This window comes from Protobothrops mucrosquamatus, unplaced genomic scaffold (assembly GCF_001527695.2).
Source record: "Protobothrops mucrosquamatus isolate PMUCROS unplaced genomic scaffold, P.Mucros_1.0 scaffold1846, whole genome shotgun sequence".
In the NCBI taxonomy this organism is placed as follows: domain Eukaryota; kingdom Metazoa; phylum Chordata; class Lepidosauria; order Squamata; family Viperidae; genus Protobothrops; species Protobothrops mucrosquamatus.
Window position 1 is genome coordinate 81,414 of NW_015387976.1, and position 53,216 is coordinate 134,629.

The 53,216-nt window shown below is 37.1% G+C and overlaps 2 protein-coding genes across 4 annotated transcripts in view; one reads left to right on the forward strand and one right to left on the reverse strand.

Moving 5' to 3' along the window:
* Positions 1-8,751, forward strand: part of LOC107294148 (solute carrier family 46 member 3-like) — a 10,440-nt gene extending 1,689 nt beyond the window's left edge. Inside the window, exons 2-5 of the mRNA XM_015823354.1 lie at positions 1,912-2,776; positions 4,748-4,831; positions 6,465-6,621; positions 8,565-8,751. Coding sequence (XP_015678840.1) covers positions 1,912-2,776; positions 4,748-4,831; positions 6,465-6,621; positions 8,565-8,652 — 1,194 coding nt within the window. The 3' untranslated portion in view covers positions 8,653-8,751. The remainder of the gene's footprint in view (positions 1-1,911; positions 2,777-4,747; positions 4,832-6,464; positions 6,622-8,564) is intronic.
* A 5,106-nt stretch (positions 8,752-13,857) lies between these two features.
* On the reverse strand, positions 13,858-29,940 carry POMP (proteasome maturation protein). 3 transcript variants are annotated; one of them, XM_015823356.2, is made up of 6 exons: positions 29,351-29,477; positions 26,379-26,476; positions 24,832-24,892; positions 23,063-23,164; positions 14,938-15,031; positions 13,858-13,996 (listed from the first exon to the last, which is right to left on the reverse strand). In XM_015823356.2, the coding sequence occupies exons 1-6, from the start codon at positions 29,351-29,353 to the stop codon at positions 13,929-13,931; spliced, it is 426 nt and encodes a 141-aa protein (XP_015678842.1). In that variant the 5' UTR covers positions 29,354-29,477; the 3' UTR covers positions 13,858-13,928. The 3 variants fall into 3 exon arrangements, with proteins under 3 accessions (XP_015678842.1, XP_015678844.1, XP_015678841.1); XM_015823358.2 differs by lacking the exons at positions 13,858-13,996; positions 14,938-15,031; positions 29,351-29,477 and adding exons at positions 19,952-20,436; positions 21,377-21,470; positions 29,884-29,940; XM_015823355.2 differs by lacking the exons at positions 13,858-13,996; positions 14,938-15,031 and adding exons at positions 19,952-20,436; positions 21,377-21,470.
* Between the last annotated feature and the right edge of the window lie 23,276 nt (positions 29,941-53,216).

Here is a 53,216-nt window from a genome sequence, read left to right on the forward strand (position 1 = left end):
CTGATCCCAATACTATTTTATCCAATTCTATCGGTTCTAATTTAATGCCTAACTCTTTTTTATCTTTCCAATATCTCGCCTGTAGCTGCAGGTACGCCCACCATTCTAGATCTATCCCTTCATCCTGGAGGGTTTTCCTGGATTTCAATTCCCCTCTTTCATCTAAAATATTTTTATATGTTATGATCCTATCTAATTGAATAAATTTCGGATGCACATGCATTTCTAACGATGAGATCCAACTCAGTACCTGAGTGTAATTTGGTTGCCAAATTTTTGCCCACCTCCATTCAGAATTCTCAAGAACATTTCAGGGTTTTACATAAATTGGGGGTAAATACTTTTGCACCTTTTTTCATTACTTCAGAAGCCTACTGCCATACTGCTGCCAAATAAACTATAGAAATATGTCCCGGGAGGCCCCTGAAGTCAAACTGGCTCAAAGAATCTTTACAACATGGCTTCCAAACTCAGTACAGTATTGCCTGATGTGTCCACGTTTCAGCTATTAGGATTTCTAACCATCCTGCCAGGAAACAGTTGCTACATCAGTCTATTAAAGGATACCAGATTGGTGAAGGTTGATATGCAGATATAAAGTTACTAGTGCATAATTTCCGTAACTATGTTTCAAGCCACATTGATTTTCCTTAAATGGCATGCTAAATTAAGCTAGCTCAATTTTATATTAGCTGAGTTTCTGGAGTTTGTTTGTCTAATGCACACACAATCAGTGATGATCATATCCAAAGAAAAGATGGAGGCCATACTGAAGTGATTAAATGTATGAATCAAAAATAATATAAAAATAACAGTGATAGATAACCTTAAATCTTTGTTCTTGCTATTACATTTTCATCCTCCTCCAAGTTCTCAGATCATCATTTTTGTGGCCTTGTTATTTTTTTTCTTATTTCGCTTATGCTTTTTAGCTGTAGTTTGCATTGCGGGCACAACTATAGCTCCAGGGCTGGATTTTGCATCCAGAAGGTCCAAACTACAGTCCCTGATATCTCTAGATCAGGGATGTCAAACTCGCAATGTCACATGACATGTTGCAACATATCGCAACTTTTTCCCCATTACCGGAGCTGGGGTGGGCACAGTTTCAGAATGATGCATCTGGCCCACGGGCTGGCAGTTTGACACCCCTGTTCTAGATAAAGATGGGGAAAGACCAGATTTTAAACTCTGGGAAATCTCTTATACTCAGTTCAGGCTGTTTTGGTCTATAGCAATCCTTTGGTATAAGAATTTTTTTTGTATTTAATTTGAATTTAGAACAATGTGCTGGCATTAAAGAAACATATATTCCAATTACTTTGGCTGTTTTGTTCAAATTGCTTGAGGCATAGTGAACACTAAAAACCCTCACATCATCTTAAAAGAAATGGAATATTTCAGGGATTTCACAGTATTTCAGCTGGATAAAGTTGATAAAAAATAGAACATACTTGATTCAAACCTATTCACCTGCTAAGAAAATTGAACACTAATCACTTGGACACTTTGGATAATGTCACAAATAGTTTCTGTTGCATTTCAAAGTGTGCTGATTCCATAGTTTGTTTTACACTACATACAAACTACTTACATATCCAGGATAGATATATTAGATAGTAATTTACTGTCAGCTAATATTTCATACACTGGATAATAAGATGGAGCCTAGCACATAACAAGATTAGTCTAATAAATCTATTATACCATTACAAGACTCTTTTTAATGTGTTGGCTATTTAACTATCACAGCAATGGCTTTAGAATATGTCATAGTATCTTTGATTGCTGGTTTCTGTACACAAAGCTTTAGTAGTAAACCAGAATTACTATTTATAGATGAGACCAGATGTTGAATTATAATGCATGCATTGACTGATTTCTCTCTCTTCTTATATTATTTTCTTTCAGGAAGTCCAAGAAAAAACCTCCCTCTTTGCTATGAAAACAGACTTATGTGGGGCAGTTTTCAGCGTTTTGGTGGCCTTTGTCCTAGTAGCGAATGGAGATCGATATGGACGCAAAATATCATTGGTTCTTCCCCTGGTGGGGAGTCTTACCAGCAGCATCTTCCTCTTTGTTATGTCAGACTTGTCTTTGCCCCTGTACCTTTTCTTTGTTTTCTCCTTGGTTGGTGGACTGTTTGGAGACTTGGCTACTTTTCTTGGAGGAGCCTTTTCCTTTGTAGTTGATTGCTGTGAGACTCAGAGACAAAAGACCATCCGAATAGCCGTGGTTGACTTAATCTTTGGATTCACATCTGGATTGGGAGGATTGATCTCGGGGTACATTCTAAAAGAAATAGACTTTATGTGGACATTTGCCATGATTTCTCTATTTCACGTGGTCAACATTTTTTATGTCATATTTTGCTTGGATGAAACCGTGAAAGTCTCTGCATTCCAGACACAGTCTTGGCGGGAAGGTCTTAAAGACACTCTTTCTGGAGTATATATGCTCTTTAAATCCTCATCCTGTAAGAAGCGAATTTTAATGATCTTGCTGCTTTGTACATTCATGACTTACCTTTTCACAATGTTTGGAGGGATTAGTCTCTATGTGTTATATGAGCTGAACGCCCCCCTCTGTTGGAATGCCATTTATATAGGATACGGCTCAGCTGTGTCCACCTCAGTCTCTGTGACTGGATTCCTAGGGATTGTTCTTCTTTCTCAGTATCTGAGAGATAGCTACCTTGTTTTTATTGGAATCTTCTCTTATATGGGAGGAAGTATCATGGCCGCCTTTGCCAACACTACGTTGTTGATGATGTTGGGTAAGTTTCACTTGGTTAAATTCAAAGGTGATGGTAAAAATTTTTGATAATGTAGATCAGTGTTTTTCAGTCTTGGCAATTTTAAGATATGTGGATCTCAACTCCTAGATTTCTCCAAGTTGGGGAATTCTGTGAGCTGATATCAACATATTTCAGAGGTGCCCAGATTGAGAAATATTGATGTAGGTGATTAGAACATTGGTGGTGCTTGTTATTTTCTACATTATTCATGGCACTGGTCCAAGACTCAGGTCTTTCTTGTGGTCAACTGCCCAGACTTTTAATTGGAAATGCCAGGGCATTTAACCAGGACATTCTCTACGCAAGGTTCAAACTCTACACTCCAAGTCTGTAGTATGCAAGTGAATGAAGATTGTAATATTTTAAAAATGTGCTTCAAATTCCAATTTCCATCCTGTTAGGATAGTGGTTCCCATCCTTTCTGGCTTGGTGGACTAGCAGGGGGGGAGGGGATGGTTCTTTGTGAGTGGCAGGCACGTGTGAATGCCTGCGCTTGCTGCCTATGCAAGTGGAGCTGTGCGCACACTTGCCTGCCACATGCGTGGCCCATTTCCGAATGGGCCAGGGGCCAGTAATGGGTAGCAACTCAAGGGTTGGGGATCCCTGTTTTAGGATCTGTAAGGCAACATAATAGCATCATAAAATATAAGCTACAATAAAACAACAGCAAACAGCAAAACTACTAGAGGCAACAATTAATATAAATTATACCAAAAGACCTTCTTGAAATAGTAGTACTATAACTCACTCCCTGAAAGCTAGCACTAAAAATAAAATGTAGCTAATTGCCACATTTTCAGTGGAAAATAGAGCTGAATCTTCCACTTCCTGTCCCCAATCTAATTTGCATAACCAGAAGGCGCCCACAGCAGATACTTGGCTATGTTACATCTATTATTTTCTTGTCTTTCAGTCATTTTCTATAACTAGATAGATTTCATTCTGTTAGTTTGTCAGCTCAGAGAATGTGATAACTTTCCATTTCCTTTGACTACTGTCCCCACAATGCTTTTGAGTAAGATAACATAATTAATTTAATAATATATTTTATAACTTTTGTCCATTTTCTACCATGCTCTACTCCACCTACACCATGACTGGTGTTATATGCCTCTGGGGAAACAACACCTACCAGATTTCTATTGCATTTAAAATCTGAATGTTCCTTCCTTTATATTGCTGTCATGAATAGTACCTTGCAACTTTAGGTTCAACCACATACCACAGTTGAAAATGTGCACACAAAGTAATATCTAATATCTTCTGAAAGAGATATACATTAAATTATTTTGGCGAGTACTTTGATTACTCATACAAAATTCCTAAGTGAACAAACATATTGCTTATGATACAGGTATTCCTCAATTTACAGCCATTCAGTTAGTGACTGTTCAAAGTTAGATTGGCACTGAAAAGAATGGCTTATGACAGGTTTTCACACTTATGACTGTTGCAGCATCCCCATGATCACATGATCAGAATTCGGGCACTTGGCAACTGGCATGTGTTTATGACAGTTGCAGGGTCCTGGGGTCATGTGATCACCATTTGTGACCTTCCCAACTGGCTTCTGACAAGCAAAGTCAATGGGGGAAGCCCAATTCGCTTAACAACTTAATGAATCACATAACTACAGCGATTCTCTTAACAATTGTGGCAAAAAGGTCCAAAACGGGGCAAAACTTATTTAATAACTGTCTTGCTTAGCAACAGAAATTTGGGGGTTAATTGTGATCATAAGTTGAGGAATAGCTGTAGTGAAAATGAACTTGGTAGAGGGCACCTTTTCCCTGCTTTAAATCCATGAGGATTTCTGAAAGATGGCACCATGCTTGTTACCCAGATAATTATTGGCTGTTATTTGCCCACAGTTAAAGCCTGTATAAATTGATTAGCTATTTGGGGTAATTACGTTAAAGACTGTTGACTTTTGTGACTCCTATTTTGCAGCGAGAGTACCATCGATGCTCCTTTTTATACCCATTCCACTTATTCGATCCATGTTGTCGAAAATAGTTCTTCCTAATGAACAAGGTGAGTTGGTGCTGCTAAAGAATTGTAGATGTCAAAAGAATCCAAAGAAGTTCCTTGGATCTGTCAGCTTGTATTTTCTCCCTGAAGCAACAGCTCTGTATTGTATTGTTATCTTAATTAATTCCAGCATCAACAACCCCATTTCCATTTGGTGAACGTAAGTCCCATTCGGCCACTGGATACTCAGATTCATGGCATTGAGTATCCTCATCAGCTTAATTTGGTGGCCATCTTTGAAATGTTGTGGTGATTCTTAGGAAAATGAAGTATCCTGCATACTAGACTTTCATCAACCAATCAATCAGTCAATCTTTATTCAATCATAGACCAGCAATTTTTTTTACTAAACTTGTGAGTGTAATGTAGAAAGTAGGAAAAGTTTCTGCTAGCCTAATAGCAGAGATCAATCTTGGAATGCATACTTAAGCACATTTTGTATCTAAACACAATTCACAATGTTTTTTATTGTGCTTAACTTTATGGTATCCATCTGCCAAGGTGTAACAGTTGACCTGGGAGGGTAATAATTGTCTGGGAGGGTAAAATCAGTTTCCAGCTTATAAATAATAAGTCGCCCAGCATACGTTGCAACTCTAATTTGCTCAAAAACTAATTGGTTTATTGGTTGGATTTCTATTCTGTTTTTTTCAAGATGTACATTGTATATCCCCTTTCCATTTTACTTTTACTGCCATCTTATGAGATAAACCAATCTGAGATACAGAGTCCGGGCCAATAAAAATCCTGACTAGGGATTTGAACCTAGTCTGACACTCTAATTACTACAGCAGTAGGATAAGGAAGCGTAATGCACGCTGCCCCAGAATTTGTGTGAACAGAATTAAATATGGGATTGAGAAGGGAAGGTTTATAGGACAAAATGGGCATCTTCCAAAAACTTAAACCGTATCGCCCCTTTAAAAATCTGGATTTCCAATCCAAAATCAGAATGACTTATTTTTCCTGTAGGTGAGGATTAAGGGACAAAAATGGAGTCCTTAACTCTTTCAAAGGCACTGATTTCTTTCCTTGACTGCCCCCTCCAACTATTTTTAATGTCCCCAAAATTCTACCCTTGCTCCAGTGGATGTTATGGTGACAGCCATATTTCTTTCAGACCCCAGCCAGGCAAATCTCCAGCTGAAGGGGTTTGCCCACCCTTGCACTGATAGCTCCAGATTTAATACTGTTAAAATGCATATGAGAACCAGCCTTGCTAATTCCATTCTGCAACTAAGCACATTACAGAAATCATAGAAAACAATTCCAGTCAGTGTGGCCCATGATTGTAGGGATAGTAGTATCGTCCTATTTGGAAAGTGTTGGCTGGGGGAAAGTTACACTAGCATATTTTACAGAACCTGTGTTATAAGGAAGGAGAGCCAGATAGACCAGCTTATTTGGTCTGACTCTTGTGGTCTAATTTGTGTGGTTCAGACATTTGCCTGACTGTCAGAGAAATGCCTTGGATGGTATGTGCAGACAGCTAAATCAATCAGTCCTGCCATTCTGTTGTCATCTTTCTGGTAGTGTAGTGTAGTTACACACACGCGCGCATACACACACCGCACATGCAAACAAACGTCTGGAGCTCTGTAATCTGTTTTTTCTTTTTTCTTTTTCTTTTTGACAGGAGCTTTATTTGCTTGCATTGCCTGCTTAGAGGTTGTGACTGGGACCATTTCAATTGCCGTTTTTAATACCATCTATTCAATGACTGTAGCATGGTTTCCTGGCTTCAGTTTTCTCTTATCAGCTGGCTTCTGCATAATTCCATTGAGTTTAATGAGGTAAGCAGGGATCATGCATTTTGTAGTGTTGGAATCTGTTTTGCAATTTCCCAGAAATGTTATCTCCATACAAAAGGGACTTTAGTTTTTGTATCCAATTCTCATTATTCGTATAGAGTCATGTTTTTCAGTTTATTATAGAAAATGTATTGTCATTTTATTTTGATTTGATGTTGTTTGTATTGTCATTTTATCCTTGATTATTTTAATGTTTTTATGCCACCCAGAGTCACTTTGAAAGGAGATGAGCTGCAAATAAATTGCCTTCCTCCTCATGCATGAAAAGCTGGCGAAGGAGGAAGCAAGCCGCAGCCTGCTACAAGCTCACCCATTAGCCATGCTCTTCACGCCACGGATCAGCTGTAGTGCGCCGTGGAGAGCAGGGCTGACTCGGGCAAGGCAGGCGCACACACAGACTCTGCTCTTTTCGGCGGCCCTTCTTGCCACTGGGGTTGCCGCTTGCTTCCTTCTCCAACTTCGCCAAGCCCTCTGGGTTAAGAAATGTGCGGGCAAGCTGCTGCCGGGCTCCTCCTGGGTTTCCATAGATCTCAGATTTGGCTGCCACAGGGCTATGGCGTGGGTGGAGCCACCTCCTGTTGGGCACTGATTGCTCCAGTGCTGCCGTTTGCTGCAGGACGCCTCGAGGCTCATAGCGCCGGTGTGGCCGCTTGCTGCAGGAGGCCGTGAGGCTCGGCGTGCAATCGGCGCAATTAGCCTTGCGGCCTCCTGCTGCAAGGGGTGGAACTGGCACAATCGATGTGACAATCCTCACAGTGCGACAGGTGAGCATGTAGTAGGCATGGACACAGACTCCGCTCTTTTCGGTGGTCCTTGCTGCTGGGGCTGCCACTTGCCTTCCTCCTTCGCCAACTTCTCATGTACAGGGAATCTGCAGCACCCACCTCCCCCCCCGTGCCTTCACTAAATCGATCACCCGACTAGAATTGAGGGGTAGCAGGCTGAGCATGCAGGGAGAGGCATGGAGGGAAGTGGGCAGTGCAGATTTTTGCTAGGCACCAGGCCGGCTTCTTGGTAGGCTGCTGCTGCTGCGGCGCTTGCGGCTCGGCTTCTTGCTGACTGGCAGAAGTACCCCGGCTTCAAGCCCTCTGCGTCAAGGAATGTGCAGGCAAGCTGCTGCCAGGCTCCTCCTGGGTTTCCATAGGTCCTAGATTCAGGTTGCTGCAGGGCTGTGGCATGGGTGGAGGCACCTCCTGCTGGGTGCCGATTGCACCAGTGCCATCGCTTGCTGCAGGACGCCTTGAGGCTTATCGTGCCGGTGGCACCGCTTGCTGCAGGAGGTCACGTGACTCAGTGCGTGATTGGCACAATGAGCCTCGCAGCCTCCTCCTGCGAGTGGTGGAACCGGCACGATTAATGCGATGATACTCACAGCGTAAGGGGTGAGCGTGTAGCAGGTGCGCACAGACTCTGCTGTTTTCGGCGGTGCTTCTGTGCCTGACCAGCCGCCTCAGATCAGCTGCAGTATACCGTGGAGAGCATGGCGGACGCGGGGCAAGCGCAAGGCAGATGCGCACACGGACTCAGCTTTTTTCAAGTGCCATTTTAACAACCGGTTCACCGAACTGAAGATACATTAAGTATCGGTTCTGCCGAACCGGTGCAAACCGGCTGAATCCCACCACTAAGTTATAATATTCTAAATAGCCACTGAAATTTGCTGTTGTCTATTTGGTCGTCCCCCTCCGCAAATATTCTAATGTGTCTGCTGTCCTGGTGCATGCATATTAAAGTGTCTAAAATGCTCTTAAGAGATTAGAACCACCTTTTGTCTTAATCTAAAAATGGTACAGTTTACTTCAAAGACAAGAAAGATTGTGTCTCTTTCATGCTGAAATCTAGGCTTTTTGCATTGCAATTTATGGCAATTTTATGGCATGTTTCTTTTCAATTAACTTAGTATGTCTTATCTCCTTTTTCCCCAGTTGGTTTATGTATGTTACTCGGCACGAAGAGAACTATATGCTACTCATAAATGAAGAGGAATGTCCTGGCCAGAATGACCACAGCTGAATAGAGAATACACCTAGCAGTTAACTGCTCTCAAGTTCTATAATGACCGGACCTGTGGATGGAGTTGCCAGAGTTTCAGTACTTCCATTTTGAGAGTTCCACAATAATTGATTGGGTCAAGTTTGCTTTTATCTTGGATTGCTCTAGGGCAGTGGTGGCGAATCTATTGGGCATGTGCGCCATCGCCCCAGTCCTAGGCCTTCAGCTGGGTTTTATAAAACCTTTTCACTTTAGGCCTCCGCCGCCATGGAGAAAAAAAAAGGTTCAATCAGTCAATTTCAACTTCTCACGGGGAAAAAAAAATCTTGCAAAGTTGGAATTGATTGAACTTTTTAGTCCCACCCAGTCTGCTGTTACTACTGCAGCCACGCCCACCCAATGGGCCACACCCACCAGCACCTGATGATGCATAAGTGGATTTTGGGTTGCAGTTTGGGCACTCGGTCTCTAAAAGGTTCGCCATCACTGCTCTAGGGTACCGGGCAAGGGATGCAAAGTAAATTTAAATGTGCTCTATATCCCCCGAATATTGACTGTGAGACTGACTTTCCTGTCTTAGATTTTTTCCTACTGCTACCCTCTCTCAAATTGCCCTTTGATCCAAACTAGGTCAAGACACAGGTCAACTAAAAAAACTTTCTATTTGCTTTATCAGATCACAGATGATAAAATTATTAAGATGAATAAGCAAGCTTATGCTTAAAATATTGATTGGTTTATGTGTTTTTTCTAATCCCTCCACTAATCTGTGTCCTGAATTCAAAATTCTCAATATTTATTTATTTAGGTCGGTAGGTTAATCCTTCACCATCATCCTATCAAGTAAGTATCTCTTCTTCTGTTTCTCTGTCAGAATTCTCTAACCCTTATATTCATTAGTTCCCCTTTTAACAAATGCATAGCTTAGACAGCAAGCATGATATAGTTAGTAAAGAGATTGAGCTGGAACTGAGGAGAACTAGATAAAGTCTGCTCTCAGCCATAGAGCAGCCGGATTTAGGACAAAAATCAGCCAAACTAATCTCACTGGTTGTTGTGGGGAAAACAAGGCTACAAATGGAATTTAATAAGGGTAAAGTTCAATGATGCATAGAAATTGAAAAGCACAGAGAAGGAGTGGTGAGCCACCCTGAAAATCATAACCATTCTCCTAACATATTTAGTTTTGTAAAGAGGGTATTATGTAGAAGATACAGGAAAAATCATAAATTTGCACTGTAGGTTGAAAAAAAAGGTCAGCCAATAGGCGAATATAGCTTTCCGGTAGGATCCAAGAACCTGTAAACTAGAAATTTCCTTCAGAAAATAGAAAGTATATCTTAATGAGAAAAAGCAGTTACAAGTTCTAGCAGAAAAAAGTGTAAGGATTTTAAGGAAGGAAGGAAGGAAGGAAGGAAGGAAGGAAGGAAGGAAGGAAGGAAGGAAGGAAGGAAGGAAGGAAGGAACGACAGGCATGCCCTGATCCACCAGCCTGTTTAATGAATTTCTCCCATGCAGTTGAGAAGCCCTTGCTTGGATACTTGCCTCTACCTCAAATTTTTCTTAGCAATCATAATGAGCAGAAAATTGTAGCAATATTGTAATACAAAAAAACCCCACCCCACTTTGCACTGAAATCAAGTAAAAACTTGGAATTCAAAGGGTCACATTAGTAGTTTGTATCCTCTCTGCAGAGGGATATGGGAATGAGGGGATTTTTCTAGGCGTGTGGAACAATCAACAAATTTATGTATTGTGATTCAATAAAGTGGCATCATTCCCTTTAATCTATGGAAGAGTAAACCCACCGAAAACCTCTCTTCTTATTCTATACTGGTTTTGAAAGTCTCTGCCTCTTAATTTTATGAATCAAAATAGATTCTTCTCAATAGAGCCAGTTTGGTCTCATGCCTAAGGCACCAAGCTAGAAACCAGGAAGATTATGAGTTCTAGTTCCACGTTAGGCATGAAAGCCAACTGGGTGACTGGGTCAGTCACTCTCTTTCAGCCCAGCCCACCTCACAAGGTTGTTGCTGTGGGGAAAATAAAGGAGGAATGTTAGGTTTGTTCACCTTGTGCTATTTATAAAAATAATTTAAAAGGCATATAAATAATATTAGAATATTAACAGAAAAATATGTTGCAACTATCTGATGTTTGCCACCTTCTATTAAATCCTTTAATTTAATGCACCCACTGCACTTCTGCCCGAATGTATTAAAATGTACATTTTAGACATGCGAGTCACATGACCTACCAAATCACATGTGTCAAAAAGGCAACTAATCTGCAATATTTATGTGTTGTTTCTTTTGGAGTGCACTATATATTGACATAAGAATAAGGGGTTTTAAATGGTATTCTTACTTTGCTTGGGAACTGGCAAGTAGCAGGGCCATGCATCAGTGATCATTTTAGGAAAATTTTACTATAAATAATGAAAATGACATATACAGGGCTGCAGTGCTTGTACTGCAATACGTAACTGCCTGCAGAGCAGGTATTTATTATGTCTTCAGTTGCCGTTGAAGACTATGCTTAAACCGAGGTGAAATGAGCCAGAAGGGGTAGTAGCCTAAATGCATTAGTAGCAGAGCGCACTTGGTAATGTATTGGCTCGATTGAACACTGTGTGGTTTCTGGGTAATTCCATATAGGATTGTACTTTACAACCTTTAGTAGTTGTGGCTTTTGTATTTTTGTAAATACACACCATTTTATTGTTGCTAATAAAGACTAAAAACTATGGAGAAGCAGTCTTGTGTTCTATTGCGTACTATTGCAGTTATGCATATTTTGTAATCTTTCACATGTTTGAATGTAATTCTTATATACATTTTCCATCTGGTTCAGAAACCTTTTGCATTTTTATGCTTCTGTGATTAAACCAAAGATGTGTATCTAATTTGATCTACAGTTACTGTTTTAAATTGCCATATAACTATAAAATTATGCTTCTCTTCCAAGATGTTGCAAGCGCAAAAGTCGCACTTGCTCGGTGCTACTGTGAGACATGATCCTATTTCTATACTTATGCGTGAGTAATCTAATCTAAAAGGGCTAACTCATCCAGATGTCATATTCAAAGCAATGAGATAAAAGAAATTTCTAGCGCTTTGGTCTGCAGTTCAAGAAATCCCATTCAGTGCCTATATGAAAAATATTGCTGATGGCTTAGTGAATTTCTTGTTACTTCTTGTGTATTATTTTGTTGTCTCACATTATTTTGCAGTGTTCTGCTGCCGCATCTTGGAATAGTTTGTCACATGATTAGCACCAAGATTTAAACTGCAGATGCCAGATACATGATCCATCTACAGATGGATTTTATGCATGGAACCAAAAGTGAGGATAACCTTTTCGCTTCCTGCCATTTGCTCAGAACGTGGAGGCTCTCTTATTCCAAACATAGAACTAGATGCTGGGGGAGCAATCCAGCCTGGCAAATTAAATTCAGCTTTTTGGTTTCCAGTAGATTCCTGAAGCTACCACTGAATTTCCAATGTATTCCTGCTTGTGATTGACTGCACTTCATGTAGCTGTTGGTGGCTTTAATGGGCAGCAAGTTCTGCACATCTCCCCATCATTTAAAATGATCTCACTATCCTTCCTTCCTAAGTAGCCCCAAAATGCTTGTTAACCTGTTGAGAATCAGTGTGCTCCATGCCAGGAATGGAGACACTCAAGCTGAAATCCAGCCTTAGTTATGGCAACTCACTGAATGATTTTAGACCAGTCTCTCTAACGTACAACTTAAAAGTATCCAATACAAGAAAAATCAAAAAGGGATTATAGGTTATAAGTAGATAGTGGAAAACAAGTTACAGATAATTATTCAAAGAAGCTAAAACTACACAGGGAGGTAGTTTTGAAATTCTGGCTTACTAACTAGCTCTTAATCTACTCCATTATCAGGTCATGTATGTATGCATATATGTATAATTGGAATATATGCAGGAATAAGTGGGGGAAGTGGCAGTCTCACATTGCACTGAACTTGGGAAAAGCTGTTGCTCCAAAATCTGGAATGGGACTAAGGCAGGTTTGATAAGTGGCGTGTTCCACCTACATTCTTGCAATCTCAAAGCTCTCCAAGATTATGCCAGTAAACTTTAGTGACACTGTGGTAATTTTTAATATGCAATTATCCCTATTGAAGCTAAAAGTTTAAATGTTTAAGAATCAACATGAAGGTAAGTGTAATGCTAATTTGGGAACAACAGGAAAAAAAATGCCAACAGATATTTTCCCTGGTGTCATAACCATGAAGTTAAACAAGGAGAAAGATGTAGTTGTTGAAAATCATGATGCTGAAGAGGCCATGAAGACTCAAAAATCATATTTAGGTTTTATCTATCCTGCCCCCCCCCCCCCCCCCCCAATATAGCAACTGCTGAGAAGTCTTGTCAGTAGCTCATTTTACTGCCTAGCTAATTCAGTTATCAGATGGGAACCTGTATTCCCCATACCAAGGTGGGGAAGGAGGGACATACGTCTAGCCTTTGAAGTGGGTGAAGGCTGCCAAATAATTGAAGATTAATAACTGGCTAACAGTCATTATTGGTACCAAATATCACAAGTGTCCTGACAACGAACCAACCTTTACTCCAACTTATGAAAAAGATTATTCTGAAAGCAAGAGTGCCTGCCAAGAGAATGAGGGTCAATAGAGGTATTATTTCAGGCAGAAAAAAGAATGTATTAGAGGCTAGAACCTGTTCTTATGATTGCTATTACCAGACTCAGCTTGTCATAAAACAGCATTAGTGACAAACAGGCTACCATTACATGTAACTCAACTGCCTCCTAGCAAAAACAAGTCCTGTTCGGGGTGAACAATTTTGAAGATGCTATTAAACACTCAGAAAAAGTCTCAATGCTTATTGAAAATGTTATTTATTGTTTAAAAGACATCAACCATCAGGAGCAAAGAAAAATTAACCGCAAATCTCTTGCTTTAAAATTGCAAAAAGTTCTTCTGCAAAGCTTTTCCAATCCTAACAATTTCATTTTCCTATACCTGAATATATTTTGATGTGTGGCCTTTTCTAACTATAAATATGAGCTGCTATAATGTTGGATATAGTCATATATCCTTTTTTTAAAAACCAACTCATAAGACATTTGGCAGTAAACACAGAACAAGATGCTTATAACATTGTGCTTTTTTCACTGAGTTGGCGAGAAACTGGGTATCAAAACAAGCATTGTTTCATTTTCATTTAATATAGTTTATTTCAACCCTCACGGACACAAGTAAGAATCTTATAATGAACAAAAAAAGCTATGTGTAAGTATTATAATAAACCAAGTTTATGTTCAACCATCAAATGAGGCTCTGCCATTAGTTCATTTTGTGCAGGATCTGGAAAAGAGATTTAGTAAAATGTTAATTTAAGACAATTGAAGGCAAGTTTGGCAGAAAACATGTCACTTATGCAATACACTTTGTGTCTTAATCTATATTGAGCAAATTTAATTTATTCAGGCTAAGAGTGGCCTGAACAAACTCTAGTATTTGTTTCTTATATAAGAGGTAATTTCTTACAATGTTTACTCAGTTCTGGACATCCCACACATAAATATGTCCTCTCTTCCCTGCAGTCTCTACAAAATATCTAAATGGACTGTTTCATATATGAAAAGTAATTCCACTGGATTGGACTGAAGACCTATTCTAATCCAGCATTTCCTCATAGTAAACAACTACAGGTAGTTCTCAACTTACAACAGTTCATTTAGTGACCATTCAAAGTTACAACAGCACTGAAAAAAGTGACTTATGATTGTCCTTCAGAGTTACAACCATTGCAGCATCCCCATGATCATGTGATCAAAATTCAGATGCTTGGCAATTGGTTCGTATTTACGATTGTTCATATAAATATGGTTCATATTTATGTGACCCTGGGTCATGTGATCACCTTTTGCAACCTTCTGATAAGTAAAATCAAAGGGGAAGCCAAATTTACTTAACAACCAGGTTACTAACTTATCAACTGCAGTGATTCACTTAACAACCGTGGCAAGAAAGGTCATAAAACGTAGCAAAACTGATATAACAAATGTCTCACTTAACAGAAATTTTTGGGTCAATTGTGGTTGTAAGTCAAGGACTATCTGTAGAGACTTATTAAAATTTTTAAGAAACACAAGGGCAGGGAATAATAAATATGTCTATAGGTTGCTTCTATTACTAGCCCTCAGCAATGTATGGGCCATGCATATAACTGTGCCAACATGGGAATATGACCAAGTTCAGTCTTCTCTCCCTGTAACTTGTTCAAACTTCAGAAAGATCCTTACCGCCAAGAATATCTTCAAATCCAATGCAGTCGTCGTTGCCTTTTAAGATATCCAGTGCCAGATTAGAGCTTTGAAGAAAAGGCAGGCTCTGGATCTACAAAAGATTTTACAAGTTAGCCATCCATATTTATTAATATTGATATATATCAAAGGAACAAGCAAAACAATATCAAGTTGCTCCCTCAGGCTGCACTTTTTATATTCCACCCATTTAATGTTTGAAGGATGTAAATGTAGCATGCAATGTATTGAAAATATACTTTTTAAAAATATGAACTTTAGCATTACTTTTGCCACCATATAGAAACACTCAGTTAAACAATATCTCACCTCTTCTTCTGAGATGTCAGCAAGAAGAAATAATTGTTCTTCAAAATAATATTATAGTCTCAGTTTCATTTTTGTCTACATATTAAATGTGACCTTTCCATTTGAAAAATAAGTTATGGGGGGGGCAACTCTTCAGACAATAGATATATCAGTGTTAATTACATTATACTTAATAGCATAAAAATTCAAATGGCAAGTTCTGTGAAGGGATAGTTCCCCAACACATAATGCCTAGTAGGGCTCTCTAAAGAATTTGAAATAATGGCTTTGCAAAGGGTAAGTGAAGCTCACACAATTCTATGTGTAATTTATCGAAAAGTAAGTCTCAGTGCAGATAGTGAGATTTATTCCAAATAAATCCAGAGCAATAATTTATATTCGATTAATAATCCTGACAAAACACATAAATGGCTACCCATTCCCTTTTGGATAAAGCAGTTAGGCAAAACTCAGAGAAGAACTAAGAAATAATAAATTAAAATAATGTAGGCATGAGAAATGAAGTCCAACTAAATCTAATTTATACTATGGGCGCTCAAGTATACAGTCCTACAATTATAAATCATCATCTTGGGCTATGCCAAACTTATAGGTCCTTGATGTACATAACAGAGCCAGAATTTCCATAGTAAATCATGATAGCCATGATGGAACCCACATTACTGGGCCAGATTTGATTTCTTCTGTAGTGGTCGTTAAGTGAACAAAACAATCGTTAAGCTAATCTATGTATTCCAATGGGTGTTTTTTGCTAGAAACTGGCCGAAGAGGCACAAAAATAGCAAAAAACATTGTCAATTGCAGTCATGTAACTGTGGAACACTGCAATCAGCCACAAAATGAGCTGGTTGCCAAGCACCCTAACTGGGGTCATATGGCTGTGGGGAAGGGTGTGTAGCTACCAGAACTCAGGTCATTAGTAATTTCGGGGGGGGGGGGGGGGGGGGGTNAGTTCAATGATGCATAGAAATTGAAAAGCACAGAGAAGGAGTGGTGAGCCACCCTGAAAATCATAACCATTCTCCTAACATATTTAGTTTTGTAAAGAGGGTATTATGTAGAAGATACAGGAAAAATCATAAATTTGCACTGTAGGTTGAAAAAAAAGGTCAGCCAATAGGCGAATATAGCTTTCCGGTAGGATCCAAGCACCTGTAAACTAGAAATTTCCTTCAGAAAATAGAAAGTATATCTTAATGAGAAAAAGCAGTTACAAGTTCTAGCAGAAAAAAGTGTAAGGATTTTAAGGAAGGAAGGAAGGAAGGAACGACAGGCATGCCCTGATCCACCAGCCTGTTTAATGAATTTCTCCCATGCAGTTGAGAAGCCCTTGCTTGGATACTTGCCTCTACCTCAAATTTTTCTTAGCAATCATAATGAGCAGAAAATTGTAGCAATATTGTAATACAAAAAACCCCCACCCCACTTTGCACTGAAATCAAGTAAAAACTTGGAATTCAAAGGGTCACATTAGTAGTTTGTATCCTCTCTGCAGAGGGATATGGGAATGAGGGGATTTTTCTAGGTGTGTGGAACAATCAACAAATTTATGTATTGTGATTCAATAAAGTGGCATCATTCCCTTTAATCTATGGAAGAGTAAACCCACCGAAAACCTCTCTTCTTATTCTATACTGGTTTTGAAAGTCTCTGCCTCTTAATTTTATGAATCAAAATAGATTCTTCTCAATAGAGCCAGTTTGGTCTCATGCCTAAGGCACCAAGCTAGAAACCAGGAAGATTATGAGTTCTAGTTCCACGTTAGGCATGAAAGCCAACTGGGTGACTGGGTCAGTCACTCTCTTTCAGCCCAGCCCACCTCACAAGGTGGTTGTTGTGGGGAAAATAAAGGAGGAATGTTAGGTATGTTCACCTTGTGCTATTTATAAAAATAATTTAAAAGGTATATAAATAATATTAGAATATTAACAGAAAAATATGTTGCAACTATCTGATGTTTGCCACCTTCTATTAAATCCTTTAATTTAATGCACCCACTGCACTTCTGCCCGAATGTATTAAAATGTACATTTTAGACATGCGAGTCACATGACCTACCAAATCACATGTGTCAAAAAGGCAACTAATCTGCAATATTTATGTGTTGTTTCTTTTGGAGTGCACTATATATTGACATAAGAATAAGGGGTTTTAAATGGTATTCTTACTTTGCTTGGGAACTGGCAAGTAGCAGGGCCATGCATCAGTGATAATTTTAGGAAAATTTTACTATAAATAATGAAAATGACATATACAGGGCTGCAGTGCTTGTACTGCAATACGTAATTGCCTGCAGAGCAGGTATTTATTATGTTTTCAGTTGCCGTTGAAGACTATGCTTAAACCGAGGTGAAATGAGCCAGAAGGGGTAGTAGCCTAAATGCATTAGTAGCAGAGCGCACTTGGTAATGTATTGGCTCGATTGAACACTGTGTGGTTTCTGGGTAATTCCATATAGGATTGTACTTTACAACCTTTAGTAGTTGTGGCTTTTGTATTTTTGTAAATACACACCATTTTATTGTTGCTAATAAAGACTAAAAACTATGATTGGAGAAGCAGTCTTGTGCTCTATTGCGTACCATTGCAGTTATGCATATTTTGTAATCTTTCACACGTTTGAATATAATTCTTATATACATTTTCCATCTGGTTCAGAAACCTTTTGCATTTTTATGCTTCTGTGATTAAACCAAAGATGTGTATCTAATTTGGTCTACAGTTACTGTTTTAAATTGCCATATAACTATAAAATTATGCTTCTCTTCCAAGATGTTGCAAGCGCAAAAGTCGCACTTGCTCGGTGCTACTGTGAGACATGATCCTATTTCTATACTTATGCGTGAGTAATCTAATCTAAAAGGGCTAACTCATCCAGATGCCATAGAGCATTCAAAGCAATGAGATAAAAGAAATTTCTAGCGCTTTGATCTGCAGTTCAAGGAATCCCATTCAGTGCCTATATGAAAAATGTTGCTGATGGCTTAGTGAATTTCTTGTAACTTCTTGTGTATTTTGTTGTCTCACATTATTTTGCAGTGTTCTGCTGCCGCATCTTGGAATAGTTTGTCACATGATTAGCACCAAGATTTAAACTGCAGATGCCAGATACATGATCCATCTACAGATGGATTTTATGCATGGAACCAAAAGTGAGGATAACCTTTTCGCTTCCTGCCATTTGCTCAGAACGTGAAGGCTCTCTTATTCCAAACACAGAACTAGATGCTGGGGGAGCAATCCAGCCTGGCAAATTAAATTCAGCTTTTTGGTTTCCAGTAGATTCCTGAAGCTACCACTGAATTTCCAATGTGTTCCTGCTTGTGATTGACTGCACTTCATGTAGCTGTTGGTGGCTTTAATGGGCAGCAAGTTCTGCACATCTCCCCATCATTTAAAATGATCTCACTATCCTTCCTTCCTAAGTAGCCCCAAAATGCTTGTTAACCTGTTGAGAATCAGTGTGCTCCATGCCAGGAATGGAGACACTCAAGCTGAAATCCAGCCTTAGTTATGGCAACTCACTGAATGATTTTAGACCAGTCTCTCTCTAACGTACAACTTAAAAGTATCCAATACAAGAAAAATCAAAAAGGGATTATAGGTTATAAGTAGATAGTGGAAAACAAGTTACAGGTAATTATTCAAAGAAGCTAAAACTACACAGGGAGGTAGTTTTGAAATTCTGGCTTACTAACTAGCTCTTAACCTACTCCATTATCAGGTCATGTATGTATGCATATATGTATAATTGGAATATATGCAGGAATAGGGGGGAAATGGCAGTCTCACATTGCATTGAACTTGGGAAAAGCTGTTGCTCCAAAATCTGGAATGGGACTAAGGCAGGTTTGATAAGTGGCGTGTTCCACCCACATTCTTGCAATCTCAGAGCTCTCCAAGATTATGCCAGTAAACTTTAGTGACACTGTGGTAATTTTGAATATGCAATTATCCCTATTGAAGCTAAAAGTTTAAATGTTTAAGAATCAACATGAAGGTAAATGTAATGCTAATTTGGAAACAACAGGAAAAAAAATGCCAACAGATATTATCCCTGGTTTAATAACCATGAAGTTAAACAAGGAGAAAAATGTAGTTGTTGAAAATCATGATGCTGAAGAGGCCATGAAGACTCAAAAATCATATTTAGGTTTTATCTATCCTGCCCTCCCTCACCCCCAATATAGCAACTGCTGAGAAGTCTTGTCAGTAGCTCATTTTACTGCCTAGCTAATTCAGTTATCAGATGGGAACCTGTATTCCCCATACCAAGGTGGGGAAGGAGGGACATATGCCTAGCCTTTGAAGTGGGTGAAGGCTGCCAAATAATTGAAGATTAATAACTGGCTAACAGTCATTATTGGTACCAAATATCACAAGTGTCCTGACAACGAACCAACCTTAACTCCAACTTATGAAAAAGAGATTATTCTGAAAGCAAGAGTGCCTGCCAAGAGAATGAGGGTCAATAGAGGTATTATTTCAGGCAGAAAAAAGAATGTATTAGAGGCTAGAACCTGTTCTTATGATTGCTATTACCAGACTCAGCTTCTGTCATAAAACAGCATTAGTGATAAACAGGCTACCATTACATGTAACTCAATTGCCTCCCAACAAAAACAAGTCCTGTTCAGGGTGAACAATTTTGAAGATGCTATTAAACACTCAGAAAAAGTCTCAATGCTTATTGAAAATGTTATTTATTGTTTAAAAGACATCAACCATCAGGAGTAAAGAAAAATTAACCGCAAATCTCTTGCTTTAAAATTGCAAAAAGTTCTTCTGCAAAGCTTTTCCAATCCTAACAGTTTCATTTTCCTATACCTGAATATATTTTGATGTGTGGCCTTTTCTAACTATAAATATGAGCTGCTATAATGTTGGATATAGTCATATATCCTTTTTTTAAAAACCAACTCATAAGACATTTGGCAGTAAACACAGAACAAGATGCTTATAACATTGTGCTTTTTTCACTGAGTTGGCGAGAAACTGGGTATCAAAACAAGCGTTTCATTTTCATTTAATATAGTTTATTTCAACCCTCACGGACACAAGTAAGAATCTTATAATGAACAAAAAAAGCTATGTGTAAGTATTATAATAAACCAAGTTTATGTTCAACCATCAAATGAGGCTCTGCCATTAGTTCATTTTGTGCAGGATCTGGAAAAGAGATTTAGTAAAATGTTAATTTAAGACAATTGAAGGCAAGTTTGGTAGAAAACATGTCACTTATGCAATACACTTTGTGTCTTAATCTATATTGAGCAAATTTAATTTATTCAGGCTAAGAGTGGCCTGAACAAACTCTAGTATTTGTTTCTTATATAAGAGGTAATTTCTTACAATGTTTACTCAGTTCTGGACATCCCACACATAAATATGTCCTCTCTTCCCTGCAGTCTCTACAAAATGTCTAAATGGACTGTTTCATATATGAAAAGTAATTCCACTGGATTGGACTGAAGACCTATTCTAATCCAGCATTTCCTCATAATAAACAACTACAGGTAGTTCTCGATTTACAACAGTTCATTTAGTGACCATTCAAAGTTACAACAGCACTGAAAAAAGTGAGTTATGATTGTCCTTCAGAGTTACAACCATTGCAGCATCCCCATGATCATGTGATCAAAATTCAGATGCTTGGCAATTGGTTCGTATTTACGATTGTTCATATAAATATGGTTCATATTTATGTGACCCAGGGTCATGTGATCACCTTTTGCAACCTTCTGATAAGTAAAATCAATGGGGAAGCCAGATTTACTTAACAACCAGGTTACTAACTTATCAACTGCAGTGATTCACTTAACAACCATGGCAAGAAAGGTCATAAAATGTAGCAAAACTGACATAACAAATGTCTCACTTAAGAGAAATTTTGGGTCAATTTTGGTTGTAAGTCAAGGCCTATCTGTAGATATTTATTAAAATTTTTAAGAAACATAAGGGCACGGGATAATAAATATGTCCATAGGTTGCTTCTATTACTAGCCCTCAGCAATGTATGGGCCATGCATATAACTGTGCCAACATGGGAATATGACCAAGTTCAGTCTTCTCTCCCTGTAACTTGTTCAAACTTCAGAAAGATCCTTACCGCCAAGAATATCTTCAAATCCAATGCAGTCGTCGTTGCCTTTTAAGATATCCAGTGCCAGATTAGAGCTTTGAAGGAAAGGCAGGTTCTGGATCTACAAAAGATTTTACAAGTTAGCCATCCATATTTATTAATAATGATATATATCAAAGGAACAAGCAAAACGATATCAAGTTGCTCCCTCAGGCTGCACTTTTTATATTCCACCCATTTAATGTTTGAAGAATGTAAATGTAGCATGCAATGTATTGAAAATATACTTTTTAAAAATATGAACTTTAGCATTACTTTTGCCACCATATAGAAACACTCAGTTAAACAATATCTCACCTCTTCTTCTGAGATGTCAGCAAGAAGAAATAATTGTTCTTCAAAATAATATTATAGTCTCAGTTTCATTTTTGTCTACATATTAAATATGACCTTTCCATTTGAAAAATAAGTTATTGGGGCGGGCAACTCTTCAGACAATAGATATATCAGTGTTAATTACATTATACTTAATAGCATAAAAATTCAAATGGCAAGTTCTGTGAAGGGATAGTTCCCCAACACATAATGCCTAGTAGGGCTCTCTAAAGAATTTGAAATAATGGCTTTGCAAAGAGTAAGTGAAGCTCACACAATTCTATGTGTAACTTATCGAAAAGTAAGTCTCAGTGCAGATAGTGAGATTTATTCCAAATAAATCTAGAGCAATAATTTATATTCGATTAATAATCCTGACAAAACACATAAACGACTACCCATTCCCTTTTGGATAAAGCAGTTAGGCAAAACTCAGAGAAGAATTAAGAAATAATAAATTAAAATAATGTAGGCATGAGAAATGAAGTCCAACTAAATCTAATTTATACTATGGGCGCTCAAGTATACAGTCCTACAATTATAAATCATCATCTTGGGCTATGCCAAACTTATAGGTCCTCGATGTACATAATAGAGCCAGAAATTCCATAGTAAATCATGATGGCCATGATGGAACCCACATTACTGGGCCAGATTTGATTTCTTCTGTAGTGGTCGTTAAGTGAACAAAACAATCGTTAAGCTAATCTATGTATTCCAATGGGTGTTTTTTTGCTAGAAACTGGCCGAAGAAGCACAAAAATAGCAAAAAAACATTGTCAATTGCAGTCATGTAACTGTGGAACACTGCAATCAGCCACAAAATGAGCTGGTTGCCAAGCACCCTAACTGGGGTCATATGGCTGTGGGGGAGGGTGTGTAGCTACCAGAACTCAGGTCATTAGTAATTTGGGGAGGGGTGAGGGTCTGTCATAACTTTGAATTGGTCACTAAGTGAATAATTGTTGAGGACCACCTGTACTATGAAAACTCTAAACTAGTATCCTGAGGTTCTGGATAGAGCAAAACAAGCTCAGATAAAATCCTACCAAAATTAACTTTTTTGCCCATGAACATTTTTGCCCTTTATCTGGAGAATCTAAGAGTACCAGTTTGCGAGTTACTCTGGTTAAGTATAAGATGCCCTGTTAATAGCTACCTCAGGCATTAGTATGTTGGTTTTTTTTGCTTTATGCCTTTGTACACTTATACACTTTTAATTTTGTGTCATGCTGTTAACTGTCCGAGATTTTTTAAAACTGCAAATTTTAACTTTTGTTTTAGCTCCTTAAAAATAAACTAGAATCTGGAGAAAATTTTTGTTGAAAATAAGCATACCTGTTTCGCTGCTTTGAATTCCATTTGCAACTTCAGTGGCGCATGTAACCCTTGAATATTTCTCAGAGTTGAAAAATTCATTTTATCTTGAGTTAAGGAAAACTACCAAAAGAAATGTTAAGAGCATTATTTTACAGTCCAGGCAATCAGATGTGAATTAACTTAGTAAAAACTATGCACACAGAGAATGCTATTATTCATTTTTTTCTCACTGAACAGAAAAAGAAAATCTCCTGTCCAGAATAAGAATGCTCAAACATTCCTTTCCATTAACATAGAGCTTTGCTATTTTACACCACCTGAATTCATGTGACCCCATGTAATGAACAGATGAATGATCCAAGCTTCTCAGACTTAAATGTAAAAATTTTCTTGAAGGTCATACCCCAAAAGGTAAATTAGAAATCCAATAAATGTTTCTAAAAGTATAATTTAATACATAATTTTTTGCTAATGATAGCTTTCCTTAAAAGTATTGAATGTTTTAAGCTACTATATCAAGATACATATAAAGTTATGTGTACTATGAGATTAAAAAATCTTCTTAAATTAAAATTACATTAAAACCTACATTTTTCTAGGTTTAGTTTGTATACATAATTAACCTAAGTTTAAATTAGAGCAAACATTATATTAAATTACATATTAAATGCCAACTTGCATATTAGCTATGCTGCTCTTCTCCATTTCTATCTTCCAATTCTCGAATAGTAGCTGTAGTGTTGCTGATTAACAATTACTCTATCTAGAGTTTTCACCTACATGTATGTACAAATGAAAAAGGATTTTGGTTTTCATCTAATGCCTGCAGCCGCTCCCCTAGTGAGATTATTATATGCACAAAAATGAAAACATTTGGAAATGTCTACAAAGGAAGAATGGTGAAGATGACCATTTGCAGAAATGGCAAAATTGACTTACTTGATCAGCGAAAAGATAACAAGTACATTTACTAGTGAAGGAAACCCTTTGTGACTATTTGCTGAAAATGGAAAAAATGAACTGGATTTGATGATTAGAGAGGGTAAAATATCAGAAGAGGGTAATCATGATATAACTTTAAAGAAGGAGAAAAGATAAGTTTGTAGCTGCTGCAAAGATTGAAAGCAGCACCTTTATTTTTCTTTTTGTTTCTTTATTTATTGACTGCTTTTCTTTATTCTTTACTCTTATTTAAATTTGTATCATTTTTTACTATCAGACAGAATTCTTAAATAAGAAATAATTAAAAAAAACTTCAGTCTCTCAATATAACTGAATTAATTTTCTTTTAGGGAATTGAAAATTGAAGTAGTAAATCAGTCCAAGAGATGAGCTATACGAAGCCAAGCTCTTCATATTTTCTTCTATCCTACTTTATTTTCTTCCGTCCTCAATCAATCATGGGTCTCACTGGGCAAATATTTGCTCTTCTTCATTCAATTTCTCTTCAAAATCCATCAACATAACCACTTCTGTGTCTTCCATGTGTTTCTCTCTTTAGTCTTCTCCAACGAGATATCATTGACAATAGGAATTCTATGTTCCAATGGAATTTTCAACATTCCTCTTTCCTCATAAATAATCCCACCAAGGTGTTCTGTACTGTGCTATCATTTTTGCAGCTTGTACTAATTATTCAAAAGTGTCTATTCTGTAATTTATTGCTTGTTTAGAATCTCTCAGTTAATTCTGATTTTAGTTCAGGCATCTGAAAATATAAATTTTACTATGAACAGTTTTTTTTATATCTATAACTACATCTATCTATAATATTCCTTTCTACTTACATTCTTCTCTGAAAGTTCCAAAGGATGAACAGGAAAAAGTTCACTCTTCACATGTGGAAATCTACAAACACAAGTAAACAGAGATACCACATAAAACCTTACATTAAAATCTTGTGAATGAAGACAAATATACATGTCAATGTCTAGTTCCAAATGCAGACTTTGAATTCTAAAACCCTGAAAATCTGACAGAAAGCACTTATTTTTTCTTCATTTTTATCACTGTAATGTTCACTATATTACAGTTCTTAGCACATTTATATACTACTGAAAATGTTTTGTTTTAATTGTGTTTAATTGTATTCCAAAATTTACCAGTGCCCTTGATGTGCAACAATGGTGAGATAAATAGTTGTATACAGATAATCCTTGACTTAAAACCATTTGTTTAGCGACTGTTCACAAGTTTCAACAGCACTGAAAAAAGTGACTTATGAGCAGTTCTCACACTTACAACCATCGCAGCATCCCTATGGTCACATGAGCAAAATACGGGTGCTTGGCAACTGGCATGTATTTATGATGGTTGCAGAGTGCCAGGGTCATGTGATTGCCATTTACAACCTTCTTAGCCAGATTCAGACAAAGTCAATGAAAGAGACTGGATTTGCTTAACAACCATATGATTGTTATTTATAACAAAATATATCTTAGCATGCTGTGTGACTCCAAATATTCAGTAGCCTAGTCATTCACTTATTTTACCACTAAGTTGCTGTCAAACCCTTTGCAACCACATATTTTCCAGTGATTTGTTTATTCATAGGTAAAAGAATTCCAAAGAGACAGTGCTACAGAACTAGTAAGACAAAATGAGCTTTATATTTGCAGAGTCATACAAATGTGTTTTGTTACCAGTCTGGTAACAAAAGGAGTCAGCTTCAAAATCCTCTTTCACAGGAGAAGTCTGACAAATTTCCAGCATATAGAACTATACACACTTGCACAGACCCTTTATTCCAAATGTCAAACTGACGGGAAATGGTAGCTATCTGCTACTAATAGAAGGAATTTTTCACCTAGTTCAAGAGGATGAATTGGTTCCTTTATCTAAACAAGTCAGAAGCATTCTGGAGAATGTTTTAGAGCCATAATTCTGAGGAAATAATCTATATATTAAGCATTTATTATGGATGTAAGTTCTAAAACTTATTAAATATTTTATTATAAGAATAAGGTAAAGTGATATTTAGAAAAAGGAAGTATCCAGCCCATAAGTGACAAATGGACTCCATTCCTTTGAAACTTAAAGGTTTGCTATCCTGATCTTGAACAGTTTTGTTAAGTAGTTGAAGTTATAATTATACTGATGACTGAAGATCTGACACATCAAAATAGATTTAAGTGTCAATTTATTACAAGCAAAGATCACCCCCCAAATAGATGCTACTCTAGAAATTTACTGGAACTTAGAAATAAACTATTTCCACACTATTTTTCACAAAAGTACATACAGATCAGGCAGAAGCGCCTTTGATTATCATGACTTGATCTTCCAATTACACAGGAAATTCACCTTAATATTTCTATAAACCCCTGGTACTTACCCGCTGTGTATCACATCATGACTTTCAAATGTTCCATTAGCTGAAAAATCAGGAACTGAAATGCAGTCCTTCATCTGAGATCCAAGCCCTCTGGTATTCTTAAACAGAAGAAACACAATACTCCTTACAACAATACAATTTAAACCTTTGTTCCTGTAAGCTGAGTAAACATACTTCTATCAAACTTTAAAAAACAAAGAGGGTTCACCAAAGAACTTACCACTAACATGTAAAAGGAGCATAGGAATCGTAAATTTGGATTAGTTACTAAAAAGTTTGAGAACTTGCCTCTGGCAGCCAAGTACTTTATCTACCTGAAACAAACACACACACACACACACACACACACACACACGAAAACTCAGGGACATAGAAAATGTTTTACTTATGACAAAAATCCATCATAAAACAAGCAAAGTATATAAAGAGGAGAAACACCTACCATAAATTGCAGAAATAGGGTCAGTGAGTGAGATAAAGAACAAGATTCCCCAATACTTTATCTATTTAGTTACAGGATTTTCCCCCTCTAAAACATATTAAATATTCCCATGTTGTACATAATTCTAAGCAGTTGTTCACTGAAAGCAGCAATACAGTGAAATAAAATTAAGACTATATCACAGAGCCAGGGAACACAGAACAGACTAATTTATGAGCTGAGACGCAAGGTGATGTAATACTGACTATGAAGCCAAGATTCCCACAAGCATTTGCAACACTTGTTTCCTTTCCCACCATCAGCTTTTCTTGTTTATTTTAACAGCACCTTATTTGCGTCTCTTACAACCAGTCTGCACGGGTTGTTGCACCACATAATCCTGACATCAATCTCCAGGCACTTCCTTTGCCCAAACACACACCTCTATTTTACAAATATTTAGAGTGTATAAATTTAAAATGAGCTGACTTATTAAAGCACAAGGCCTGAAACTGGATAGATTAAGTAAATAAGAGGCTGAACTGCAGGAAATCCTTCCAACAATGACACTGAAACTAATGTGCTATTGCTTCCCCATGGAAGTGAAATATTTGCAAAGTAAATCCTGCAAAAATCTTGCCAGCAGACAGCAATCCAGCAAAAATATCCAAGACTGGTCTGGTCCCAAGGCAAAGTGAATGGTTGTCATTGTTCAAAAACTGCATTTCCATGTAATATCAAGAGTGATGCTACTATATTCAAAAAAGTGAAGTGCCTTTTTACACACGACTGTTTGGAAATCAATCCTCAGCAATTTCTAGTCAATGCTAAGATTTTTTTAAAATCAAATATTCATTTCATTCTTGTTTACTTGTATCCCAGTGTGATGATTGTACCTCTATTTGTTTTTCTCCATAAATAATGCATGTATTTATGTGCTGGATCTTGTTACCATAGTTTTAATATTTGCAAACAGCACATTAGTGCTATTTCTTAATAATGGTGTATTCATTTATTTGCAACTATATGTTTTAGCAAAATTCATGTAAAAATCCAAATATCCACATCAGTTCAATACATCCTGTCTAATTTTAACAATACTATTCATCAATATGTGATTTCGAATTTTCCTTATAAACATTGCAAGTAATGGAACTTGCTTTGTTATATGTTCATCTATCAACAGAAAAAATGTATTTTTCTTCTAGACTGATTCAAATGGATTAACAAAGGCAGAAGAACCGGTATTTACATATAGATGTTATTTCCTAATTTATATACAGCCTTTTCTCCAGTACCAAAGGTAGTATATATAACACTCCCTCTTCTAATTTTACCCCATAGCCATAATTCTGTGAGGTAAAATGGGCTGAAAGAGAGTGGCTGGCCTAAAGTCACCACATGAACTTCCAAAGCAGAGCGTCTACTTGAAATTGGATTTTCCCAATCTTAGTTTAATATCTTTAGTGAATTATCAATTTTTNCTTTTCTCCAGTACCAAAGGTAGTATATATAACACTCCCTCTTCTAATTTTACCCCATAGCCATAATTCTGTGAGGTAAAATGGGCTGAAAGAGAGTGGCTGGCCTAAAGTCACCACATGAACTTCCAAAGCAGAGCGTCTACTTGAAATTGGATTTTCCCAATCTTAGTTTAATATCTTTAGTGAATTATCAATTTTTTCCTCACTGCTGCTTTTTCAAGCCTGTATGCAATCATATTTCTGGGCTACAGAATGCATTTGAAACGGAAAGCAACATTAGATATAAATCCTGCAATCAAATCTACTGTCTTAATTCACCATAATTAGTATGGTGAAGTCCATGTAAACTTTTGTCAAACCTACGTTGGCAAAAAAAAAATCAACCTTCCTTAAGTAGTATAGAAGAAAAGCAAACTGACAAGTAACACAGCTTTTTTTAAAAAAGGAAGCATTCTGCTGCAGCTACACAAGTATAGCAGCAAATAAGAAAACGAAACTGCCCTTATAAAACCTTTTAAACGTGAAGATGTAGTAATATCTTTGCTGGACGGGTCTACGCCTGTAGAAACTGCTGCAATAAATAAAATATCAAATCATGATCCCTTACCCACTGATATCCTGCAGAAATCTATAATTTCAGCTCCCGTTTTTGCCCAAGAAAACTTTTGTGCTATTCCAGATTGGAGAATTCCAGATTGGAGAAGACTCCATGTAACAATGTAGCCGTCCATCTGGACCTTCGGAACGAAGATATCACCAGGCCTACTTCTGATAACTCAGAACCCCATCGGGGAAGCCAGGGATGGGCCAGCATAGAACATAAGGTACCTCTCCCACCCACACACATACATACACACACACACACACATACACACACACACACACTCGCCAAGACCCGGTTCTGTCTGGCCATCGCTCAACAGCACGCGAGAGCAAACGCTCCTCGGCTCGCCACGACGGATCTTCCCACACCTCCCCTTCTCGCGCCTCGTGTTCCCTCCTTCCGTCCTTTTGCCCACCCCGCGCGCGTTTTTTGCCTCCCTTCAATCCCGCAGCGACCCGCTTACCATCTTTGCACCGTCACTAGCGGCTACTTCCTTCCGCGGGCTCTAAGGGACGAGAAAGCGCAGTGACGTCAAAGACACGCGCACTGACATGTACGAAATTCTCGCGCGACGGGAGAGAAAGTAGGGTTGAGAATGAGCTCAGGGCGCGGGAGGGGGCGGGGCTTAGAATGCTCCACTCCCCGCCAATAGGAGGCGGGCGCTCGCAGGCGGAAAATTGTTTCCACTGTGCTAGCCTGAGTTTATTCTCCCTTTGTTTACGTGGTGGGACTTTAAGCGTTTCAACTTTACAAATTTTTGCAGTTATTATTAGCTGGTTTCNATCCACACATACCCCCACACACACACACACACTCGCCAAGACCCGGTTCTCTCTGGCCATCGCTCAACAGCACGCGAGAGCAAACGCTCCTCGGCTCGCCACGACGGATCTTCCCACACCTCCCCTTCTCGCGCCTCGTGTTCCCTCCTTCCGTCCTTTTGCCCACCCCGCGCGCGTTTTTTGCCTCCCTTCAATCCCGCAGCGACCCGCTTACCATCTTTGCACCGTCACTAGCGGCTACTTCCTTCCTCGGGCTCTAAGGGACGAGAAAGCGCAGTGACGTCAAATACACGCGCACTGACACGTACGAATTTCTCGCGCGACGGGAGAGAAAGTAGGGTTGAGAATGAGCTCAGGGCGCGGGAGGGGGCGGGGCTTAGAATGCTCCACTCCCCGCCAATAGGAGGCGGGCGCTCGCAGGCGGAAAATTGTTTCCACTGTGCTAGCCTGAGTTTATTCTCCCTTTGTTTACGTGGTGGGACTTTAAGCGTTTCAACTTTACAAATTTTTGCAGTTATTATTAGCTGGTTTCTATTTCTGATGCTCCTGCTGGGATATTTTCTCACAGTTGCTGCCTCTGGGAGGTCAAAATAAAAGTGGGGAGAAAAAAAAATAGATTAAGGAATTGCATTATTTTTTGTTGTTGTTAAGGCGTACAAAATATAGGCGACACAAGCACAATCAGTCAAGGTTTCTTGAACTCTTCTAAGAGTTCTATTAAAAGCTTGGTTTTATAATACCGGAAATTGGCCATCTATGATTTGTAGCCACCATCTGTTCCATTGCTAAAAAGTTCTTATTACTGTGAAATGTTTCCTAACATCAAACCAAAATCATCTTCCTTATGCCTTAAATCCATTATTTCTTAATGTAAATTTTGTAACAACTCTATAATAAATCTGTTTCATGTTCAACATTATGGTCCTTTGGATATTTGAAGACAACTCTCATGTTTGCCTACACTACAGTTTTCTCTTTCCCAGGCTAGACAACCAGTGTCTGTAACTGTTCCTCATACCTTTCTTCTTCCAGGCCTGTCTTCCCATATTGGTTGTTCTTTGAACATTCTCCAGACTTGTCATTGTCTTTTCAGCATCATTTCTTTTCTGAACTATGAAAAGGTTAACATATTTGCATCCGATATACAAAATTAACGTGTGGGTGGATGGCTTTATTGATATATAATATGGCATAATTGATACATAATATGGTATATTATTGCTCTCCTTCATGTGAGATATATTGATGAAGTCATCTTCAAAAAGGTATAAAAAATGAGATCTCATTACCTTGAGGTTTCATTATCTAACTTAATCCAAAAGTAGAAGTAGCAGAGGTAGAAGAGCATAGAAGATGCTTGAAGCCAATCTTGACTTCACTCATTCATGCCTTTTTTGAAGGGGGAGTAAAAATTATGAAAGAAAATAAAATGGCCTGTTTATTATGGGGTTATATTGCTAGAGCATAATAAAATAATGAGTGAATAATTTCTTGCTTTGACTTACAACCATTAGTTTAGTGGTAGTCCATGACTTACAACCATTCAAAGTTACAATGGCACTAGAAAAACGGACTTATGAGTGTTTTTCACACGTAACAACCGTTGCAGTAGCCCCATGATCATATGATCAAAATTCGAATGCTTGGCAACTGATTCAGATTTATGATGATTCCAGAATCCTGGAGTCATGTGATCATTTTGGTTACCTGCTGACAAGCAGAGTCAATGGGGAAGCCAGATTCACTTTACAACTTTGTTACTAACTTAACAGCTGCAGTGATTCACTTAACAACTGTGGCAAGAAAGGTTGTAAAACGGGGCAAAACTAACTTAACAATTGTCATGCTTAGCAACAGAAATTGTGGGCTCAATTGTGGTCATAAGTTGGTCATACTAACCAAATGACGGGTTTTTTGTTAGTAGAAATAGGCAACAATATGAGACATTATCTTTTAGCAAAATAATTTTTTTAGTGCATAAACTGTTATGCTTTTTTCCTTGCTCAAATATAGTTTCTAATAACACAATTTGTTCTGTTGTTTTGCTTAGCATGATCTGCATGCCATCATACCTTAAAATGCTTAGTCATGTTATAATAAATGTTGATCTTTGCCAAACAGTATAGTGGAGCAACTTAATACCTGGTACTTGAGTGTATTTTTTTCTACATATATTTTTCAAAACAAATATTAGCTTAATTAATATAAGGGATTTTTTATTAAAAAGTATGGAATGTTCTTAAGTTTCTGCTTAGCTAATTTCCTAGAAAAAAAGTAAATCTTTCATGTTTCTCTCTTATATTTGTGTTTGTTGATCAGGATGTGAAACATTTACATTTCAAAGTTGTCCTTGTAGATGTAGGATATAGACACGACACTCTCATTACACGTACATAATTGACATATGTTTAGGCTATATAACAAAAGAATGTATTGTTGCAGTAATAATTTGGTTTCCCTTAAAAGCAGACTTCCATAAAAGGGTAACATGCTAAATATAAATAATGAGAAAGTTTAGCCAACAGGTTTGTTCTCCTTCCCCAACCCCTCCTGAGTTTGCCTTTCTTTTAGTTAATCTTTGAAGTTTATAAGGTAAGCGATAACCTTGTCTAAGTTAACAGAGTAAATCTAACTGAGCTCAAAGTTCTTACATCAGAATATGCTTGTTTGTTTGTTTGTTTGTTCATTCATTAGCTTTATCTCCTGCATTTCTTCCAGAAGCTAGTTTAACCAGTATATATAACCCTTCCATTAAAAAACACAGAATGACATTAACCTATACAACTTTAACTCAGAAAAGTTAAAATAGTTTGGACCACCTACTTTTAGCAAATAAGTCTGACTGAATTTACATTAGTTCTGTAAACTTGTACTAAATCAAACCTGGTCCACTCCAACAGGTAGTTGTTTCAATTCATTCTGTTTAAAAAACAAACTCCTACTGTATTTGATAACATTGTGTTGGGAATGACTTGAATCATATGCTACTCTTTCGTTGCTGGCACTTATTTATCTATTCAATTTGTATGGCCACCCATCTAATCTAATTTGGGGAAAGGGAGCACATCTGCTTTACCCCTCAGCATCCCTGCAGGAAGCAGGCACCATTTCTGGAGTGGCCACAATTGTGTTGGTTCCAAAAATGGCACCCACTTCCAGGACAGAGCCATGTGGCCTTCAGGGATACCAAGGGGTGAAGTGGTCTTCGTTGAAGAAGAGCATAAAGCTCCACCCCTTGGTATCCATAGGCTGAGGGGTTCCATCCAGGAAACAGCACTATTTTTGGAGAGGCTGCAGTGAATTGTGGCCGCTTCAAAAATGGTGCCCACTTCTGGAATGGCCTGTAAGCATGCCAAGGTTTGGAGTGACTTGCTCACCTTCCCCAACATGAGCTCCAGAGCTTCAGAGATCTACAGAAGGTAAGTGTGTAATTGATGATAGGAGGTGGGAAGGAAGGTGAAGGACTCAGTGGGGTGGGAAGCAGATCCAAGACCTAAGCGACCCCAGGGGGAAGGAAGTGGAATGTGGAGTGCCTTGGGTAGGGGGCTGCCTGCCCCAAATCTCCCACTTAATGACCGCATTGGGAACAGCAGGGGTAAGGATTCTTAAATGAGGCAATCATGGGTGCCTCACTTAATGACTGTCACAACTTGCAATTGTAATGGACAAGCTTGTAAGTCGAGGACTACTCATATGGATAAAGTCTGTATATTTTTGAAATTTTTATATTAGTTACCTGGAATAGAAACTGGACAACAGATGCACTTGGTGTCTTTTAACTTTTAACTTTTATTTGCATAAGTACATATAGAATTGTAATCCCAAAGGTACTTTTTCACGAAGCAACTGGACTTTCTTTTTTCTCTTTGAAGACCATTTTCTTCTCATCCAGATATATAGAATTGTAGCTGATAGTTGTTAGAATAACAGAAGAACAGTATAACTGGAAGGACCTTAGAGGTCTTCTAGTCCAACTCCCTGCACAAGCAGGAGCCTTTATACCATTCCAGACAAGTGGCAATTTCTGAAGGCAAGCTGTTCCACTGGTTAATTGTTCTCACTGTTAGGAAATTTCTCCTTAGTTCTAAGTTGCTTTTCTTCTTGATTAGTTTCCATCCATTGTTTCTTGTCCTGCCCTCTGGTGTTAGGAAAAATAGGTTGACACCCCCCCCCCCGTCTTCTTTGTGGCAGCCCATAATATATAAATACGTATAATATGTATGTATAATATAATAGTGTAACATATTTTATTTTATTTCTTTTTTCTTTGTTGTTTTTTCAGCAGTTTTTATGCATTGTTTTCTCTTAAGAATGTATGTATTTGCATCTTTATGTTTTATATCTTTATGTTTTGTTCTTTTTCTAAAAAAATAAGTGAAAGTCTTTATTAGCATTCATGAAATAAAATAAACACTTGTTCTTTGATCCCTAACCAACTCTTTCTTGTTAATCTGTGCTAGACTTTTATGTTTCAGGGCTGATTGTACATGTAGTTATTTGAAAAGTGATTTTGTTTTAAACTATTTAGCCTTTTTCTGCATATTAGATAAACACAGGCATGTTTTGCTAAAGATTAAAAATAATTTTCACACAACACTGCAAAACGTAACAAAGATAATAATGTGTAGGCGTCAGTGTGTTCCAAAACAAAACTCCCTGGGGGCCTCTTTTAACACACTGCTACGTTAAAACCGTGTTCTGAATGCCTCAGGAAACCCCTACTTGAACCCACCCTTTCCTGAAACTGGTGAAAGTATTTTTAAAAAATATTGCAGTGAGAAAAGTTGCTGCTAACTTTGCCAGACCAGATTGCTTTGTTCGGTTGTTGTTACCAGTTATTTCAGTTCGTGTCCAGCATATTGATAATGCTACTGTTTTTAAAATAACTTTCCACGTAAAATAAAGCAGTCTCGTGGGGTGAGGAAGACAGAAACTCTGTTAAGACCAACCCAGATGTTAAAGTAAAATAAAACTCTAAAGTTTTCTAGGACTTTCCCAAGACAAGGTGTTTAAAAAAGAAAGAAGCGGGGAAACCCGATACGGAAACCTGGCCATTTTGGAATCAGTCCCCCAAAAGATATTATAAACTAACGTTAATTATTTACTGTTTTTGGTACCCCAGTTGTTAGATTGCTAGAAACCTGATAATAAAGTAAAAAGTTTACATCTATTGTATAATAGCCACAACTTTTGATTAGCCAAAAATAAAAAAAAACCACAACTATTTGCTTTCTTGTCTCAGAATCCTGCTATTTTTGCCTTTTTTGAGGTATGGTGATATTGTGTATTATACCTACTGCCATCTTGTTTTTACTTGATCAGAATATCCTTTCAATTCAATTATAGTGAAAAAAATTGCCAATATAATACAAGTAGAATTTTGTACGTAACACAAATTCACATAAATAGATCCCAGCACATCATAGAGAAGCAGAAATATATACAAGGTAACCAACCGATTCTATTACAGTGACAGCAAAATAATTGGGGTGTCATATTTGCAAACGATCACTAGAGGTTGCTCCATAGCTAAATACTCTAGTCTAAATCTTTGGTTGTAAATGTCTGCCTGATTAATACTAGCCGTTACCTCAACATCATATACATAGAAAGTGTCCTGTTTCAGGTGTATTTGCCAGCTGATAATAGCAATTTACTAAGCTGAGAAGGTGAAAGACAGAAGAGGAATGGAATGTATATCAAAACAGTCTCTTGAATAAAAGCCGGGCAGTTTGTTTCCAACAGGAATGTACAGAAGCAAAGACAAAATCCAATCCAAAATTCAGCGAGCCAAGGTTCATTAGCCAAAGGTTGGGAGTTCAGGATTTTCCTGTATGAACAGAATACACAGGAACAACACACCAGAACAGGCAGTCAGATTGCTGTTTCTAACAGAAACGTGGATCAGGATTGCCACTTAAATCAGACTGCAGCCAGCTCTCTTTAATTAAGAGAGTTATTTCCTTGCTTGGCAAGGAGCCTCACTGAGGATCTTTGCCCTATTCTCTGCTCTGCTTGCTGAGTCTGAGGGCTTGGAAGCTGTATGTCATCAGCTGACTGTTCCAGTTTTTTTCAGGGTACCTTTGTCAGGGGATTCCTGTCTTGGTGTCCCCTTAGGCTCATGTTCCAATGGTTCAACCGCAGCAATTTCTTCAGAGTCGGTATCAGAGTCTGAGTCTTGGGCCATTAGAGAAAGTAGATACAAAGGATTTTGGTTTGTTTGGTTTTCTTTTATAAATGTTATTAATTTTCATTGTAAGATAAAAATGCGGGAAACAAAAACAAAAGTTAGAAACTAAGAGAAAGAAAAAGTGCAAAAGAGTAAAACACTTTTTTCTAACTGTGTTCAGCGCAGAAACTACAGAAACAAAAAACAACCTCAACCTTTTGCTTTACATTTCACAACATTTTAAGCCATTTCTATAATAACAAAATCATTCCAATGATCAATATCTAAAATAAAGTTTATTTTTTTTCAGTTTCAAGCAAAAAGTCCAGAAGCGGATTCCAAGTAGAAACAAACTAGATATTCTCCAAGTAGAAACAACTAGATATTCTCTTTAATTAAAACAGCAGTTTTTCTATCTCCACTAAGTCTGTCACATTTACCATCTACTCTTCCATTTTGAAAATTACTGTATCTTTCCATCTTGCTGCGTATAAGATTCTTGCCGCTGTCAACAAATGTAATAGCAAAGTTTCAATTTTTCTTTCATTTTTTGTCTATCAAACCCAAAAGGAAAACTAGTTTCAGTGTTATATTTATTTTAAAAGTCTTATGAATTAGATTAAAAATCAGTGCTCCAGGTGGGATCTGACTACAAAAAAATAAAATGGAGCAATTATTTCCTGTGATGTACAATTAAATTTCCATTTAATGTACCCTAAAATAACATTTGCCTTTTTTGCAACTGTATCAAAAGTACTTGCTCTTTGGTATGTAATCAATTATTATTCAGAGATCTTTTGCAAGTATTATTATTATGCCAGCTATTCCTCCTCTCATATTTGCACATCTAATATTTTATTCCTAAATGCATATATTTATTAAATTTCATTCTGTTACTTGCATCCCATTATTCGTTCTATCAAGATAGTTTTTATTTCCATCCAATAGAGTATTAGTCAATCCACCCAACTGTATACCATCTGTAAATTTTATAAGCATTCTATCTTTTCTTCCAAATCATTAATAAAAATACTAAAAAAGGTTTAGGACTGATCCTTGTGGCACTCTATGTGATATAAGATTTCAATTTAATTAGGAGCCATAGATGAGCACTATGGAGCTTGTCTTTAAGAGCAGTAGGAACATAGATAAGTACTATTTTCAAGCCAAATGAAGTCAACACTCTACTAAGGAAGTTGCATGATCAGAAAATTAGATAATCAAATCTTTATTACGGTCATAAACAACCATAAAAATGTGTTAAGATTAGTCTGACAAGTTTTGTTATTGGCAAATTCATGGTGACTTCTGATCATTACTGCAGTGTTTTCAGGAGTGATTTATAATCTCTAGAATCTTCTATATATCATCAAAGTCATACTTTACTGGAACTATCTATTCCCTTCCAAAATAGGATAACATTTGCTTTCTACTATTCTTGTGGCATGTTACCATTTCTCTATGATTTCTCAAAAATACCAAATAATTCCATCAGACCATCAGCTAGTTTCCTTAATAACCTAAGTGCCATTCATCTGATTCTCTAGATTTAGACTCATTCAAAGTAAAGATTCTCTGATCATGTTTCTGTTGATCTCAAGTTTCAGTCCTTTCCATTTTCCTATCAGTCATCCTGGTGGAAAGTGAACCAAAAATCAGGTAAGGTGCTCAGTTTTCAACTGGCATTTTGTTTTCTTCATTAAGTAGCTGGTATATTGTTTCTTTACTCTTTTTTGCTCCTCTCTCCTCTCCTCTCCTCTCCTCTCCTCTCCTCTCCTGATCTTTCTGTTTTCTGTAGAACAGTGTACATTCTCAAGCTATCTAGACCTTTTCATTATGATCTGGCCCTTTCATTTTCTATAGAATTGTCTTTTGTTTCCAAATCTTTACTAAATAGTTTTGTTTTCCTGTCCTCCTTCTTTTTTCTCCTCACCTAGTTGTAGGTGTCCTTTTATTATCTCCTTCTATAAGAATTCCCACTCTTCTTGCGCTCCAACTCATTAGCTTCTCCTGCCATGGCTTTCTGCTTATAGTTGCTTTGAATTTATTTAGACTTACTTTTATGAAATCTTGAATATAGGTTTTACTACACTTAATTTTATTTTTCCTTAAATTTACAAGCTTAGCTGGCACTACATGGTAATTTTTCTTTACTGTTCTGCTCGTTACACTTCCCTTTTGATTCAGTTCACTTCATCTTACTTTCTTTCTCCTTACAGAGATTTTGTGGTGCTGATTAGGATTATGTCCATTCTGCAAATAAGAGAAGAAGTACTTTTGCTTCCCCATTCCTAGTACTGCATCCTTATCCAACTAATCTTCCCTGCTTCCTCAAGTCTCTTTTCAGCAAAAAACAAGAAGTATCACATCTTGTTTTAACCTGCAGAAGTAAGCATAAGACTGTAAACAATATCTGGAAGTGTATGTAAAGCAGTGAATAAAATATTAAATATGGTGAAATAGCATTAAGAAGAAAATCTATGAGTAAGAGCAATGTTTCCCAAATTTAAGACCTTTAAGATGTCTGCATTTCAAGAATTACCCAGTCAAATAAAATTGCCAAGATTGAGAAACACTGAATTAGAACAATATTCTGAATAAGATTCATCAATATATTTTACCAGTGCTCCAAGATTTGTGTGTAATTTGTTTTTCCACAATGGAAATAAATTAAGTGTTCTTTCTGACAAGAATAGAATAGAATAGAATAGAATAGAATAGAATAGAATAGAATAGAATAGAACTGGAAGGGGCCTTGGAGGTCTTCTAGTCCAGCCCCCTGCTCAAGCAGGAGAACCTATACCATCTCAGATGGGTGATTGTCCAGTCTCCTTTTGAAAATCTCCAGTGATGGAGCGCCCACGATCTCTGGGGGTAAGCTGTTTCACTGGTTGATTGTCTTCACTGTCAGGAAGTTTCTCCTTAATTCCAGGTTGCTTCTCTCATCAGTTTCCATCCGTTGTTTCTCATCCTTCCCTCTGGTGCTTTGATGAACAACCTGGCCATCTCTGCCTTGTGGCAGCCCCTCAGATACTGGAACACTGTTCCTTTTTCTTCTTTTCTTTAGACTAGCCAAACCCAAGTCCTGTAGCTGTTCTTCCTATGTTTTAGTCTCCAGGCCTTTGATCATCTTAGTAGCATTTCTCTGATTTTTTTCCCAAACTCTCAACATCTTTTTTGTGATATGTTGACCAAAATTGGCTGCGGTATTCCAGATGTGGTCTTACTAGGGTTTTATAAAGTGGTACTAATACTTTGTGTGATCTTGATTCTATACTTCTGTTTATACAACCCAGGATTGTATTAGTTTTTTTGGTTGCTGCTGCACATTGCTGGTTCATAGTCAAGTGATTGGTCCACTAGGACCCCAAGGTCCCTCTCACAGTTACTGTTTTTAAGCCAGGTCTCGCCCAATCTATATTTGTACCTTTGGTTTTTCCTGCCTAAATGTATAACTTTACTTTTCTTCACATTAAAACTCCTTTTGTTGGATAGGGCCCATTGTTCAAGTTTGTCAAGATCTTTTTGGATCCTGAGTTTGTCAGTTTGGTGTCATCTGCAAATTTGATGAGTTCCCCTTCAATTCCCTCATCTAAGTCATTTATGAAGATATTGAAGAGTACTGGGCCTAAGACGGAACTTTGTGGTACCCCACTGCTTACTTCTTTCCATGTGGATGTAGTGCCCTTGAGGACTACTCATTGAGTACAGTTTGTTAGCCAGCTACAGATCTAAATATAAAAAGATATAAAAAAGAATATCTAGCAGAAATTAATTAACACTAATTTGGCTTCTGCTGCATCAGTTCTGTCTGATATCCATATAGTTTTCAGAAAATATAATTCATGGAAGCTGAATTCACTGTGTATCTGGCAGTATTGTTCAAAATTTTACCACAGTGCTCTGAGATATAATGTATAAATTCTAAACATCTGATACTGTTCTAAATAGAATAAACGAAATACACTCTTACTGTGAATCTTTTCCATTCAACTTTGCCAGTGCTCCATAACCCAAATGCATTGCCAATATGGGCTTTCTTTGCTGGATCACCTTCAAAGCATGCTGACAGCTACATGATGATTGTGTGATAGACCTCCATTGTTCATTGTAGACAGTTATTCTTCATTAGTTGGAGATCACTATGTTATTTTCTTCTTCTTAATCTAAGCCAAAATCATACTGTGCAAAATATAAAAGAGGAATACAGAATCTGTTATTGCCTTTACCTTTTCTTACATTTTATCTGGATATATTTGTTATTTAGTAAGATTATATATTTATTTTGTCTGTTTAATTTCACATTTTCAGTTTTTATTTATGCTATTTGCGTATTAAAAATATAATTATGTTATGAAGTTCCACTGTTTATTTTTCTTTTCAAATTTGGGCCTACCACAGTCAAACAACTAATATTTATTCTAGTTTTCATCCAAGATTTCCAAAATTATCTTGGATAAGGAATTGGCTATTTTGCACTAAAATCGCTTTTAACCATGGTTTGCCAAATACACCAGAGTTGATTTTGCAGATGAATTGAATAAACATAGTTTGTATTGACAATTCCTGCTTTGTTTTCTACTAGTGCCTGCAAGCATTCAAAAAAGATTTGTCTTGCTTACTTTTTATGGGAATGTATCTTTTGTTTATTGTGTGGGGGTATGCTTTCCTGTATTTGTTGTTTCTTCATCCAGAATGCTTATTCCAGGTGTATATTTTAATAGGATGTGTGTTTTGCAGGATCTGGGAAATGGAGTGTTTTCCTTGTTTTTGTTTTAGCAAGACATATAACATTGGATTTATGTCTGTGTTTTGCCTCCTTGCTCATAAATATCTTTGTTTGAGGGTGCTTGAAGACATTGGTATTTTGATGTGATATTGCATGCCTGCATATGTATTTGCACTTAACTTTTATTTGAGTATGTTTAGCATACATGAAAGATGACTGGGATTTTTTTATACTTTTCTGATCAGCCTGATTTCTTGTTACAAAATGCATTTGGCTTGCTCTGTGAAGTAAATATATGGCTAGTGTTTGGATAGGGGCATCTAGAGCAGACATGTCAAACTCGCGATGTCACGTGACATCGCGCAACGTATCAGGACGGTTTTGCCATTGCCGGCAATGGGGTGGGCACGGCTTCCATATGACACGTCCGGCCTGCAGGCCGGCAGTTTGACACCCCTGATCTAGAGCATATGATCAGAAGAGTCAAAATGGCAGCCACAATACTGCAAACAAAGTTCTTTTTTATGTATAATGTGGTACAGTTGATTGTATTGTCGTGGCAGCCATCTTGACTTTTTTTAAACCATAAAACTGTGGCCACCCCTGCTTTTGGAAGTTGGATCTTATTTCTGCCATACTCAAGATAGGGAAAAATTTTGATTTCGGTCAGTGGCAAGTTCTCCTTTCATCCATCTCTTTTTTCCTTTTTTAAAAAAATCTTTTATTGAAGTCATGTTCTACCTTCATCTTCTAATAGCCAAAATTGTAAAACCAGAGATTTGATTGGACAGCCATTTGTCTGAAATGGCATAGAATTTCCTGCTTCAGCAGGGTTTGACTAGAAGACCTCCAATGCCCCTTCCAACTCTGTTATTCCGTTAAGAATAACATCTACCGGTACTCTATAATTCTGGAGTAAAATATGTCAAAGCTATTTAGTGTAGAACAGGGTTCCGAGCTCTATAGACATTTCTAAAATTCTGTTTTCACGTTGTCATTATGGGGTACTGAGTGTAGATTAATGGAAAAAAAAATGAATTTCAACAACTGTAGAACCAGGCCGCAGCATAACAAAATTGACAAAAATGAAGAGGGGTCTGAATACTTTCGGAATGCACTGTATTTTAACAGTAACAGTGTTGACACAAAAATTCACTCGCTTAGCCAAAAGTGAATTGATATACTTTATAAATATGCTCACTGTTATTTAAATTTAGTAGCAGTGGGGCAGTGGGGCTGTGCAGTGAGCCAGAACACACAGTTGTGGTTAATTGGTTTAGATGCTGGCTCCTGCGTGAGGCAATCTTTGCTGTGATTGGTTGCTGTGGGTATGGAGGAGGAGTTTTCCTCCCCCGCACACCTTTTTTCCTGTGAGTCATCTGTAATTTACCTCACGATGTTCCTGCTGTGTTGATGTACCTCAGTGTTTCTCAACCTTGACAATTTTAAGGCATGTGGACTTCAACTCCCAGAATTCCACAGCCAGCATTGCTGGCTGTGGAATTCTGGGAGTTGAAGTCCACATGCCTTAAAATTGTCAAGGTTGAGAAACACTGATGTACCTGATGATACTCCTGTTTGCCTGACTATCTTGTTTGATGTAAATATATTTATTTATATAAAACTACAAGTTCAAGTCAGCATCTATGACTTCATTTGGACACCAGCTGTGCAATTCTATGACACTGGCAATGCTTTTAAACAACACTGTTTGATCTTTAAGAGTAGTGCCATTTATATCAGTATTTAAATACTTCAAAGTAGTGAAAGTAGTGCCCCATCTATTTTACAAAACAAATTTGATAATATCTTCCTCTCTAATGCTATGCATACAGTATAAATTTGCAATGAAAGAACTGAATCCATTGCATCCTATCTGATATTTTACAATTATTTCCACTTTTTCTACTTTCTACATAAAAGTGAACTGCTATATCTGTTCCATGTATAAGAAGAGTTATGGTGGACAACTCTTCATTGTTGTAGGTCCAACATGGTACCTGGTGGTGCCAGTCTGTTCTTCTAATACTTTCCTTGGTGTTGCCAGACTCCAGGTGTCATTTAATGGGCAGCTGCTGCAACAAATTATCCAGACAAAGAAGAATAGTACAGAATGCGGATCTAGAAGGATTAGGAGGCAGCATATTGCTAATTAATGCAACTGCTAATTTCATCATGGCAACCATTTTGTAAGAGTATAGTACTACCGTGTTTCCCTGAAAATAAGACCCAGTCTTATATATATAAGAGCGCAGCCCAATCAATTGGGACCGGTGACAAGGTCCAGGAGCCAGGTGCAAATGACATGTTATCTATAAAGAAACTCTCCCATGGACTGGCATTTAACCCTGACGATGTCGGAAGCTACCGACGAAAGCTTGGTGATTATTAAAGGTTTGTATGTAGGTCTTTGGTTATTCGGGTTTTCTCCTGTGTAAAATTGGAAGTGACAAAGACCTACATGTATGTATGTATGTATGTATGTATGTATGTATGTATGTATGTACCAAAATACTCATTAGGGATTATTTTCGGGGAAACACGGTATCAGGGTGATCAGACCAGCTGGACACCCCACCCCCCAGCATGTGCACAATAAGTGGTGAGCACATGGGGCCAATGGTGTTCGATAGCAGCTGCAGCCCGCCAGCCCCTTGGCGCAGTGCAGGTAAGTCTGAGCAAAGTCACGGGGGCGGCAAGCCTCCTGCAAGCCCCCCGTGAGCCAGGTGGCAGCATAGAAGCATCCAGATTGCCTGTCCCCCCCCGCCTCTTCCTTCACACTCGTATTTATCTGAGCTGCACTGGCTGCGGCTGCTGGTGGACACCGTTGGGCCCCGTGCGGTTGCTGCCTCCTGTGCTGGCCACGCCCACCCCTGGGCTTATTTTTGGGGTAGGGCTTATATTAGGCACACCTTAAAAAATCAGGCTAGGGATTATTTTCTGGGTGAATCTTATTTTTGTGGAAACATGATAGATGTGTCCTTCTGTCCCCCTGTATCAGTGGCATGATTCCATGTCAAGTAAATGCAGAACAATTTTCAATGTTTTGAACAAATGACACACAGACTGCAAATTGCCTAATAATATTTTATACCTTATTAAGGTAATAAAACCGGTAAACTGAATCTAATAAACAGAGATTGCTTGCTCTAGAATATAATTAGCTATAAGAATAAAAATTGCAAACTACAAAATCTGGCTTAGGAAGACTATTTGCTAAGTCACCAAAAGAGAATTTTTCATTACAATCTTTGTGATTCACACATAGCGCTTTTCTGCTTCTACAGAAGCTTATGTGGAATGCTCCATAGCCTAGAGTTGTTCCCAGACGTTGGAGAAGATTGCTTCTATAATATCCCTTTGCTTTGTTTTGATGGCCTCAATAATCCATCTTATATTGTTCTTTGCTTCATCTACCAAGACTGATCATTTGGAGTTCCTTAGTTTTTAAGCTCTTGTATCTTCTTTCAGGAAATACCAGGATGGGATCCCAAATTCCAATAGCCATTCCTTGTGCTTCAACTATGTGGGCAACATATGTGAGCACATCCTGGCTATAAGAATGTAAAGGTCAGAGCACAAACAAGGGATATAGACTGCCCAGAAAGAGACATCCCATCTACCAACTATAAAAAAAAGCTTCAAAGGAAACTGGAGCTCTATGCTGTGATACCACCTTTATAAGAAAAGAGGGCTAGATGCAGCCATCTTCTGCATCCTTTGGAAGAAGCAATGGCAAGCAAGAATTGGGATTCCATAACCCTAGAAACAGCCATCCTGGTACTGGAACTATACCCAGCCTGAAATGATACAAGTGACTTTTAGGCTGAAGAGTAAGATATAAATGCTTAAAAAACAGCAATGGGATATGGATGTTATTTATATTCTCCATCTTTTTTAGAAGTCTCAGTATGCTAAATGGAGGACTTGCAGAACCTTGATGTCTACCAATTGCCCAAGCAGTATTTCAAGTCTCTGGGTTTTCTGGATTTTTTTTAGGTTATTCATCAATGTGATAATTGTTCAAAAATTCTCTAAGGGTGTTTTGAGTAATGGAATAATAACAGCCTGACACAGCTCTGCAATATTTGCATATATTCTGATTGAGGAACATGGATTTAAGCAAGCAGAATTCCAAGAAATTGGTAAGAAAGAGAAGAAGCTTTAGAAAGCTCAAACCAACAATTTGAATTGTTTAAAATAAATGCATATTGAAATATGCGGGAGGGGTAAAAGAGGAATAGGAGCTAGTGCATGCTTATCTAACAGTGTCTGTTTTCAGTAAGGGGAGGTCAAATACTAAAAGACAAATTATTTCTATTACATTTTTCTTACTATGCTGTTACTTTGTTTGCTTCCTCTAATTTAAAGAATATGCGCGCACATACATACACAGATACACACAAATGAGTGAAACAATATTTCTCATCAACCATCTTTGTACCATCCTGTTTTAAACCTTACCAACTGAATGGATCAACTTTTAAATGCAACTTTCAGAGCATGCAATAATTTTATGGTACTTCATTCTAATAAGCTTGTAAAAATGTCATCTGCTTCATCTACTGATAGGAAGTGACATCTGCTTCAGGAAGAATAGCTTCATGGATCTAGTAGCTATCACCTTACTTCTCTGTACAAGTAACACGCAGCTTCTTATTAGGTAAATTCCTATATTTATGAATGTCTCTTTTAACATGGAAAAAAGAAAACCTATTATTTTGCCCTGAGGATGGCTGTTCATCCCCCCCAAAGTTATCTGAAATAGTTCTACACTGAATTGCATCTTTTGAAGTACACTAATATTTTAGACGGGTTTACTCAATAGACATGACTTCTTTTAGTTCTTAATTTTGGTTTGCATCTTTAAGTTTTCAGTGTTTTACTCTACTTTTCTAGAGTAGAGTTGGAGGCTTTGTACCAGTTACTCTTTACATGTGAGTCAGATGGCTATAATGAATCTAGACCTAAATTATCTTCAACTCACAGAACTTGAGTTCAGTGGTTTGAGCAAGAAACTGAGTGAGATAGAACTGCAGCAAGCTGAAATTATTTCATTTCATATGCATAGACAGAGCAGATTCCCCTAATGGCGAGTCTAATTGAGATGCTTTTTGACTGAAGTTACTCTAAATCTCAAACTCCAGAAATAGAAGAAATCTGGAATACAGAAAAAAAAGATGAAACATAGATCAGATCTTTCCATATCTCTACTTCATATTTAGTAAATTTTTGTAACCTTCACACATCATATTATTTATGAGTAACAAAATTTTTAGTTTAAAAAAGTTCTTAAACTTTGCTTCTCCTAATATACTTCTTTTTAAATTTAAATTTGCATTACTTATTGTTTGTTCATTTATGAGCGTATCAGATAATGCACTTCCTTAAATATACAAGAATTTCTATTGACTTTCTAGAATTTGTAATTCTGCATCAATCTATAAAAGACCAGATAAAAATAATAGTTTTCACTGCATATGTGAAAGCAAAGAGGATAAACTTATAAAATTATACCAAGAGATGGATATGTGCCTTTAAGTATCTTCTTGACATCTGCGATTTTCTTGGCAACACTTTTGGAAATGGTTTGCTATTGTTTTCTTCCTAAGGCTGAGGGTGAATGACTGGCACCACATTATCCATGATTCTTTCTATTCCTAAGAGGGGACTAAAACTCCTAGTCCAGTTAATGAACCATTACACAAAACTAGCTCTCTAGTTAATACAACAGCAGTAATAAAAAAAAAGGTTTGATTTGATTATATGCCATCAAGCTTGTGTTGACTCTTAGTGACCGCATAGATATATCTTATCCAGGATGACCTGTTTCCGCTCAGACCCCTCAAATTTTCCAATAGTTTCTTACATACTAATTTTTTTCTTTATATATTACCTATTCAGTATTATTATTTTCCTTCTAATCATATATCTGGGTCTTTAAAAAGATCCTATTTTTACCTACAGTAATTTAATATTTATTAGTACCAGAGAACGTGCACTCTAGGAAAATCTTTCTTCACTTAAATAAAATAGCAGTACATGCTAATATGCACTATACATTTTTTTTATTCCTTTTGTAATTAATTGTGACATCATAAGTTTAGCTGAATATTAGAATCAACATGGTAAGTTTATAGTATGTGCTATCTGGATCTACCATGGAAAGACCAATTATCTCTATGGGTACTATATGTCCTGCACTTACACACTCATATTTTCCTATATTATCTGTGCGGTTTAAAAGAATGAGTGGAATTCCAGTGCATCTGTGAAGAAATATGGCCTGGATTGGTGATCACACCACAGGATGCATAACACTCTAACAGACACAAGCATTAGACATTTCTTAACAGGAAAAGATAAGTAACATCTGAAGAAGAGCCGCGGTGTTTCAAAAGGCAGTTTAGGAGACATTCTTTCCTCTCATGAATTCACCCTCTTCAATTTCTTTTCTCTTCTTAAATACTTCTCAGAGTCCTGAGTCTGAACCATAGTCCCTTCTTTTGAAGATGTAGTAAACCAACAAAAAAATAATTTTGTGCAGAATTGACTGTTTGGGGGCAGTTATTATTATGGTCCAATAATACATGGTTTTTTTGAATATATTATTTATGTTATGATTTTAGGTTTAAGCTTTTACATGACCTGGGTCCACTCAGTGAAACAACTGCCTGAGTCAATTCTTTAAATAATATGATTAAAACATTAGGCAATCTGTTTAGGTATCTTTTATGGATCTGCAGAAGATAATGTAGAAATTAATATGCAATTGTAAAAGGTAGGACCATTTTGAAGTTTTTCTTTTCTATTTCCTGTTATCACAATAGATAAAGCAAACCTAAAGGAATAAACAAAATAGATAAAAGGTGATGTGTCACCAATTAATTCATCAACTAAGAATTCAAAAGAGCCGAATGGGGATTTTAGGTGTCAAATACTAACTAAGACACGTTTTTCTACCTCTAACTTCACAGAAACTCTCCAGAGCACAATATGTAATTTTATTTGAAATCTTTATTCTATTTTATATATTTCTCCCAAGTCAACATTATATTGCAACTAGAGCATCTTGAAAGAATCTTGAAGAATATTTAAAGAACAAAAAATATTTTTGTGTAGGGTTTTTTTTTTGAGACATACACTTAAAATTGTGTATATGGCAGAAGCAGGAAATCTGTTAAAATTCTGTTCACTTAACCAAGAAAATGATATCAGCAGTGACTATATGAGAAATCTTGGATTTTCTTATCTTTTATCTGTACTTTTCTTTTACTGGAATATCAGATGAAATATGGAGAAATATTCCAAAATGTGAAATCAGATGAAATTAGAAAGCATTTACCTGGAAGTGAACCCAATGAACTGAATATTATTTCTGAATATTGTAGCTACATCATAGAGTTACACTGTTAATCATTCTTGTAATGCCTTGAGCAAGTAGTCACTGTTAGTGACTACTTGCTCTACAAATTGGATGGGTGTATCCTCCAGTTTTGTCTCCCAATGTGCATGCACTTTTATTCTCAAGATCAAAAGTTCCCTGTTGCAGTGGTCTATTTTCACAGGCATCCTTTCTTACCATGTCTTTGTTAAAAAAGACAATAGACTCTTGTGTCAGTCTTATTGGCACCAGTTTTGTATAATACAGGAAACACCATTTCCTTTTAGTACTGGAAAATTAACTTGGATCATGCTTTCCCCTTTTTATTGCTAATCAGGACACACCCCGGGAAACCTGGCTTTGTGGTTCTGGAAAAAGGAAGGGAAGCAGCATCTGAATCCATTCTGAATTCTTTTCCCTGAAACTCTACCTTTTAAACAGTGATGGAAGGTTACTTGAAAAAACCCAACACACTGGCCATATAGATATACTGTAGAGCATCTTTTCTCATTTATCATGGTTTTAGACACAAGGCATCTTTGTTTTAACATTGGCCAACATTCTAGAATTCACCTATTCAAAGAAGGATTGACACAGAAGGAGAAGATGGTGAACTGCACCGTTCCTTCTTTTCCTCATTGAACTCTTTTTGATTGATTATGTGCCATCAGGTCATTTTTCATTCCTAGCAACCACATAGATCAAGAAGAAGAAAAAAAGGTCTTATATTCTATAAGCCTAGAAAAAAAATCACAAATATAATGATCACAGACAAGCAATCTTGTAAGACAATGGAATATACAGTATTGGTGCTTGTGAGTAGGAGTAATGAATAAATGTTCTAATTCCCTGGAACTGCAAAATAGATGTATTAAACTGTCATCATCTTGGTTTTCCGATCTGTTTTATAGAAACTTCAGATTGTCAAGAGTTCCTGGCATGTAATCTTAAAACGGGGTACAAAAAGTACACTCTGGAATTTGCAGTTGGCTCCATTGTGCTTTTTGGGGTCACCAGTTAAGCCACACAGAAACACACAAATGGGGGAAATGGGATATTAAGCATAACACATATTCTGCAAGCCTTGCCAATTATAAGAACAGACAACTGATGTCCGTATTCTATCTGCAGGCACTTCATGCACATTCCAAACCCTGAAAATATCCAAAACTGAAATTCTGGCCATGATGACTTTTGTTTAAGCATGTTGTACAATATATCCTGAAACCAACAGAAGTTGCGCACTCTCATCTTGAAGTATAATCTATTGCTTAAGTTTGTTTCTTCATTATCAAAGTTGTGTGTGTGTATTAATTATGTGTGTGCAAACACACATACACACACCATTATTTGGTGGATGACTTCTATTATACCAGTATGATGTAGTTTAGAGGAAGGATCCTAGAGCTGAAGACAGAAAAATGATCCTTGAGGCAGGATGAGTGTGATCTTGCTCATAACTTTGCTTATAATTATTCAAATCACCCTATTACATTACGAAAAACAAGATAGGAACTCCAACTTCAGCAACATCAGCCCAAACAAGCAGTTGCAACATTTTCTTTTTTTCAAACACTGTTTTAAGATTATGGATCTCTGCTTCTCTTCAACAGCCCACTGGGTGAGCAAAGTCAGTTTATAGGCACAATATTAAAATAAATTTATAAATATATTCAGAGAGGAGGTGACAGATATTTTCTTCAACTATAAAACGTCTTGTAGAACAAAGGATAAACAGGTTTCTGCCTTGACCCTTATTTCTTTGGGTTGTAGTTTTCTTAGGTTGAAACTTACAAAGGAACCTTCTGACTCAGTGGGAGGAAGTAACTTGATTGCATCAGTAGAGCAAAATTCCATTTCCCACTTTGAATCAAGTTAACTTTTCCTGTCATCGTAATTTTCTGCTCTATTTTTTTTAATCAAAGGAAATGAAATGTTAGGAAAGGAAAAGCAAGATTAAAATAATTACTTTAGTTTTAAATATAAAATCAAGTTAATGAATTACTTGGTTCTTTAACATAAAAGCATCCTTAAAGACAATATTTAGCAAACATCTTAAATGAGCCAGATCTGTGATGAGTTTCTGTGTCTTTTTTAACCTACTTATTTAAACAGTTTACATAGCTGGCCATTGTACTGCTGGGATTTGGGGCAGCAAACAAGAAAACAGAAAATAATTCAATTAATGAAAACAGAAATTACAACTACAATCAATCAATACTCATGTCTGAAAGGGCATAGACCAGTCCATCTTACAATCAATAAAAAAAACACCACAAACCAGTCAACCAACAATGCTCACTTCCAAATGCCTGGAAGAACTGGTTGAAAAATTGAAACCTTTCTTCATCATATACTTTTATTCAAGCAAGCATTGCAAGTTCTTAAACAGAAAAAATGACATACAACCCAGTTTCTCTACACCTATTAAAATCAAACTTTGAATCAGCTGGTATGTCTTTGTCCAGGGAGTCTTCTAGTCTACTTATTTACAGCTAATGTGAATTGTCATGAAGCATACGTAATATAATCCATCCATCTGGGTTTGAATTGGTTTCTCATTTTCTCAGCGTTAGGTTTGCTACAGTTAGTCACCACAGTTGATTTTGATTTTTAGAGGCACTTTCTTAATAAAGTAGGTGGAAACTTTGTATCTCCCAAAGAATGATATTTTTTTTATCATGTTCTTGTAATTGTGTTCTGCTGAGGAGCATTGGTAAGGAGATTTAACATAGGGAAGAGGCTATCCTTTCAGGATAGTGTGTCCAGATGTGTGGACTCCCAGTAATGGCCATGACATTTGTGACTTTCTGGAAATTAAAGTCCTCACATCTAAAAGTTGCCAAAGTTGGGAACAGAGTTTAGGGAAATGAAATCATTTCCTACAGAATAAGAAAATGATTTTATATTCTTATGTGATAGGAGTCAGTGAGTTTTCTAGGGCTAAAGAGGATGTGATTTAAAAAAAATGTTATTTTCCCCATAAAACCTAGATGTACTGTAAAATAATATGGCCCATTGGTCAGTCTTGTTCTATGAGAGCTGCTGCTTTTTAGCATTTAACACATGAGATAGAATTTTCCTCTCTTTCCACCATATTCTGGAAATATTTTATATATAAAAAATAGAGCAGAAATTGTCATCCTGGTTCACATACAAGTTGGTTTTGGGACTCAAGAAATCTAGGTGGTGTTCTTGTCTCCTTCACTAGCTTCCTATGACGTTGGACTGATTGCTTAGTTTCCATTTTCATTTCCTTTTCTTCAAATTAAGGATCATGATCTTTGCTCATCTACCAAATATATTGAATAGGAATTTACATTAATGAGCTTTTATTCATATGTTAATTAATAGAATGTTAATTCCATTAAAATATTTTTAAAATATGTTTTTATGGATAAGCATTAAGTATATTGTAATTCAAGACTTACAACCTTACAAGGGTATATCAAAAGGGTGGGAACTTTTTTGGAACACTTCAGTATTTGGACAATTACACAAAGTGGATGTTAGACATTTAGAGCAAAATTATATTTCCCTTCTTTCCATTGTTAGGATGGTGCTGGAGACAATTCTTCAATTTTAAGCATGGTATTCATCCTTTTGTAGAGCTTTTATGCTTTTTTCACCATAGCCCGGCACAAAATCATGCTATTGGTTTTTCTGGACAAAAGAGTTCCAGAGCCTCCTATGGCTTGGCTTATTCAAACACCTCCACATGGTGTAATTCTTGTAAGGCATGGGTGAAACATTAGATTTTCAAATTAGTGCTAGTTTGGCATCAACTCTGAGTGAGGACGTGGACATTACGTGCCTCCCAAAAACACAGCAACGTCACGGACACATCTATCCACTATTTTGAAGATGGAAAATATTTGATAGGCCTGAACATCACTTCAGTATTTGGTGTTGTAGGAGGAATAGGTAGGTAGTGTTGCCTATATGGACAGATACTCCAGCCCTGGAATAAATATGGGTGTGTCCTATCAGCAGAATTTTTGAAACTAATTAGTGATTATTATCCATGTCAATAGACTCTTCAGGCAAAGTTATAAACCTGACATTCTTGAGATGTCTTTAAAAGAATATGAGTTATTATATTTGTAGTTGAGTGTGTTTTTTAAATGATTTGTTTTAATGTGCTGCTGATTTATTGACCTCATCCAGCCTCCAAAAATGGAGAATCATTCATTTGCAGCTTGCTTTGATTTTTTTTTTGTATGATGGAATTGACTTATGAGCTCCTGTTGATGTGTAGTCCACCTCAAGGAATGCAGAAGAATTTATAAAAGATTAGTTTTGTTTGTTTATTTATTTATTTATTTATTAATTGTATTTATATCCCGCCCTTCTCCTTTCGGACTCAGGGCGGCTGACAAATGATAAAAAGCTAACATATTACACCTAATTTAAAATTTGATTAAAATGAAATATTTAAGAATGTCAAATTTAAAAGTAATTTGTGTTACTGCCTGGCAAGCATTCAGTTGAACTAGAACATGCAGCACAGCAGAAAATCTCATGTGGAACACCATTTGAAATGAACGGGAGCTGTACAAAACTTTATGGAAAACAATTCAAAATGAAAATTCTCTATATTATTATTATTATATTTATACCCTTCCTTTCTGCTTAGATTTTACCATGATGGTGAAGATCATTTACACCAGGGGTCCCCAACCCGAGGTCCGTGGACTGGCACCGGTCCCGCAGTATGCCAGCAAGCGAGCCACACAAACAAGCAAAGCTCCATCCTCAGGATGCAGGCAGTATTCAAAACCACACCCCCTTCAGTCTGCAGAAAAAACTTTCTCCATGGCACCGGTCCCTGGTGCCCAAAAGGTTGGGGACTTCTGATTTATACTGTTGCATATTCAGGGCAAGTAAAAAACTTGATTCATCTAATTCCAAAGGCAACTTCATATGTTTCTGGCAATACTGCACTATTATTTCTGTTATAAATTATATTATGCAGTTTTTATGTCTAGCTTTGCAAATATATTTAGTTATTCACCACCTCAGAAGTGCATTTCATTTAATTATACCTACCTGTGCAACATCAGTTAGAAATGTTCTTGGATTTCTCCAGTAAAATAAAGTTCTAGGCATAGATGGAACTTTAATGAAGCTTCCAAAGCTGCAGTTAAATAATAAGCAAAGGAAGGAACAAAAATGAGAAGATTATTTTTAACCATGTCACTAATACTGTTTTGCACTTTGCAAATAAGGTGGCTTATTGATGATGGATAGCACTGTACCAAATCA

Coding starts and splice junctions, on each gene's coding strand:
- POMP (XM_015823356.2), bottom strand. Junction 24,893..26,378: donor CATGATGTGATACACAGCGG/GTAAGTACCAGG, acceptor TTGTGTTTGTAG/ATTTCCACATGTGAAGAGTG. Junction 13,997..14,937: donor ATTTGAAGATATTCTTGGCG/GTAAGGATCTTT, acceptor TCTCTTTTCCAG/ATCCTGCACAAAATGAACTA.